Genomic DNA, 72,089 nt, shown 5'->3' with positions numbered 1-72,089 from the left:
TCACATGTCTAACATGTCACAATAACACTTATCTAACACATCCACACCTATTTTGTTTACGGAGTGAGGCTTGTTGCTCTGAGCGTTTTTTGTGATGCTCACAACTTGTTACTCCGATCTCCATCTGGCCTGATCTTTATATAGATGGAAGGGTATTTCCACATACTACAACTTCCATTAAGGACACATTTCCAAATTCCCAACTAATCAAAGGGTTACGATTGCCCTAAGTAGGCCGCTCAGCCACTTTTGCAAAAACGTAAAATCTTCTAAATTTTGTTTTACTTTCTTAATGTAAGTCATACCTTAGTCTGAGGACTCGAGGTGTTACAAACACCAACTTCCATACAAGCTTAAAATGCACCCCTTTTGAAGCTCTCTATGGGCATTCTTCACCACACTTATCAATTGGTCCCTTGCTAGAAACTACAGTACTAGCTGCTGAGGATACAATTATGAAAAGACAACAAATGCAACAATTGTTAAAGGATAATCTGAGAAAATCTCAAGCTAGGATGAAACACCATGCTGATAATAGGAGAAGTGACAGAGAATTCCAAGTTGATGACATGGTTTATTCGAAACTGCAACCTTATAGGCAGACTTCACTTGCTTTGAGAAAGAACTTGAAAATGAGTTCTAAGTACTATGGGCCCTATAAAGTGTTGGCTAGAGTGGGAAAGGTGGCTTACAGATTGGATTTACTCCATCTCCAAGGTACATCTTGTTTCCTTACTCAAGAAAATGGTGGGCAACAAAGTGGTGGTGCAAACTATTTTACCTATTACTAATGATAATGAGCAATTCTTAGTTAAACCAGAACAATTCTTCAGAGACATATGATGAATAATAACAATGTGGCTATGGTTAAATTACTGGTTCAGTGGTCTAACTTGCCTCCAGAGCACGCGACTTGGGAGGATTACCAATTTCTGAAGTCCAAATTTTTGGATTTTAATTCTCATCCTTGAGGTCAAGGATGATATAAAGAGGAAGGGTATGTCATGACCCTACTAAATAATACATATAATTGCGTGTAGCTGGATTCGAAATTGGGTCTAAGAAGAATAAGGAAGCAACTAACTTTCAAATCGAGCGACTGGATTTATTCTTAATTAATTAGCAGGAAGGGTAAGGATTGAGCCACGTGGCAGAGGTTGTTATATTACTATATAATATAAGAGGGAATGTGAGGACTTTTGTAGTCCTCACAAGAGTTTCCCAAATTTTTAAATTTTTTTTAATTAATTACTTTTATGTCCTAATTTTATTTATTTAAGTAAATTTTTTGATTTTTTATTTTTAAGGTCTACTTTTCAAAAGCTATCGAACCTGGGGACTTTTGTAGTCCTCACAATAATTTCTAATTCTTTTAAAAAAAATTAATTAATTACTTTTAGGTCCTAATCTTATTTATTTAAGTCAATTTTTTTATTTTTTATTTTTAAGGTCTACTTTTCAAAAGCTATCGAACCTTGTACCTCATTTTTCATGTTCTTTGATTTTCTGGTTCGTGCTCGATATCCGCATTTAAGCCCAATTAATCTAGATAATTAGCACTGTATCGCGCCTATTCGGAGGGAACGCTTCCTCCAAAGATTTTTTCCATATCCATGTTCGAACCCCTAATCCCTAATTAAGAGAGGAGCAGCTCCATCCGCTGCACAAGTTAAATTATGTATTTGTCTTAAAAGTTCATTAACTATGTATAGATTATTTATTTAGAACTAAATAACTTCAGAAAATTAGGATACATAAGTTATAAATGTCAAATTCTGGCTCCGCATTTGATTTGAAGTAAATAATTTTATCAAAATGAAAGTTAAAATATTAAAGCAGTGGAATGAAAATTTTGCTTTTATATAATTACCCACTTGTGGACTACAATAGGTATATGGTTGTTGTTGTTGTTGTACACTTATACTAACACAAATTATATTTTTTTAGTTAAAATATCTACTTTTATATCTTGAGTTTAAGCCCGGGCCTCACATAACTAGTAGCACAATAAGAGAGAGAGAGAGAGAGAGAGAGAGAGAGAGAGGGGGAGAGGGGGAGGAAGGCAACGATTATCTGGTATCTTCACTTCTTCCTCTTCTTCTGTATTCTCTCTCTTCCTATTTGTAATTCTCTTCTCAACTCTTTCTGCAGATTAACATCGGCTATGGAACTTTCTATCATTGCTTCACTTAGTTTGATTCAGCTAGTTTTTCTCTTGTATTTAAGTTCCATTTTCCAGTTTATATAATAAGAAAATTGTCCCAAAAAAGTGTTTGATTCGATTTCAATTTCTCAATTAAACTTAGATCTATAATTGGATCTTGACAACCATATATTTTAGTGCTTCTCTTATTTCGTTCTCCGCCAGAACTTTCCATCGGTTATCTCTCGATCCCTCTTCTATAGCTCTTCATCTTTGTAATTTCTGAATTTGCTCTTTGTTTATATGTTATATATATATGCTCTTCATCTTCTAACCAGAGAACAAAAATGATTTGTGAATTTCTCAACTTTGTTTTGTGCATTCTACGGGTATCTTATGTTATGAACCAGTAGCAGACTTTTTCCACGATTCCTCTTCTAAATCAGTTTTAGGGTTCATGTATGAAAGGAATCGCTTACTCTGTATTTGATTTTGAAATTTATGTTTCTGTGTAGTGATATTTCTGTTCTAAGTGTTTGAAATAGTCTATTTCACTTTCTAATAATTATAATCCTTTGGTAAACTAACAGTCGATTTCACTTTTTGTGTGTTTGATAACCACAGAACTAAAATTCCTTTGTTAGTTCTACTTTCTATATGTTAGTTCATGCATGTTTGGGATTGTAGCGATCCTCTCCGGTTCCTGTTCTAATGCTTTTATTTCTTTCTTTCTTTTAGTGTTCAGTCTATTTTTGTTATTTTTCAATTCAAATTCGTTTGATATTTGCTTTAATTTTGCTTTGTCTCGTATTTGGATCTCATGCAAATTAATTTTGACATTTTTAGTTGTTGTCCCTACTAATATTAACCTAAATATCATATAGGTAGCCAAGGGATCAAAACTGCCGGTGAAGCTATTAGGATCGACGTCGACAGTAAATCATTTGATAGATATCAAATCTTATCAACTTTCAGTAGATCTAGTTATAGCAGTATAGTTGTAGTTTTAGAATCTGAATTGATATTAAATTTCAGAATCACAATTGGTGATCTGGTAATATCGATACTTCCACAATTTGGGTTAATCGATTTGTCATTCAAGGTAAGCATTTTAACTCCCAGTTTTAGTATCATCGATCCATGTCTTCTTCTCAGCTATGGCAAATTGTTTGCTTAGGTAATTTGGAAAAATTGTTACTGTACTTTACTTATTTGCCCTTGGTTTGACTGGTGGGGATTAGTCAGATTGAAGACAATTTGGATAGTTTATTACAAGAATTTTGTTTGGGTCCTAATCTGATCCTCTCGTATTGACCTAGTTGACTTTTTAGTATCTTCATTTTCGGTGAGCATTAAGTTTTTTGTAGTGTGGCAGTTTGTACCTTAACTTCGGGGTTTAGTCTTCTATATGGTGACATCACTGCTCTTTGGTAAACCTAAGTGAACTAATTTCATGGTTATGAAGTAATTAACTTTTGTTGCTTGTTAAAATCCCTGAATATCAAGGTTATCTTCTTCATAACTATCTTTCCCTTTCAGCATAACATAAACCTCAGACTAGAAGGTTCAAGAGGTGTTCATTATTCTGTGTGACGTCTATTTTCCAAAATACACCATTGAAAATATGAACTAAATTTCTCATTTTGATACTGTGATGTTATTTTAACTTCAAGTTGAATCATTATGCCAATCGATAAATCTTGGATCTGGCTCATTTTCAAGGAGCGGTCTTTAAATTGTCTTGATTATATTTTAATTGTTTTAAATTGGCTGGATGTGATTTCATTTCATATTAAGATAGGTGCGTAAGTTTACAACCTTTTTAATATGTATGTAGAGATGCCGAAGCAAAATCAGTATAAAAATATGTTCAAATCAGTCAGGATCTCTTCACTTGCTCCAGGGTAGTCATCACATGCTCAAGCTTCATCTTCATCATCTTATCGAGCCTCTTTACATCCTACTCAGTCTACACAGCTCGCCGTTCCATCTCCATCATCTGATGGAGTCTCTACATTTCCATCTTCATCATCTGATGGAGTCTCTAAATAGTCTATTGTTCCATCTTCATCTGATGGAGTCTCTTAATAGCCAACCAAACGTAAAGATGATGAAGACAATCATGATTGGCTTGTTGATGTTATAGGTACATATAATTTAAAGTGATTGCATATTACTTTTTGTTTTCCTCGATTAATTTTTAACTTGATCTTTATTTTATTGTAAATCAACATCAAGTAACAAAAACAATTAGATTGAAGGCTAAAGATGTCCATAACTTGGCAAATGGATTGCGGATATTTGTAGAATGTAATGAATATGATGCACCTATTGGCAAAGCAACCGACATAATTTCTAGTAGGGGTGGATGGAGCATTATAATTTGGGTTTCAATTGAACCCCAAACTTTCGATGCGGTGTACAAATTTATATGTAAAAATTTACTAAATTTATAATAAATAGTAGATATGAACCCATAACTTTAGAAATATAATTCTTCAATGCTAAAAAATTTAAAAGGTTGAACCCCAAGAGTTTAAATCCTAGATCCGCGTTTGATTTCTAGAGTTTTGGGGCAGCTTGCCAAAATTCATTGTACTTCCTTATCGACTTTGAAAATGGCTAGATATGCACAAATCTTGTGTAGACTGTGTTTTTGATGAAATCTATATGTACTGCCTTATAAAGTATTTTGTTTAGTTTGCATTTTTTAGTTATATATGTAAAACTGCACTAAATGAACATCATTTTTTTGAAGCCTCGATTTCTTTGCAGAATTGCTTGACAAATAGCAAAAAGATGGGTTAGCGGTAATCTTAACAAAAAGTGAAGGGACCACAGGCATAAACTATGGCGTGCGGCTCAAGAGACGTTATTAAGTAAAGAAGAGATCATCAAAAAAACCCCGGATGGCATACCCATGAATCAATGGGCATTGTTTGTTAATTATCGCACGAAAGATGAAACAAAGGTACTTCTTCGTCTTTGTTTCACTGCTTCTTCTCTATTGCTGTTGTAGCTTTTTGTTGATCTTTCTACTGCTTCTTCTTCTCTATCGCTGTTGTGGCTTCTTTATATGTTTCTTTTCACATACTTCTAGTAAGATTGGCAAGATTGTTACTTGCTTGAACTTAACTGGTCAGAATTGTTAACCTGAAAGATGTTTACCAAGTTTGATCTTTTAAGTTTGATTAGTTGGCTTGGTTGTACTAACATATTTTCACTTGTCACCATTAGTATTGTAGTGAGGTACTTAGGAGCAACATCAAGAAATTCAAACTGCTTTGTAGTGCTGGATATTTGAATGAGAAATGTGCTAAACCTTTGACAAGGACTGAATATTTCATATTGTTCCCATTTAACTTGTAGGAGCTTTGCATGGATTAGACAAAGCCAAATTTCTCATACTGAAGGTACTAAGACTTTGGCTTGAAGAAGGGCTGAAATGGTAGTTTAATATGGTATGCTTAGATAAGTACATTCTTATTTAATTACCAATGTTCTACAATTTGAAAATTTCAGAAGGCTAAGGGAAAAGATATTGATCGAGGCCAAATGTGGACTGACACTCATAAGAGGAAAGAAGGGGTTATGTAACTAATGTGGCTAGGGAGATTGGGGTAAGAATTCTTCGTATATGTAACTAATGCGGTAAAGGAATTCTTTTGTTTCATCCAAGACTTTATTGGATATCAGTTTACTTTTCCCAAAAGCCATGTCTTTGTATGGTGGTCGTTAGCTTGTTTCATTGCTTAAATCAGCTCCAAAAATGGAAATTCCCACTGTATTTCAGCTCTGATTGTGGCTGGTACTGATGTAAATACAAGGGACTTAGATGGGGGGACCCCGTTATGTCATTGGTTGTGAAATTTGGAAATTCTGATACCGTTCAAGTTTAGTTGAGTCTGGTTATACCATTCCTTGTGAGGCTACAAAAGTTGATTTTGAACTTGAATTAGAATAAGATTGAAAGAGATATTGGGTTGACCCATTTTTGAATCGCCAAATTTGCCAAGTTTTTTTTTTGCTCTGTGCTACAAGCTGATTTTTGCCAACTTAACATGTCATTCATGCTTGTTTTTCTTTCGTATAAGAGAAAATTGAAGAAATCCGAAGTCAAAGACCAGAAAGTCTTGCTGAAGTTTCACCAAATGATGCCCTTGGTACAATACTCGGTCCTGAACACCCTGACCGTGTTCGAGGGTTAAGCTTGGGTGTAGTTCAAACTATGGCATTCAAACATATATCTAGGAGATTTGGTCATTTTAATGTGGGTTTATCTAGCACTAGCGCTCCAACTCTAGAGTGGCAGCAAGAGGGGACGAGTATGAATTCACAATTAAATGCGCTACTTAGCTTATATCAAAGTAACGTAGGGAATATCCCTGAAGAGTTTGCTTACTTGTTTTCCCCTCCCCCACAGGTAAGACTGTTATAGATATTCGTTTATTATTATTATTTGCTTTTTTATATACCCATTTTAGAAGTCCCTGGTCTCTAGTCGCTTTGGTTGTTGCTACTTCCCTCCTTTTCTTTACTATCTGTCGGACCTACTTTGCAAAAAAATTCTTGATTTTTCATTTCTATGTATCATAGTTATATGTTGAATGAAATCATGAATCTTCCTTGTTATATGCCTTTAATTTTCTTTCCACCCAAACTTGACATGTGACCTAATGTAAAATTTTCATGTTTCGAATTCGTCCACATAGTTTAAAAGAGCTATGAATAGGAAATATATCTCTTTTTTCTGTTCTAAAATTGGACTAATTAATATTTTTTCCCTTTTTCGGGCATCAAATTTAGGAAGTGGTGCTCTGTCACCAACCGGACCAAGAAAATCTTTAGATGGAAGTAACAATGACGATAGATTCGATTAGAAATCATTTTTAGGATCAATTTTTTTTTTTTTTTGGGTATTCATGTTGAATAACACTTAGAACTTTAGTATTTTGATGATGTAGTTTTGGAGTATTGAATAGTGCTTTAAAATTTTAGTATTTTAGTGATGTAATTTTGAAGTACTTTAATTTTATATGATGAACATTTTGCTTATTTGATACTTTTTTTTTTTTGCATGGATATGACTTCCCTCTCGATTGAGAAAGCTTCATTTTTATGTGGCTATACTACCAATAATGCCCAAGCCCAAATGAAATTGCTAAGTCTTTTGTTTAAAAAAAATAAAAATAAAAAGTTACTAAGTCTACGGCTTTGCGAATGAAATCACAAGGGGGTTAGTGGATGGTCCCCATCTGATTTTGCCATATTGAGCCGGCACTTATTCTTATAGTGAATAGTGAATTCAGCCCTGCAGCAACAACAGGTCGCCACCAGGGTTGGTGGTGAGACTCAGTCCCTCATTCTTGGGTTCATATTCATCTTCTTGATGATAAACTTGTTGCCCTTCCAGCTGAGGCAACAGGGTATGCGAGCCATCTCTTTGTGTTGTTAAAATAAATAGGGCCCCCTCCAAATCCTAAAAAATCAACATCTTTTCAAACAAGAGGTTGTAATCTAGTATTGTAAGTGTAGCGACTTGGTGGGTGAGCTTCATGTTCTCCTCTTCAAATTGAACCACTCTAGTGTCCAGTGTCTGGATTCTTGCCCTCGTATCACCCGTTGTATCCGTTACCCTTAATTTGGCCTCTTCGATTATAGCAATGGCTGCGATTTCATATTTGTTGGCATCGAGTTTTTTAATCAGATCAGTAATCAATTGCGGTCCTCCAAATACTGCACGAGTGTTAGCATAATCATCCTTCCTACTCGTTGGGTAAAACTATTGGAGGAAGCAAACCTTAACCCTTCTTTCTCACGCTACTGTGAGCTGCACATTCTTCCTCAACAACCATTCTTTTCAGGGATTTGAAAGTTGCTTCTTGGTATAAAGTTCCTCTTAGGGGATTCAAGTCACATTTATAATTGATATTTTATATTGTGTAAAAATTATTATAAAGTGTTATAGGTGTTTAAATATATATGGTGCAATAAATAGGATAAAATGTGGAATGACAGAATTGAAAAATGTAATTATCGCAATAAAAAAATCTAAAAAATAATATCATTATGAGTGTTCAAGATCAATCAAGGTGTGCTTTATAAGTTTTGTGTTAAAAACATTCAGTTAAAACTTGTATTAACATCAAATCTTCCTTAGAATTGTAGAATATTCAAAATCCTTCAAGAACTCAAATAAAGAATTTTCTAAGGTTTGGCATGAACAGTAATTTCTACCCTTTGGAACTTATTTATGAAGTATAACTAAATGTCCAAATACTATTATTTATTGTGGTTGAAAAATTGTATTGAGTGAAATCCTTATTGGCTATAATAGTGGTTGATTAGAGAAGACGATGAATAGTGTTGGATATTAAATGAGAGGAATTATTTGAGTTTGTTATGACCCCAGTAGGCTATTGAATGCTATAAATTGAATTTGTAAGCATAGAGCTATAGAGCTAGAATAGAATAGAAAAGGCAAGACAGTATGCTCGGTTAAGCTAAAACACTAGGTGCCGATTAGGACTTGGTCAGAAATTGGGTCGTGATAAAATAAGATTGAAGATGACTAAAAGAATTGATTTTTTATTGTTAGAGATTATTTTAACCAAAAATCACATTCATTATAAATGTGATTTCCACACGCTTTTTCCACAATAACTGAATTGATGTCAATAAGCATGACCAATAGTTAGATGCATTTATTATATGTGCTTTGATAAATGTTTAAGTGATGGAACCGCTTTTCAAAACAATACAAAACCAAATGTATTTGATAGGAAAGCAGTCATCTCGATCGAAAACATTTTCATATGAAATATTTTATGGCGTTTGATTGATGAATGAAAACATTCTCGAAGAAGCAAACAAATTAAATATCAAATAATGACTTTTTTTATATTTGGGTTTAGACTCACTTGTTAAACTAGGACTAACAAATGAAGGAAAATGCAATATAATATCTAGGATTGTCAACTGAAGTACTCTTTACCCCGAGACAATGGCATTGACGTTTTGCCTCAAGAAAGATATTTCAATTGAAACGCAGTGAAGATATATCTAACATATGTATTAGTATCTAGGATATGTCAATATATATCAATGTCATCATCTCTCAATGAACTCTTAACCAACACCAATCAACATATGAAAGATTAAGTGATAAAAGTGTTCTTTTATCGAAATTTGTAATGTTGTCTTTGTTGATCCAAATGATACTTTTCTAATCACTAGTAGTAAAAGAAAATTTTCTACTTGACAACCAGAAAAGGATAATGATAACACATATTTGTACTTTGAGCCTTAAAGCAAATAATATGAAAAGGAGGCGTGCAATTGTCATCCTCCATGGTACACACGAATTCAAATGGTGGTTAGGTAATTTCTTGAAGAATATGCTTCGAGTGATACAAAACTATACCAAATGATTTTAAATGTCCTGACTAGGCCATTGCATTAACTATAGCACCACAACTTTGCTGATTCTAAATGGGAATAAGATCTTCATAGTTTTTGTGGGCTTGAATTTCCAAAATCAAGAGTTTATAAAACTTGCAAGTATGCTTCTTGTACATAAAAAATGACTTCATCGATGATGATAAGGTTGAAACAGTTTGTTTAAAAGGTTCCGTAATCTATAATGACAAGGTTTTCATCAAGAGCTTCAAATCTTTTTCCTCAAATAAATTAAATAGTATTATATAATTTATTCTTTAAAATAGTAAAACACAGGGGCGAGGCATGTAGAGGCGAGTAAGGGGGTTCAATCTTATTGAAAATTTAAATAGGGTAAAAATTATTTATTCTTTAATGTATAAATTGTTAAATTCCCTTGACATAAGAATTATTATTAAATTCTCTTATTTGAATACATAAATCCGCTACTGGTAAAATTTGTCGATGCTTTATTAGCTATATAAAGCTGGCTAGTCGGAAACTATACCATAAAAGATTAAACTTAGGCATTTCTCATAGGGAAAATTTTGTAAACGGCGCTACTAACGCCCATTTTTGCAAACTATAGCAAGATTTTCCTTTTTTTTTTTTACTTCAAAATGTATTAGCATTTTGATTTCAAAACATAGCAAAATGCATGTATCCACGTGCATACACTACCTCATTGTAACTGAAATTGCAGGGCGTAATATGTGATTATATTTGTATGTGCATGTATGTGTGGGAAACTTTATATGTATCTACGTGTTTTCAAAGCAAAAATTGAATGTATGTGTGGCGAACTCTATGTATGTATGTGTTTTCAAAGCAGAAACTGGATATATATGTATGTATGTGAAGACAACAACGACATGTGTGGACAACTGGATCCAATGTATGTTCTCAAACTGTATGTGCAAAACAATGGGCAACTGTATGAGAAGCCAACTGTATGTGAAGTGTATGTTGTATTTATACATTCTCTCCCTAGATGAAGATACCCTAACCCTTGTTGACACCCAATTTTGTCCCGTTCCTCTGCCAAAATACCTATTTACGCTTCTAATATTTTTTGGAAAAGATAAAAAATATTATGTTTACCATAATTATTAGCCTCTTATCAATACCGGCACTTTATTATTCGATTACAGTTATTATTATTATAATTCACATTTTTACCAGCTTACGCACACACATCGCATTTATCTTTGCATAATTAAATAATAATATTTATTTCAGTGTGGATTTTCGAAATATTGTTGCACGGCTACTCCAACGCCATTTTTTATCCGAGCATTGATGATTGCACATTTTGTATTGAGCAATATTTAACACAAGTTGTTTAAAGCAGGTCTTTTATTTAAATTTAGAAGCCAAACTATTTTTGCGCTCGGTCCGTATTTTGACTTACCGGACCCCAAATCAAAGTCCGATTAATTCCTAATATTTTTTTGGACTAAACCATATTTCTTATCTCAATTTTTGATCAATCCATGTTTAATTCACTAACCCATTCTTTTAATATTCGGTCTAAAAAATCAACCCAGTCCATTTATGGACTGGGTCCGACCCATTTTCAGACAAAATAAGGGAAACCCTAAAAGGGTTCCCCTTCATTTTTCCATCCCCATTTCCGCCGCGTCTTCTCTCCTTTCCCCTCACTTTCTTTCCTCCTTCACCATCGCTGCCTCCTTCGTCCTCCCCCCACGCCTCTAATTTCCACCTTCCCACGTTACCTCCACTCCGCCTCATCTCCACTCACCCCTGACACCATCACGCCCCACTGCCATCTCTGACACTCCCACTTCGTCACGTTACCTCCACCATACCTCTGACTTCACCGTCGCCCCCACGTTACCTCCACTCCGCTTCATCTCCACTCACCCCTGACACCCCACGCCCCACTGCTCTGACACCCCACTACTTCCATCTCCGACCACCTTACCATCACCCCCACACTCGTCTGTCCCCCGCTCCTCTCTCTCCTTCACAAAGAAACCCTAGATCTCCCCTATAAATATTGATTTCTATGATCGTTGAGGGACAGAGCTTTTGGATTCGAAAAACCCCTACAAGATAAACTCTTTCAATACCTGAAATCCCTAACTAAAACTCGGTCTTGGATCCCCAAAATCCCTTCAAGAAACAGAGGAAAATTCAAACCAAGGAGGAGAGGGGAAACCCCCAGAATTTTTTTTTTTTTTTGTTCAAGAAACCCCTTGCAAAATATTTTCTTTTGATTGTGACAGTATCACGAAACATCGAATCAAAAAATATATTCAAATAATTTCTCGTCTGCTCTGCGTTTGTCGCGAATGCGAGTCTCGCGACATCGAATTTGAAGTGTTCGAGCAGAGATTCGAAAACCCTGCACCCATTTCGCTGCACTAGAAGAAGGTAATTCTCCATTCCCTTGTTTTATTTTTTTTTTCCATTCTTTGGTTGCTCTGTGTTATTTTAGTTTGTTATTTTGTGATTAAGGCATGTTAGTTTAGTTAAGTTTGTTCGTATGCTAGTATTAGTTAGAATTTAATTAGTCATGTATAATAGTTTAGTTAAACATGTTTGTGTGTTTAAGCGTGTTTATGTATGATAATCAGTCCAGTCTGTTTAAATATGTCAGTTACATTCTTTTCTTAGTTTAGTTGTATCTAAAGAATAGAATTATGTGTGTTGGTTTAGTTGGTTATTAAGCTTGATTAACAGATGGATAATGCTCTTTTTTTTTACAGATCATCCTGCATAATGTATTAAGTTATAGTTAGATTTATTAAATTCCTATATGCTGCCTTAGGTTATTTTGTTAGTTAATCATGTCTTATTTTTTTTTTAGTTTAACCAGCCCCAGTTCAGCATAACTTTGTTATTGATCTAATCTATGGAATCTGTGCTATGTGGTTGACTGCTGGTAGTAGCATGAGTCATAGGGTATTGTTTTTTTTTTAAAAAAGGATTAAAAGCATTAGGAGCACAACCTTAGCATCTTTAGGCTTGTGTAAATGACCTACTAAATCTGGCAAAGTGTTTGAGATTCCTTATTTGCCAAAACATGATACACATACTATATGATTACCCCTTGAACCTGTTTGAGCAGCTTTGTTTAATCTACCTTCTTGGGAATGAAATAATTTAGTTTCTTTTCTTAGTTTCCTCTTCTAGTTAACAAGCTAGTCTGAAAATTCTTTAAACAAGTGTCATACTTGAGAGGTTATTTTAACAGTAATTAAATTTGGATCTGCCTGGTTAAAATATTTGCGTAAGTGCTTTAACTACCCAAATTCAGTTTTATATCTCAATAATTTTACATCCTTCCTAATGATCATGCACGTAAGTATAAGAGTCATTTGCAAAATGTCTCGGACAATCGAATGTTTGCTGCAAAATTGGCTTTAGAAGATAAGATGTCCTCTTAAACGTGTGTTTTGAATTATCTAGGCAGGATTATATTCAGAAGTTTAAGTTAGGATTGTCACTGGAGCATGGTTAAAATATTGAACCTTAGCTTCAACAAAGCATGATGTAAATTTGTTTGGCTGCCTACATGTTTACTCTTGTTTACAGAAAGATAAAAAAAAATATAAAATATGTTTGTTGTTTCTAATCAAAGGTTATAAGGTAAGAGCAAATGAAAATCAATTCAGATTCCTACTTGTTTATTGAGATTTAGTTTGAATGTGCCCCTTCCCCTTTCAATCTTGTCTTTCAGCTATTTGAATGAAGCATGGGTGCATTAGTTGTTCCATAAATAACCATGAACATTTGAATTTGAGAATCTGAAGAGGTTTTGAAGTTTGTTTACAGTTCGGTTTACTTTATGTGTGGTTAGTCTGTGTTTCGACAAGGTAATTCATGAGTTAATTATAGTTATCTAACAAAGGTTTGGTAGTTCGGTTTTTTTTTTAAATTTGAGACAATGTTCCAAACCAACGCAAAACCCTCTCTTAAGAACCTGTCATTCAGTTATTAGCTAATGTGGTGAGCTATTAAAGTCTGGTTAAAATTTCTATCCTCATAAATGTTGCTTCCAAATGTTAGTTAAAACTGGAAATAAGCTTCAGTGCCTCTTAGGAGTTTTAAGTAAAAGGCTATAAGCTAACAGAGTTAAAAATCTGATTTGGTTATCTCCTCCCAGGCAATAAGATTTGGTATACGCATTCTTCCTTTTTGCATTGAGTGGGCAGACTCTTTACCTTAACACATTTTGTAATTGGTGACTGCTGTATGGTGGATTGGCTAAAATGCTATCAATATACTTATAAGAGTTTTAATTTTTGTTAAGGCAATGAGGCCGTATATCTATATATTCTTGAAGTATACTCAAATATACATAGTATACACCTAATCCACTAGTTTGTTTTGAATTTTTGCACCATATACATCTTAGCCTTATTTATTGTTTATGTACTAATCATTTTCTTTCGTTTTTATGCATGACCATCGCATACGAGTCCGAGGGACTCGTCTTGTTCCGCATTCGGTGTTGGGCTAAAAGTCCAACGTAATCATCTCGAGTCATTCCCCGTCAGCCCATATCCGCATCAAAATAAAAAATAAAAAAATCTAGGTCGAGGTCCATATAGCAAAAACAGAATTGCAGCCGTGGCCCAAATGGGCCAGATCCATTTTTATCTCTTCCTTCTCCCTTATTTTTATTGTTGTGTATTCTTATCTTGTATAACTAACCTCGTCTTATTAACTTAGATAAATCCTAATGAATTCGTAGATTTGATTTAGCAATGGGTGGTTAAGAAAATTAACAATCAATTCCCCTAATTTATTATCCTTTTGTCATGTTAAATGCATATAATATTTATGAGATTTTACTTTACATTAGAATAATTAGGTATGACAGTAGTTAAGTTAAAGGGAATCATGAGTCATTCTGACGATTTGGAAATTAGAACGTGCAAAAAATATAAATTCTGATATATCTTATATATACTCTTTCTAAGATTCATCAAATTGCATATTTTAGCCGCATACAACTAAATAAAAGTAAATGAGAGGAAGAGAAACTTATGCCTTTCACGCCATTTCTTTTTTTTTTTAAAAAGAAATAAGTTCGGGATTTTTTACATCACCATATTGATATACGATCTTGCATCAAATCCATATTTTACTTAAAAAATTATTAATTGTAAGCAACTTATTACGTTTTATATTATTATATACATATATATTTTTTAAAATTTCAGCAACATTCATAGTTTTTTTTTTATTTTCATTTTAAACACCTATTCATATGAATTATGGTATTTTTCTAGAAGTCTTTATTTAGATAGTGTTATTATGTTAGAGCTATATTTATAAATCCCATTTCAAAAATATCATCTAAAATATTCCTTTTATGCAAAAAATATTCTCTACAAGTCTTATTTCAAGATAACATTATTATTTTATTTCAAGTTTTAACAATATTTATAAATCTCAATTTTAAAAGCATTCCTTCTCTGCAAGTTATTTATATCTTCCTACAAGTTAGTTCAAATGGCACTACTATATTTTACAAGTTATTTTCTCAAAATTCAAACACTACATTTAACCTTAATTAATCAACCTAAGTTTGGTCGGATAACCGTAAGTTAACGGATTCTAAAGGATGCCTAACCCCTTCCCTTTAGGATAATATAGAGCTCTTACCTGGAATTACACTGGTTAAGCAGACTATTAATTGAGGTTTAGTTTTAACTTTGCCTTAGTTAACATCTAGGTGTCCTAATTCACCGTTAAATTAATTAGGTGGCGACTCCTTAAATAAAACAAATAGGAATCACCAATATGTTGTACTCTTAATTTTGACTCCGGTTAAAATGGGGTGTGACAACCCTTACATCTGTTCTAGTCCTCTCTTTCGATCACTCTTACCTACTTCGGAAACTAATGTTCCATCCTAATCCTTATGCTTTCCTCAAGTCCAATGACATTCTTGCCTCTTCTAGTGACTACCTCCGTCTCTGGGAAGTTCGTGAAATTTCTATTAAACCCCTTTGTACTTACTGTACCCTTTTGACGTCTTTTGATTAGAACAAAGTTGAGCCTAGAAGAATTGGTCCAACGGTCAACTGAAACACCGACGAACTCTTGCGAAAACAAACGAGTGAGGTTGGGGTGGGCAGTGGCGGTTAGGGTTTTCAAATATACAGATATGTGTATAAGTGTATAAAAATTATAACATTATATAATCTCGCTATGTTTTGTAATTATTTCAAAATACCACTATAAAGAGTAATAAAGGAGTATAATACACTACATTAGCTATTTTTTCTTTTGATGAGGATAAAAAGTGTTCTGTTTGAAAAAGGGTTAGATGGGGTAAAAAATGGCCCTTTTTAATTGTTAAACGATTTAGTCAAGGAACAAAATTCCACCATTTTTTTAGAATAATGATTGCTGATGCTCAAGTATATATAAGGACTATTTTTTTTTTCTCTCCCTAAGAGACATTTACTTAAATGTCATACCAAAAAGGCAAAGAAACATGTCAATTTGTGAATTAATTAACTAGAATGTGGTGATGATGAGCCTATTGACTATGCACTTTGTGGTGAGTATGCTTGTGAAGATTGTCACACCCTATTTCCACTAGGGTGTGATGGGCACCTGGCCCCACATCCAGAGCCGAGCGAACCCACAGACCTTCGGGACATACAAAATCTTATTAGACTTTTAAAATCAAATAAAGATAAAATACATAATAACTTCTCAAAATATTCGTTTCGATGCTTTCCAAATCAAACAGAATCTGTGATCATATAGAATTTAATACATAATACAGAATGGCATAGCGGCTGACGAAGCCGCTTACACAACTGACATACTATACCCACGACTTTGTCTGCAAAGTCTCTAACAAATAATCGGAAAACATAGCATACACACTCTGACTCGGCAGTACTCCAGGAGCAAAAGGAGCTTGCCAATGCCGCTGGAACATCTTCTATAATGTCTTCTAGTCATCTGGGTACACCTGCGCGGCATGAAACGCAGCCCCCGAAGAAAGGGGGTCAGTACGGAATATGTACCGAGTATGTAAAGCATAAAGTACAATAAACAGAATCATAATCTGAACAAAGGGTACAGAATATAAGTGCAGTAACCGGAATGTCAAAATGTTTACTCACAGAACAGAGATAATGCATGTCAGAACATATGCCATAGCCGGCCCCCATTATGGGACTCGGTGAACAGAACGTGGTCGCCACCCCGACACTGGCGCCACAACACATCATACTCCAGAGTAGGGAATAACTTCGTAACATATCATATCATATCAGATGGCCATATCATATCATATCATAACATATCAGAATAAGTGTACATGGCACAGCATACTCCACAACCCATGTACATGTGTACCTGCCCCCTCACATCGAGGCACGGCGAACAATGCAATGGAATACGCTTGATAACATATCTTGGCCCGGGCTCAGTGAAGGAAACATTGAGGCGTCCACGAGTGGAGTAGTGAGAAACTAAATGCAATATAAAACACAATACATTTACAAAGACTCGATAGGACATCTCGAATGACAAATCGTAATAATGAAATCGGACGATAATCATAGTAGGTGTATTTCGGATGTCATAGTAAGTTACGTAGAAATAATCTTTCTGGGATCGTTTCCATGTTCCAAAATAGTTTATAAGACTCAGTGGAATATTTAAAACAATTGTCGTTTAGTAGTTAGAAGAGTTCCTTTAAATTCGCTCGAAAATAAGTCAATAGTACAATGGAAGAGAGAATAGTGGGCCCACCTCGGGTCAACCGAGGTGGCGTACAAAATTTACAATTCTTAAGCTTTATGGAGTCGTTTGCAAAAAGTTTCGAGGCATTCCGATTTTATTTGTGAAAAATAAGAACGTTTTATGACGCAAGACTTTCCAAGAAGTAAAAGTGTTTAAACATATTTTTCATCAAAACTTAGGTTCATAATTCAATCACATTGAATGAAAGAGGGCCAAATCTAAGCTTAGATTTCTAGGAATGGAGTCTTCCCCGAGGCTCGTGTCATAACTGTTACATCCCGTATTTTTAAACGTCGGATTAATTGTAAGTTGAGGTGGGGCCCACACGTCAAGATTTTTTTTTTTGGGACATGTGACAAATTATATGAATCACATATGTGAAGTTAAACACAACTCAAGAAGGACCCTTGAGCCAAATCAAAGTGGAAGTCCTCCAAACGAATATTTTTAAGAAAACGTTTTCGGGTGACCTAATTTTGAGGGGCAAAAACGGTATTATAAGTTTGGAATTTGGAAAAATACCAAGAAATAGAAGTTGTAGATAATTGAATTATCTTTCCATCCATAGGTCGTGGGTTCCCAGGTGACGTCGGTACAAGGAGATATGAACGTTTTAAGGTCGAAAGGTCAGTGGGCTAGGCCCAACTCGGGACCAACCGAATTGGCCCAAAAAAATGAAAAGAAAAATTTAGGCCCAAGGTGAGAGGGTGGCCGGCCATACCTGGTCCAAGCCCACCAAATTGATTAATTTCCATGTGCCAAATTAATATAAGGGGCCATATATGCATCATTTATTCATTAGAAACTTCAAGATCCAAGAACAAAACACAAAGAAGAGCAAAAATAAGGCCATTTCGGGTTTGGCCATAGAAAAATCACCCCTCAAAATCTTCCTCCAAAAATTATTTTCTTGTGGTATTCCTACTAATTTAAGGGTCCTTTACAACTTGGTGTAATTGTTTTGGAAGAAGGATCACTTATTTCTTCAAGTTGACAACTTGTTCAAGTGAAGGAGTTTGTAGAAAAAGGTAAGAATCAATTCCTTTTTCTTATGTTATGAAGGTTTGTTTATGTTGTGGTATCTGGAAATGAGTAGAAATTATGGAAATAAGGAAGTTTGCAAAGTGGGTATGTATATATATATGTAGCCATGAGTGTATATATGTTGTATACATATATGAGTTGAATTTTATGTTGTATTCTAGTTGTGGTTATGGTGAAAATTATATTGGGAATGAAAGTTGAATGAATTTTGGTTGAAGTTGGAATGTAGAAGATTGTGTCACTTTAGAATGATTTTGTGATATTATGGAAATGAAGTTGTTAAGATGTGAATTATGATTATGGTTGATGAAATTGGAAGATGGAAATATGTTATGGATATGTAGGTTGAATATTAGAAGTTTTGGATGAATTATGACTTTGGTGGAAAGTTTGTATATTTTGTGAATATTTTGTGAATATTTTGTGGAAATGATATGAAATGCTTCCGAATTGTGTTGTAATGATCTTGATTGGTGATGAATACGAGAATGTTGATATTGATTTGGAAAATATGAAGTTGGAATGAAGGTTATGACATTATGTGGGAAAGATAACTAGTTCTGTTATATTGTGTTATAGTGATTATTGTTGTTGGTGGTGTTGTTGTTGGATTGTTGTTGATTGTTTTGGCCGAGTTGAATTCTCGGGGATGCTATATGTATAGGGGAAATGCTGCCCAAATTTCTGTAGAAAAGTGTTGATTCAAGATTTAAGTCCTAAAGTCTTATGACTAACATTTGGTAAATGTGACCATTTATAGATTTTGGGCGAAACGAGAATTGAATTTGGAAAGGCGTAAAGAGCATATAAGGTATGTAAGGCTATCCCGATTCTTCTTTTGGCATGTCCTAGGTGTACTAGGATCGGATTTGAGCCTCGGAAAGTATTCTGCTCATCGGAATCTGCATTTGAAAATACCCCTTTTTCATTCAATGGAATTGAACCCTATAAGTATGTTTTATTGAAAGAATTGTGCAAACTTCCGCAAATTGTCTAGAAAATTATGGAATGTCCCCAGAACCTCCGTAGGTGACTTTATAAGCTTAAAATACGTATTTTGAGCCCACCGCTTCGTTTGTCCCGAGGTGGGCCCACTATTTTCGATTTTACCCTTTTGTGTTTATGACTTGTCTTCGAGCATTTTTTTTTATTAATATTCTAACTACTCTTTTAACTACTAAATAAAAATTGTTTTAATATTTCATTAAGCCTTATGAATTGTTTTGAAACTTGGGAACGATCTCAGAAAGATTATGCTTCCGTAATCCATTTTGACATTCGAATTTCACTTACTATGACTCCGTTCGATTTCATTGATTTGATCTGTCATTCGATATGCTTCATTGAGTCTCTGGAAATATATATGGTATTTTTATTGCATTTAGTTTCTCACTACTCCATTCGTGGATGCCTCAATGTTTCCCACACTGAGCCCGGGCCAGGATATGTTCTCAAGCGACTTCCACTGCATTGTTCGCCGTGCCTCGATGTGAGGGGGCAGGTATATATGTACATGGGTTGTGGAGTATGTTGTGCCATGTACACACATTCTGATATGATATGATCTGATATGGCCATCTGATATGATATGTTATGTTACGGGGTTATCCCCTATTCTGCTCCTTATGTGTTGTGGCACCAGCGTCGGGGGGTGACCACGTTCTGTTTGCCGAGTCCCTTGGCAGGGGTCGGATATGATATGGTATATGTTTCTGTACACACTCCTCATGTTTTGAAAATATGCATTTGATACTTCGGATGTTACACTCACTCCTCTGTAAGTTCTGTTTCGGTTATGATCTTGTTCCGTAATGGGACCAGGCACGACATATGTTTTCAGCGAATATTATTTATGCTATATGATCAGCATTTTGCTAATCTGGATATTCAGTTCATTTTCTGTATCTTCTGCTTCGATTATGACTTTGTTTACTACGTTCCGTGCTTTACATACTCAGTACATATTTCGTACTGACCCCCTTCCTTCGGGGGCTGCGTTTTCATGCCGCGCAGGTACAGACGACAGATTTGCTGACCGCCTGCCTAGGATATCTATTCTGCTATTTTGGGAGTGCTCTTTTGTCCAGAGCCTATATGTTGGTACAGTCTGCTGCTATTGTATATATGTATGCTATTCAGGGGTATGACGGGGCCCTGTCCCGTCTTATGATTCTGTTATGTTCTGTAGAGGTCTGTAGACATACTTGTGTGGGTTCTGTATATGGTTTGGGATGATATGATCTGTGACAGCCTTATCGGCTTCCATGTACTATGTCGGTTCATTTATGATAATTACTAACGTCGATTGACTTTTACATTTAAAAATATTCTACTGATATGCTAGTCTGGGTTATTGGGTACGTTTGAGTGTCCAGCACGGACACTAGTCGCGGCCTACGGAGTTGGGTCGTGACAATAACCTATTATGACTAAGACATGCCAAAGAAAGAAAAGGTAGGGCTTTACATACCTTATTTGCTCCTTACGCTTATGCAAACTCAATGTCCAAACTTCCCAAAATCTACAATTGGTCACAAGTGCCAAACATTAACATATAGGCATTTAAGCATTCAACTTTAAGTAACACTTGTCTACGGAAATTTGGGCAGCACCTCCCCTATAAATTCAACATCCCCGAGAATTTAACTCGGCTAAGACATCAACAACCATACCAACAACAATACCAACAGCATCAATAGTCAATTAAAATGCATTCTAACATAAATTGTTTTCTTTTCTAAATAGTGCAACAACTTTCAACCCAACTTTGCACTTCCAAATCAATATCAACATTTTCATATTCATGTACTAATTCAAGATCATTCAAACGTAGGTCAAGAACATTCCAAGCAATCTATACAATATTCAAACAATTCCACATTCCACTCGAAATTCCTACATATGCAACAAAACTACCACGACACATCTTCTACTTTCAAATTCATAATCAACAACAACAATCCACACTTTGACAACTTCATTTCCATAATATCATAAGATCATCTAAAGTGACATAATTTCCTACAATCAATTTCAATGCCAACTTAAACCATTTAACCTTCATTTACATTATAAGGGTCACAACAACACAACTAACATATTAAACAAAATTAATTCATTTCCATCTCATCACCCTACACCACACGGCCCTACTTCACATTTCCAACTTCAACCAAATTCATTCAACTTTCATTTCCAATATGAAGTCCACAATAACCACAACTAGAATACTACACAAAATTCAACTCATCTTGCCTATACAACAATACACACACACGGCCACATACACACATACACACCCACTATACAAACTTCCATATTTTCATAAGTTCTACCCATTTCTACATACTACAACATAAACAAGCCTTCATAACATAATAAAAAGGGATTAATTCTTACCTTTTCCTCCTAACTTCTTCACTTGACCAAGGTGCTAAATTGATGAAACAAGCGTCCTATCTTCCGAAACAACTACACCACGTTGTAGAGGACCCTTGAATTAGTAGGAATACATGAAGAAACTAATTTTTGGGACAAGATTTCAAAGGGTTGTTTTTCCCTTGTCTTGGCCGAATGGCCATTGTTGTTCTTTCTCTTTTTTTTTTTTTCTCAAGTTTTCTTGAATATTCTAAATGAGCATATGAAGAATAAATTCTTCCATGTGCCCTATATATTAAAAGATCATGTGCATGGCACACACCCATGTGCATAGCACATGCCCCCTTGTTTTTTATTTTCTTTCTTCTTTTTCTTTTCTCTTTTTTTTTTGTTCAAGAACACATAATTTCAAGAACAAATAATTTCGAAATTCCAATTTTGCCCTTAGCCTTCCTCAATATTTCCACACCAACATTTTTCATAACCAACTTATGTGTCAAACCAGATCAAAACATAGTCTTGTCCTTAACTTGTTGTAACTATTTCGAATTGTCCGAACGTGCAAAATACGGGGTATAACAAAGATAATGGGATTGCATATAATTCTTATGAGGAATCTTCTAGTAGATATTCACGTACATCGGCTTGTGACACTTCCTATTCCAAGCAAAAAGGTATAGGTGTGTGGATTGGGCCGACAAGGAATCCGCTTACAAGGAGAAGAGAGTATACATGTCCTCCTTCAAGAAACATAAGGGCATATAATTCTTACCCTAATCCGGAGGCACAAAATTTCCAATATGGTTATATTATGGAAGGTAGGGGAGGAGTGACGATAGGTGAAGGAAGTAGGAGGAATGAGAGGCCTCAAGCGAGAAATGAACCCAAAGAAGAAACAAGAACAAGTGGTGGGTTCAAGGAGATAAGAGAAGACTTCAAGTGCATAGGAGATCATATAAAAGGGGCAGAAGAAAACCTCAAGGAAATGACGGAGCTACTTCTCCAAGTGCAAGAACAAGTCCACAAGACACAACAAATTGTGAGAGAAAATATTGAGAGGAGTAAGGGAGCGAAAAGTGACAACTCTAGAGAGAAAAAAAGAGACGATGTGAGGACTGATGTGAGAGAGTTGTCACAAACTCTATCTAGCACTTGTAACTTTCCTTTCTTTTCTAGTGGTCTTGATGATAGTGCAAGTATTCTCGGGAGCAAGCCGTATGATGAACCTCAACCTTCGAAGGTTCTTGAGGTGGTTGAGAGCTTCCCGAAGGAACAAACGAGCTCCAAAGTTGAAACCCAAGGAAAAAGAGATGACTGTAACACCACGAATGATGTGATTGATCATGTTGTCGAAGTGAGTGTAAATAATAGCTTGTCCTTAATTGAGCTTAATGAATCTTTGCCTTGTGATGTGCCTAATGCTATACTGACAATTGACATTGTAATGGATGGTCCAACACTAGTTGATCCTATTGATGACTATTTTGACTCTTTTCTTGAGTTCAAGTTGTGTCCACCTAGTGTTAATCCTCTTGATATGCATGTTAGTACATTGTCATGTGAATTGTTAGTGCACCCACTAGTTGATCCTAGCGATGACCGAATTGATTCTTCTAGCAAGATCAATTTGCGTCCAACTAGTGTGGTTACTTGTGTTGATCAATTTGTATGCTATGAAAATCCACTATTTGAGGAACCTTGTGATGTGTTTAATGACCCTCAATTTAGTGATGATGTTGATATAATTGATCATGTGAATAGTCATGTACCTAGTGGGAAGTTTGGTCATGTTGAGCAAATGGTTTCTTTTAGAGACTATAATGTGATATGTAACCCACTATGGAATGATGACACTCTTTCCCGTGATGGAGATCTTCCTTTGAAGGATTGTGTTCCATTTGTGGGGAAGGAAAGTGTTACAAAGGAAGGTGATTCTTGTCTAGAAATTGCAAATTTTTCCGTTCATGTTCAACTTCATAATATCCTATTGAATGATCTTATTCTTGAACCTAATAGTGAAGCTACATTGGAGAATGACATGGATGAGGAAGTTATCTTAAGTGATACCTTTCTTTATTACTTGTTTGCATATGATGACGCTCTTATTTGTGTTGGGGGTGCATCTTATGTTGGGGAAGGTACTTATAGGGTAGTTGGTTGTTTATCGACTCTAATAGGTGGCTATACTTACCATTTGACCCGGGTGTTACCTTGTTGGATTTAGGAACACCTTGTTTGGAAAATGAGTTCCCATGGTGCTTCATGTCAAATAGAACCAATGTAGTATTACATGCTTCATGTTTTGCATCCATTGGTTTTATTACTCTATCCTTATGTCATGAACCTTGGAGGAATCAACTTCTTGATACCTCATGTGTGCAAATGTTAATAATGATTGTCATAGACATGTGGTTGTACCACAAATTTGTTCATCCTTGGCATGAATATATGATTATTGCTTTGTGTGCTAACCCTCAATCCTTGAGGAGTATGTTTTCGTATGTCTTCCCTTGGGTTTTGCTAGGTTCAGATTCGAGGACGAATCTTTTTTAAGAAGGGGAGGTAGATTCTAAGGCTATTTTAGTCAATATGATGGAATCCATTGTTGGTTTGTGAACCTTTTATGTCCATTGATATTCATGAAGAGATTGCCATTTGTGGATTCAAATTGAATCTCTTGCCTTGAGTGTCAAATAGTAGTGGTTCTTTTAGGATCGGATTCGATTGGAAGGGTCTAAGTTTAATATACTTAGGTTTGTCCATAAATTCGCCCTAATTGGGTCTTACTTTTATCCTATTTTCTCATCCCTTTTTCTTCGTATCCTTTATTTTTCTGCGTTTGAATTGATTTGGCTTCATTCTCAAATCGATTCGTATCAACTATCTTTTGAGAAGTACAAGATCTACTAATGCTCCAGTATATATCTAAGGGACAACTTAGAGTCTACGTCCAAACTTGAGGGACTACTTTGCCTTTTATTTTTTTCCTTATAAAGACAATACTTAAATGTCTTTTTTTTTTGGTCAAAATTTTGTGAATTATTAATTGTATAAAAGTAGTCCAGCTCTGTGAATACGTCCATCTACCGGCAACCCTCATCGTTGCATTCTTTTTTTACCGTAGAAAACTCCCTTTCCCTTCAATTGGGAAATATTCCAAAAGAATTATACCCTTCTAAAATACAACTTTGATATAATTCTTACTGGAAAATTTTCAAGAGAATTATACCTTCTAAATTACGACTTTGTTTTAATGTATTTAAATACAACTTCAACATTGATAAGTAAGTTAAAAACAGGTAAATTTGTAATAGAACTTCAAGTTAAATTTGAAATTTTCATGGCCAAATACTAATTTTCAAATAAAGTAAAAAATTATTCCTAGAAAAACCGAATAACTTTTATGACCAAATAGATTTTATAGAGTCTATGTCCAAACTTAAGGAGTCGTGTGGTACGTGGACTAAATTATTCAGAAATTATAATTCTGGGATTAATTTGTTCTATCTGGAAGGTGATGGGATAAAATAATCTCAAGTTTGATGAAATATCTCGGTATTAAGTTTGGAATTAATTTTATATCCTGTTTGGTAGAAGATAGAGGCGGAGCCAAGATTTTCATTCAGGGATTTCAAAATATAAAAAGTAAACATACGAAGAATCTAAAAGAGGTTTAACATATATTATATGTATATAATTTCTTTTTAACTCGGTATAAACAATATTTTTTTTCGTCGAAGTGGGTTTCTCAGCCCTATGTGGCTCTGCCGCTGATAGAAGATATAAATTTATTTCAAGATAAATTGGTACTTTTACCGAATAAAATATAAAATTAATCCAGACTTAATCTTGAAATATTTGGCGTTTTAATTTTTCTCCCTAAAAAGGCATATACTCAAATATCATACCAAAGGCTTAAAAAAAGACACATGTCAAATCGTAAATTAATTAACTAAAAGTATAGTCCTTTCTGAATATTCGTCGGTCTACCGGCAATCCTCATCGTTGTGTTCTTTTTACAGCAGAAAACTCCCTTATTAATCCCTTCAATTAGCAAATAATAGTTATACCCTTCTAAAATTCCTTTTCTTAGATTGAACCTTCAGTTTATATTTTGCTTTGATTGATCCTTTTCTCTGAAGTGTATTAATTATATATATATAAGTATGGCGTCAACGGAGGGGCTGATGCCAATAACAAGAGCTTTTTTGGCTAAATATTATGATAAGTACCCTTTTGCCCCTCTTTCTCAAGATGTATCTTGTCTTACTCATGAAATTCATTCAATGGCTAGTGATCTGCAAAAGGATTCTCCCTTAACCCAAGGTAAACTTGTTCTTGAATTCTTTTTTCAGTCGTAGTATTACTCTTGTACTTTCTTGTTCGAACTGCTTTGAATTGCTTTTCCATGAGGTGAGGGTCTATCAGAAATAACGTCTCGACCTCCCAAGGTAGGGGTAAAGTTTGCGTACACATTACCCTCCCCAGACCCCACTTGTGGGATTACATGGGGGTATGTTGTTATTGTTGTATTATGTGTTTTCCCTGCTTAGGAATGTTATCCAATGTTCAGTTGATCTTTCCCAAAATTTGCTATATGTTGCAAAATGGATTTTGTGAAGAATTCTAGCTAAAAACTAAGCTAAACTGGCTAGAGCTAAAAGATGATTTTTCGTTGATAAACTCCAAAATGGTTACGCGAACAGAATATATACTAAAGAACCCTAGCTAGCTAATGGGTCTAAAAGTAACTGCAACTGGGGTAAAATGCATAATTAAAGAACTAGAGTTAAGGAGTCTGATTGTAATAAAGTTATTAGGTAAGAACACATTTATTCCTTCCCAAGATCAAGTTTCCAACAGCTTGTACTGCACCATTTGCACCCGGTACAACCACCCCAAGCATTAGTTCATCTCTCATAATATAGCTACCAAATTCATATGGCATCATTATACTGATTATGGTTTCTCACATTCATTCTTGTTGATTACTTGCTTTCGTTTAGGAGTGCTTATCGCGTAGGTGTTTACAGCTTTCGTGTTTTGGTAAATGAATTTATTCTTATATGAAGTTAATAGTAGTGCAGTAGAATCATCATCTATTGAAATTTATGCAAACAAATAAGCACTAGGTGTCTATTTACAATTATTAATATGAACCTCATAAATAAATTAGCCTAAAAGTGTTAATACAATAGGAAAACGTAAGTTTTGGATACATTCAGGGAGACAGGTCTCAGTCGCCCTTAATTGAATTGCATAGATAGAGTTTTATGCCCAAGGATATGGTGGACCTTAAGGACGAGACTGATTATAGTTTCTCACGTTAATTCTTGCTGATTACTTGTTTTCGTTTAGGAGTGCTTATCATGTAGGTGCTTACAGTTGTTGTTTGGTAAATGAATTTATTCTTATGAAGTTAATAGTAGTGCACTAAAATCATCATCTGTTGAGTTTATGCAAACAAGTAAGAACTGGGTGTCTATTTACATTATAAGTATCAACCTCATAAATAAATTAGGCTAAAAGTGTTAAACAGTAGAAAAAAAGAAGTCCTTGATACATCTCAGGGGGGTGGTTTCCATCGCCCTTAATTGAATTGCATAGATAGAGTTTAATGCCCAAGGATATGGTGGACCTTTAGGATGAGACTCTGTCATGGAACCCACTTGCTCCTTGGTTTGAGGTGGGCTGGAACATGTTACAAAATGAAATCAAGGAGAGATGGGAGATTCGGAGAAGAAAATCATAGAAAACTCGAGAGAGAAGAGAGAGGATATTCTTGAAACGAAACTGATGAAATACAACTGTGTAATGCTCGATCTAATAATGTCTAGCTTTGGTCCTTTTTATATTTATACCAATAACAAAATAAAATAAAATAGAAATAGATTGAGTCGGGTAGACACAACTTCATGTTGGGTCATAAGGCCTGCATTAGGCTGAACAAGTTAGGTCCAAATCTGCATTCTCTAGTCGAACACCCTCCCACGAGTTGGAATGGGTCACCATGCCAAGCTTGGAAAAGAAAGTGCGGTGCTGAACAATAAGAAGAGCCTTTGTAAGAATATCAACAGTCTGACACTAGAAACAGAATGTAAGTCAGCCCAAATTGCAACACATCACACACAAAATGACATGACAACCCACCTCGATATGTTTGTTATAAGCATGAAACACGGTTATTTTAGCAATATGAATTGTAGATTTGTTAACACAAAACACTGAAACTAGAGTGATGAAGTCAAAACCAGATTCAACAAGAAGACCACCCAAATAGTATTAGCAACCAGCTGCCTCAAGGCTCTATATTCAGTCTCAGTTGAACACAGTGTTTAGGATAGCGTGGCGACAAGGGCTCGCCTCATGCCTCATGCCTCGTGGCGTGGCGTGGTGAGGCGAACGCCTTTTGGAAGCGAGGCGAGAATTAACACAAAAAATTAAAATATTAAATTGCATATATGAATACCCAAAAACTCAAATACTCAACAAAATACTAGCAAATATTTCAATTGTTACACAATAAAAGGCAAAAAGTCACACAAAAATAAAAAATAAAATAAAAAACCCTGCCGGAATTGGGTCACCGGCTGGCTGCCGGAAAGTCAGAATCTGCCTGAAAAAGGCTATTCTGCTGCCGGAAAAAGCCAGGCACGCCTGAAAGAAAAAAGAAATAAAAGAAAGAAGGAAAAAGAAGAAGAAGAAGAAGAAGGAAAAAGAAGAAGAAACTTACCTGAAACTGCTGCTGATGGAAGAAGAAGAAGAAACTTACCTGAAACTGCTGCTGATGGAAGAAGAAGAAGAAGAAACTTTAATGGTGGAATATTTCTGACCAAAGGAGATGCAGCAGCTGCTATGGAAAAAACATATAAATGAAACCCTAGGTAAATATTTCTGTTCTGTTTTAATATAGTCAGCAACTTTTTTTAAAAAAATAAAATCAAAAGGTGTCGCCTTGCCTCACCATTCGCCATGCTCGCCATTCTCGCCTTGGCTCGCCTTCTGAAAATCGCCACGCCTTGGCTGTCTATTGCGAGACAGGCTCGCCTCGCCTCGCCTCACGCCAAAAGGCATAAGGCGAGCGCCTTTAACACTGGTTGAACAAAGAGCAATGATGACTTGTTTCTTTGACTTCCAAGAAAAAAAGACAATCACCAAGGAGTAACATATAGCCGCGGACAGACTTATGAGTAGTGGAAACATGCCCAATCAGAGTCGCAAAATCCATTAAGACAATCACCATGTTATTGGTCTTATTTGGGAGACTTTGGTTGGGTTGAACACCTGCTAAAAACAATTATACTTGTTCTCACTTTGTTTAGGCAGCCACTTAAACTCTGCATTTTGTTTCATGGTAGTGATAGGTATGGGACTTTTAGTTGGTTCTCTAATAGGCGAGCGAAGTTTTGTGGAGTCCATGCCGTTTTTTACAAAGCTTATCTCTGTGGGAGACCACTTGAATGCTCTTTGTGACCTGTTCATTAGAAGTTTAAAGTATCTGCATCCATATTTATTACTGTTGAATTTCACGACGTGGCGATATGGCTAAAACGTTACCAACAACATGGAACTTTTTGAAGTGTCTCAAGTGCTTTTAGCTAATACTAGGCATGCCTGGAGATGTGCTAAATTCAGGATTACTAAGTAGTGTATTGTTTGCACCATAGCCTGGTATAACCTTGTTTGGGACATGACTAGCAACAATACTGTGATAGATGATTTCGAGGATAGTGATACTTACAAGGGCTATTCACTTCTGAAAAAAAGCACTGAGCTATTCATTTAACGTTGAATGGCATATCTACAAGGCAGTTAACACTCAAGAATATTATCCCCGAAAAGATAACGAGAACTGTGCTTGTTGCATTTACTAATCATAAAGTGATACATGGCCTGCTTTATTCATGTGGGTTGGCTGTCTTAATTCTAAGAATATGAGGTTCTGACCCTGTTGGCTGAAGGATCAGATGGTCCATTAAGAATCCGAATGGTTGCTGCAATCTCTAAGTGCCCCCTGGGACATGATATATTATATTTGGTTTTGTTTAACTTTCAGTACTCTTTTACTAATTCTCTTAGTAATTTTCTTAGTATGTCCCGGATGATCCTTTTTTTTTTTTAATAACCATGGTGTCCGAGCCAGCTTGCATTCACCTCGACTAATTACACGGGTGTTCCGGATGATTCTATGGATCATTTAGGTTATGGAGGATTAGTTTGAGAAACATTTTCCCTGATTAATGTTGTCTGCTTCCTATTCTAGCAGATAAGTGAAATTATTACGAGATTATGTTAACGCAAGCAGACTTGTATTTGGTTTTCTGTTGGTGTGCTCCACTTGTGAGGCAACTCACATTTGATTTGTTTTAATTTTTTTGATAGGAGAAAGTTCATTAGTCCGTGAAGCAGAGAGTAACCCTCCTCACAAAGTTGACGAGAATTTATGGAAGAACCGGGAACAGATTGAAGAAATGCTTTTCCTATTGGAAAGCTCCAATTGTCCACCAGGGGTGAGATACTGACTTTCAGAGCTCACGCTTTAGCTTTTCTGTGAGGCTTCAGTTGACTTCCAGTAATGTCTTTTGGTTTTGGCTTAGTTCTAACCTCTATGTCCCCAGGCTTGCTTCATTGCTGAAAAAATTGTTCTGTGTACTCACTAGTATTCTTCACTCAGGGTTGAGCATAGATAACAAAATTTCTGAATTGCCTCAAATTAATAAAGAGATGTTTTATTCTTCTCTGTTGTTCTTCAGCTTCAATTGCAGTCAACCGCTGAAGATGCTGAACTTGTTTCTGTTCTTGCACGGCTAGGAGAAAAATTTCGAAGTACATTGAAGATTTTGGAGGATTTCCAATCAAAAAATTCTGAGTTTGTATTCAACACTGGTTGGTCCTTCTATGCTTTTTAATAGTTAAGCTGCTGACACTTTATGAAGAATAATTCAGATCTGTCTATTTTGTTTGCTGTTAATCTGAATTTGTTAGTTTATAGACCATCGTCTCTCTATTTTCATGCTAACTAAGTAAAAGAATGTCATCACACTGAGCTGATGCTTCTTGTTTGCTGTAAAGTCAAACTCCACTATATAAAAGGGAGTCAAATGTAGGATGAGTTGTAGCAACTTCTAGGGTTCAGTAACATAGATTTGATGATGAAAAGGGTAAGAAATATTAGGTATTTCTCACATCAGTGATGGATTATAGCTTAGGAGTGCTTTAAGCGTAAAAGGGACTGGGAAATGTGTGAAGCAGGGATGTTTCCATGGCTCAATTAGGTGACTTGAATTGCTGAGGAAACTGGAAAAAGAGAAAGAAAAACATATAGGAACTGCTTGTATCCCTTGTATATCATGTAACAAAATTACAATTGCATTACACAACCAAAAGAAAGCTAAGTTGCTTATGCTTATCAAAAGGGAGAAAAGGAAAAGAAAAGTAAGATTTACACCAAGTTGCTTATAGAAGTTCAGTTTTAGCCAGCTACTTCAGAGAATCAAAAGCATCAAACTGATACATATAAAAATTCTAAGACCAATCGACGAATTCATCAACCAACTTGTATGTAAGCGCTAAACAACTTCAAATTTAATAAACTATGCAAAAGTCGAAAAAGTGATAAAATCTGCACTTCTCCATTAATCTTTTGATGAAGTGTAAGATTCATGAGGGGGCATGAAGTGGTCCTATAAATTTACAAGAAGCTAAAATTCTAAGAAGGCCAAGAAATCCATCCAAAAAAAAAAAAAAAAAGGAAAAAAAATAGAAAAGGAGAATCCATCCCATTTTTTGCACTATTATGTATTCTCTCAATTACATCAAAAGGATGAGGTCTTAAGATGATTACACTTTAGACTGTACCGCACGTGACACCCCTTTAAACATCTTCTAGTCCTTTCTTTCTAGAGCACTGACAAGATGCATAATGGGTCATTCAACACTTAGTAACAATTTTTTTTTTTTGCAAGGTAAATAATTTTACTAGTAATGGAAAAATCACCCGCATACAAGCAATATACAAAAAAAATGGAGAACTTACATGATTCTCTACGAAATACGAACGACACCCAATCTCTGTACAAATTGGAACTTCATGGGTGCAACTAGAAATGAGAGGCTATTCCTCAAGTATATGTGGCTGTTCTCTATCCCTTCAAAAGCTCTTCTATGAATTGGGAAACTTAGCTAAATAACCACCATATTAATTGGCATTAGCCACTTTTTGGTACAACGAAAGGAGATGTAGCAGTTTTCCGCTTGGTTGGGAGAGAAATAGAGAACAGAAGAGATTCTTGAGCTTTTGGTTGGTCGGCAACCTAGTCCAATGTTGATGATTGCATAATGAGCAAGAAAGGTTTGGAAGTTTTTCTGCCCGACTCAAGGTCTCAAACCAGGAAACCTGTAGTCGTTGGAACTGCCCCAACAATTGAGCGAGCATTGTGGTAGTTACGCTAACATCGATCTACTATTGGGAGACACGTTGAGAGTGAGACTTAAGAGCAAGGAACATGGTTAAGATATCACACTACTTTAATTGAATATTGGGAAGTTTGATACAAAATGTTATTGCTGCCAGAGAAGGTGAACTCATCTCAAGCTTTGTTTGATCTAGAGTCAACAGTGGGGTAGTGAAGATGTGGAAGTAAGAGAGACTTCTATGGAGTCATTGGGGAACTGCAAAGGCAATTGATGTCAGCAAAGATTTCAAGAACAACGAGGATAGTAATTCGCCAATGGCTAATTTTGCAATGGGTAAAGATCATTAAAAAATCAAAGCCGACTTACCATCTCAAAAAAGGAAAAAAAAGGAAATCCAGGCCGACTAAGAAGGTGCCAAGATAGGTTTGCTTGTAATGTGCCTAAACCAAAAGGCCTAACCCAACTCTCAAAATGAATTGGAGCAGCCCATTGAATATTCTACTTTCACAAACCAAACTAATTGCACTGTCCAAACATAAGATTGCCCTAAAGCACTTAGGCTTCATTTGTTTCCATTAAGATTAAGACGTCTAAATCTGAATATACATCTGAATATTAAGATGTGCATTAAGATTAAGATATCTTGATCTGAATACACATCTGAATATTAAGATGTCTCTACATCTGAACACTGAATGATTAAGATTGTTTGTTTTCAATATCTGAATATGCATAATTTATCTTTTTAAATATAATCAATATAAAATTAGGAATTAAACTTTATATCAAGAAAATATTTTAAAAGATCTCATTTCAGCTAACTGATAGAAATTATGACTACTTGATATTTTAACGACACTATTACAGTAAATACCAATCTTATCAAACTTGTCGAATAACCAAATTCTATCATATATACTAGCAAAAAGATTATCATAACTTAAACTTGGAATATAATATTACTTTTTAATAACTGTGTATCAAAGTGATTACTGAAAAGGAATACTGTAACTTTTATAAATTATATCATACTTTAGCGTTTTGTCCAATCAACCTCATCCAAAAAGAAACAAAGAAATAAATTAATAATAAGCAAAATAGATGAGGAAAAGTTGAATGAAAATCTTGTCAAGGAATGCAATTCTATCTACTACTATTGCTTGATAATATTGCCGTCATGTGGAACGAATTTTTTTAGCACAGTCCCATTGTGACAGTCGAATCCGCAACAACCAAACAATTTGATCGATTCTGTAAAGATATATTTTAGAATAATACCAGTTTAAGAAGAAAAAGATTTGGTCACTGATTGATAATTGGAGAGGTAGAGGGAGGCGTGAAACTTTTTTTTTTTACAGATGAAGAGGAAGCGTGAAATTTGGCGAAAATAGAGGCGGATATATTTTAAGAGTTTGAATTGTGTTAAGACTTTGTTATAGATCTGATTCATTCAGACCCATTAAGAGCTTTTAAAAGAGAATAAACAATGCACTTAATGGGCTGGATTTGAATAATTAAGATCCATACCTACAAAACAAACACACTTAATGACTGAGATCTGAATGATTAAGATTCAGACATTCAGACCTTCATTAAGTGCAAACAAATGAGGCCTTAAAGATGTGGCCTAATGATCAGTGAAATGAGAGGAGAATCATCCCAGACACAGATTCCCAGGTAAGCAAAATAGATCCAGATCTGATTCTCTCTCCTCAAACCACCATCACAGCCCTCACTCCAGCATGACTCCAGCTCTCTCTCTCCTCCATAGCCTCCATCTACAGCTTTTTCTCTCTCTCCTCCATAGCCTCCATCTACAGCTTTTTCTCTCTCCTCCATAGCCTCCATCTACAGCTTTTTCTCTCTCCTCCATAGCCTCCATCTACAACTTTTTCTAGTTCTTTTGCTTTCTCTCTCCTCCAAATCTTTTCAGATCTACCCTCTGTCGACATCGGCGACCTCTGACAGTGCCGGATAAATTTTCCGGCGACCTGTCAGTGCCGGAAAAAAAAAAAAAAAACTCCGGCGACCTGAGTTGCTGCCGGCAGAATCACCGGTGACATCTGACAGTGCCGGCGACCACATCAATCAACATAAAACTCCTTCAGTGGTCATTTCAGTCTCTTCAGTGACTTTCATTAGAAACATGCAGGGCTCACACCTTTTTTTCATCAGTGGGGATAAATCCTTTGAACTCAGGAATACGGGGGATAAATATTATAACTGGTTTTCATTAATAGAAAGGGGCAAGAGATATACAAGCAAGATCAATATGGATATTCAGAACCTGAGATGGGTGTGCGAAGCGCTTATTCAAGCATCAAAAGGCACTGGTCGACTATATAGAAGGTGGGGTAGAAAACAACAACACAATCGAGTTTACCAAAACTTCAATGTTTATGGTAGATTTGTTCGCATAGAGGTTTGGCATGGTTCATCTAAAGCAGCAGTGATAATCCTTGAGATCAGCCTCAACAGTGGATGGTCAGATATTGCGAAGAAAATCCTTCGATTTCTGAAAGAATTCAGCGAAGCAGAGCCACTGCTTCCTCCTCCCCCATTGACAAAATCTTATCGTGCAGCTGCTAGCATTGACAGATGGCCAGATATAAGTCAAGGAACCAACAAAGGAGAATTGAATGGAAAACATCCTCTGCACAGAAGCTTGGTTGGCACCTTCAATGATCCATTTCATCACAGTCCCAATCCCGAAACTATTCAGAAATGGTTCATTAGTAGATGGAGAGTTACTGCTGGCATCAAAGTCATACCTTTAGACCACAATCAGTTCCTCTTTGAGCTTCCTTCCAGGCAAGAGGCAATAAGGGTAAAGGCAGGGAATTGGTTCTGGAACGGAAGACATCTTTCTTTATCTTGGTGGTCGCATGACATTTTCTCATTGCAATCTGGTAACTGCTCGGAAAACATATGGTTGAAAGTTTTTGGAATCCCCCTAAATGCTTGGTCAATGGATACTTTTGAACATATAGGGGCTCGTTGCGGGGGTTATGTCGGTGTTGATGAAGATACGAAGAACAGAACCCACCTGATCTGGGCTCGCATTTGCGTCAAAAAATCAGCTATGAAGTTTCCGGCAAGTTTGAATTTTGAATTTGATGATAGGATCTTCGAATTGCCAATAATTAAGGAAATCCGGTCTTTTTCTTTACATGCTGGTCCTTCAACTGGTTTGCCCGAGGTTGGTAATAAGATGGGATCAAATTCTCTCTCAGCTCCATGTGTTAATACCATTAATGATTCACGTGACACACGTGTGGAAGAACCTGTGGAGAAAAGAAGGAATTTGAAGGATTTAAACACAAATGGGCCAGCCTTATTCTCTTATAATAGTCAGGGTAGTAAGAAACACTACAAAGGGAGAACTTCATTAGCTTTGAACAACGGTTACTACACTAAAGGCCCGCTTACAAGCAAACACTTCAAGCAACACAAAAAGAAGCAAGTGTGGAGATCATCTGTACCAAAGCTGGACCCATGCTGCTTCAGAGCTTCATCTTCCTTGAATGCTTCATTCTCTTTTGATCCTTTTGAACTAGAAATTCAAGCTTCTAGTCTCAGGGATTTAGAACTCATGGAGGGGACACTATCCGAGCCTGAAGCAGATGATGAAGCGGTTCACGCAGGACACTCGATGGACCCACATATACCCAAACCGATATTCTCAGCACTGTCAGTTTCAAATGAATCTGACTCTGGTATCTCATCTCAGTCCTACAACAGTTTTCTTCCTTTGCCTTGGCATGATCCACAAATTCAAACTGTTGATATCCCTGATGTGGTGGAAACCTCAAAATGGACGAAGTTGACAATGATGAAGGCTTGCAAAGTGTTGGGGGTAAATGTTGCCGGGTTTGAACACGAACTTCTGGGAATTATTCTGAGAATGGAGGAAAAAATGAAAGTGCAGATTCTTGAGCAAAAAAATAAAACAGGAGAATTAAAGAAAGGGAAAAGCAAAGCAGTTACTGAACTTAAAAGATTGGATTGGGGTCTCCAGGACGGGAGTGGGAAGAAAGAGAGGGGCAGGTCTCACAAGGCTCATTCCAGATGAGAGTTAAAACACTCAGCTGGAATGTGCAGGGTCTCAACAATAAAGACAAGAGAAGCACTTTGAAATCTCTTATTCACAAGTGGGGAGTTGATATTATTTGCCTGCAGGAAACCAAAATAGAGACATGGAATCCATCTCTAATCAGGCAAATTTGGGGAAATAGATGGATCTCTTGGGCAGAAGTCAAAGCAATTGGTACCAAAGGAGGGATATTAATAATGTGGGACAAAAGAGCTTGGAAATGTGTTGATTTTGAAGCAGGAGCCTTTTCTTTATCATGTAGATTCGAAAGTCTTACTGAGGATTTCAAATGGGTTTTTATTAGTGTTTATGGCCCTCATACCAATCCAGAAAGGGAGGATCTTTGGCTCGAGTTAGCATCTATCAGGGGATTGTGGTCTGACCTATGGGTCATAGGAGGGGATTTCAATGTGTGCAGATTTGTGGGGGAAAGATTGAACTGCGTTAGAAGATCAAGGGCGATGCTGGGCTTCTCCAACACTATTCTAGAGCTGGATTTGATTGACCCTCCACTTCAGGGAGCACAATTTACCTGGTCAAGAGGGGAGGAGTCTCTCCAAGCCTCTAGAATTGACAGGTTCCTTATCTCAACAGAATGGAGCGAGATGTTCAATACTATCAAACAGTACCCCTTGCCTAGAGTTTTTTCTGATCATAAACCAATTATCCTGGAAAGTGGAGATTGGGATACTACACCTTCTTATTTCAAATTTGAAAACATGTGGCTTCAAGCTGAGGGTTTCATGGACATGATAGAAGAATGGTGGATTTCTTACACTGTATTAGGCACCCCAGACTTTGTGCTAATGCAGAAACTAAGAAATCTCAAGAAAGACATTACTAAATGGAATAGGGAGGTCTATGGAACAATCGAGACTCAAAGGAACAAGGCACTCAAAGAACTTTGGAAGCTGGACCAGTTAGCTGAGCTCAGAGCTCTCTCTACAGAAGAGAAAGGTCAGACATTGAATCTCAAACTTGAACTTCAGCAAATAGCAACCGCTGAAGAGATCTCATGGAGACAAAAATCAAGATGTTTATGGTTGAAAGAGGGGGATAAGAATACAAAGTTTTTCCAAAGAATGGCCAACTCTCATAGAAAGGGCAATACCATTGACAGACTCAAAATAGGGAATGAAGTAATTGAAGACAAAGGAAGGATCAAGGATGGTATTCTGGAGTACTATCAACAAATTTACAAAGAAACTGAATCTTGGAGACCCTCAGCTGTCTTTGAAGGTCTGTCAAGTCTCAACACAGTGGATAAAGAGGACCTTGAACTTCCTTTCACCGAAATGGAGATTTTAGAAGCTCTCATGACTTGTGCCCCTGACAAAGCTCCAGGCCCTGATGGTTTCACTATGGCTTTCTTTCAAAAATCATGGAACTTCATCAAAGCAGACCTGCTAGCAGCTTTTAATTTCTTTCATCAGAACTGCCAAATGGTGAGATCATGCAATGCCTCTTTCATTGCTCTTATCCCAAAGAAGAAAGGGGCCGCAGAGCTTAGAGATTATAGGCCTATAAGTCTTATAGGCAGTGTCTACAAATTGCTGGCCAAAATTTTAGCTAAGAGGCTCGGAAAAGTGGTGGATTCCTTAGTTTCTGGACAGCAGAGTGCTTTTCTGAAGAATAGACAGATCACTGATGCATCTATGATTGCCAATGAAGTGCTAGACTGGAAAATTAAAAGTGGTGAGACTGGGATCCTATGCAAATTAGATATTGAGAAAGCTTTTGATCAGCTTAACTGGGCTTATTTAGTCAACATTTTGAAGCAACTGGGTTTCGGGGAAAGGTGGATAAGGTGGATTTATTTCTGTATTTCGACAGTGAAGTTTTCAATTCTGGTGAACAGAAGTCCAGTTGGGTTTTTCTCTTCTGAAAGGGACTCAGGCAGGGGGATCCATTGTCCTCTTTCCTCTTTATCATTGCGATGGAAGGATTATCTCAGCTGTTAGCAAAGGCCAAAGAACTTCAGTGGATTCAAGGGTTCCAAGTGGGCAGAAATCCTTCCACCTCAGTCTCAGTCTCTCATCTACTCTATGCAGATGACACCCTTATATTTTGTGGAGCTGATTGTCAGCAGGTCTCTAATCTCAACACCACCCCATGATCTTTGAGGCCATCTCTGGACTTCATATCAACATGCTTAAGAGCACTATATATCCAGTGAATGAAGTGACCAACCTAGAAGCTCTTGCTGATATTCTTAGCTGCAAAACATGCTCCTTTCCCACCACCTATTTGGGACTTCCTTTGGGTGCTAAATTCAAATCATCTGGGATATGGAGTGGGGTCATTGAAAGAATGGAGAAAAGACTAGCCACTTGGAAGATGCAATATCTCTCATTGGGTGGCAGGCTCACCCTCATCAAAAGTGTCCTAGACAGCATTCCCACTTACTTTATGTCACTCTTCCCTATGCCAAGCTCAGTTCTAAAGCAAATTGACAGGCTTAGAAGGAAATTCCTATGGGAAGGTAACAGTGTTACTCATAAATTCTCTTTGGTCAAATGACAATCAGTTATTCAACTCAAAGGCCAAGGGGGGCTGGGGATTAGAAATCTTAAGTTTCATAACAACAGCCTACTCATGAAGTGGCTTTGGAGATATGGTCAAAATGAGGCAGGGTACTGGAAGGAAATCATCAAAGCTAAATATGGTATTCAAGACCACTGGACTGCAAAGAAAAGCAATGAACCACATGGTGTTGGAGTATGGAAACACATCAGTAGTCTCCAAGAGGAATTCTTCCAGGCTGTCTCATTCAAGGCTGGAAATGGGCTCAAGATTAGATTTTGGCAGGACAAATGGCTTGGGGACATTTTAGTAAAAGATTTATTTCCCTCACTATTTCTGATAGCTTCTAACAAAGAAGCAACATTAGCTCAATATAGAGTTAACAACTGTTGGACACCAATTTTAAGGAGAAACTTACAGGATTGGGAAGTTGATGATTTTCTTTCTCTATTAGAAAGTTTGGGACAAAGTACTTTGGTGGCAGATTTTCAGGACAGAATACTCTGGGGCAATTCTAAGGAAAAGATTTTCACTGTGAAGGAATGTTACAACAACTGGTGCTCTCAAAATAGCCTTTTAGAGGTTTGGCCTTGGAAGCTTGTATGGAGAACCAGACTTCTCAGAGTTACTTGCTTCACTTGGACTGCACTGAAGGAAGCATGCCTAACACAAGACAATCTTAGAAGGAGAGGTGTAATAGTTGTTAACATGTGTACCATGTGCAAGCAGACCAATGAAAGTGTCAACCATCTATTTTTGCACTGCCCTGCAGCAGCTAGCCTCTGGTTTTTCTTCTACTCTATGCTTGGTCTACAATGGGTAATGCCCTTCAACATCAAAGATGCATATGCTAGCTGGATACTCTGGAGAGTTGACAAATCCATTAAAAGAATTTGGAGAATGATCCCAGCAGTAATTTTTTGGACCCTATGGAAGGAGAGAAACAACAGATGCTTTGAAGGAATCTCAACTCGTCTTTGCTCTCTAAAGTCTAGGTGTTTAGTTAGTCTTTTTAGTTGGCATTTTTTTGCCCCTGTAAACAATGTGGGTAACTTTCTAGATTTTATCAGCTCCTTTTCTCTAGTTCAGTAGAGATAGGATATCTTTAGATTGTTCTACAGGTTTTGCCAAGCTTGCCAGCTTTTCCCATCTGTAACCTTGCATCTTCTTGATGTTTTACTAATGAATTTTATTACTTTACCAAAAAAAAAAAAAATGAGAGGAGAATCATGAGGTCCCAAGTTTAAATCCCAGCGGAGGTAAAAACATTAGGTAATTTGTTATGTCTGCCTAAGCCTTGGTGGGCAAAGTTACCTGATACCTATGCTGGTGGAAGATAACAGATGCCTGGTAGAATAGGTGAGGTGCACGCAAGCTGATCTGGACACCACCTGCATAAAGAAAAAGAATGCTTTATCTACCATCGAAGTTCCAATCTAATCCTACAACTACACATCTCAAATTAAAGAAACCAAAGACTCAAATGCCACCTAATGATAATTGGCAACCAAACCCGAAGCCATAATTAAACATACAATACTCTAGAGTCTAAACCCAAACCCAGCAGAAATACTTAGCCAAGCCAACATGGATAATTTTTAGTGAGAGGAAGCCTTAATTCGGTTGAAGACACTTAATTGTCCAACCATTGGCACTAGCTAATGTTGTTCAAAGGTTGCTAATGCAGTGCGTATCATCAAATTTTGAAAAAGGAGAACTTTGTGAAGTTGGAAAGAGATGGCGATGAAGAAGGGGAGAGCAAAAAGTAAGACATGACTTAGTACCATAGACCCTACAAAAAGAGAAGCTGTCACTAGTCCATCCTTTATAAAATTTGGATATACATTATTTCAAAGTTCAAGACAACTAATCCAAGAAAAAAAAAAGAATTATAAGTTTGACCTACAAGCTAGTTTAATTCGATTATGCCTACTAATGCAAGCCTCGTCTTATTGCGAAGAGAAACGTAGAGCGGTTATGAATTTAGACTAGTGGGAAATGGAATAAAGTAGGTTGTATAAAGATGTAGCTGCTTGGTCGAAATTATATCTCAAAGGTGAATGTTTCTGGAGTTTAGTAGGAGATGAAGTATTTTTTTTTATTTTTTTTGGTAAAGTAATCAAATGTCATTAGTAAAGCATCAAGAAGATGCAAGGTTACAGGTGGGCAAAAGAAGCTGCTTCAATCAAAACCGGAAGCAAACTTAGACAAAAAACCTGTAAAACAGCCAAAAGGAATCCTGCCTATTGTACTAAGCTAAGCTAAAGACAGGGAACTAACAAAATCCAAAAAAGTATCCACACTGTTTACATGGGGTAAGAAAATGCCAACTAAATAAGCACTCTAAACATCTAGCCTTGAAATACTAATAGGAGTTGAGATTCCATCAAAGCATCTGCTATTTCTCTCCTTCCAGAGACACCAAAAAATAACTGTAGGGATCATTCTCCAGATTCTTTTGATGGTTTTTCCAACTCTCCACAGTGACCAGCTTGCATAGGCATCTTTCATGGATAAGGGCATTACCCAGTGAAGCCCAGTTAAGGAGTAGAACAAATGCCAAAGGTCAGCTGCTGCAGGACAGTGTAAAAATAGATGGTTTACTGTTTCATTGTCCTGCCCACACATGTAACATCTATTGATAAGAATTATTCCTTTCTTCTTGAGATTGTCTTGTGTTAGGCAGGATTCTCTAAGAGCAGTCCAAGTGAAGCGGGAGACTTTGAGAGGCTGCCTAGTTCTCCAGATATGTTCCCAAGGCCATTCCTCAAGAATGCCATTTTGAGAGCTCTCCAGTAGTTATAACTCTCCTTTACAGTGTAAATTCCATCCTTTGCTTAGCCCCAAAGAATTCGATCTGTATCTTCAACCACCATATGCCTGCCCTCCAATGTTGCTAGAAGATTGAGGAAGTCATTGATTTCCCAATCTTGCAAGTTTCTTCTGAAAATTGGACTCCAACAGTTGTTGTCCCTGTATTGAGCAATTGTGGCATCCTTGTTAGAGGCTATCTGGAACAAAGAGGGGAAAGAATCTTAGAGTGTCCCCAAGCCATCTATCTAGCCAAAATCTAATTTTGAGCCCATTCCCAAGCTTGAAAGAGACACTTTGAAAAAAGTCTTCCTGAAGACTACTGATAAATTTCCACACCCCCACACCATATGGTTCATTACACCTCTTTGGCCTCTAGTGGTCCTCAATGCCAAATTTTGCTTTAATGATGTCCCTCCAGTAACCTGCTTCATTCTGCCCATATCTCCATAACCACTTCATGAGCAAGCTTTTGTTATGAAGCTTTAGATTTCTGATTCCCAACCCTTCATGGACCTTGGGTTGAATGACAGATTGCCATTTTACCAAGGGGAATTTGTGAGTATTGTTATTGCCCTCCCATAGGAATTTTTTTCTGAGCCGATCAATCTGCTTTAGAACTGAACTTGGCATTGAAAAGGTGACATACAGTAGGTGGGGATGCTGTCTAGCACACTATTGATAAGAGTAAGCCTACCTCCCATAGATAGGTATTGCATCTGCCAAGTTGCCAGTCTCTTCTCCATTCTTTCAATAACACCATTCCAAATTCCAACTGATTTAAATTTAGCACCCAAAAGAAATCCTAGATAAGTTGTGGGGAGGGAACCTGTTTTGCAACTGAGGATGCTAGCAAGTTCTGCCAGGTTAGCAACTGTATTAACAGGGTAAATGGTACTCTTAAGCATGTTGATATGAAGGCCTGAGATTGATTCAAAGATCATGAGAGTAATGTTGAGGTTGGAGACTTGCTGGTTGTCGGCTCCACAAAATATCAAGGTATCATCTGCATATTTTTTTTTTGAGTAAAAAGGTATCATCTGCATATAACAGATGGGAAACAGTTATTGAAGTGGAGGGACAAGAACCTACTTGGAAACCTTGAATCCATTGGAGTTCTTTTGCCTTTGCTAACAACTTTGAGAGTCCTTCCATAGCTAGGATGAAAAGGAAAGGAGAGAGAGGATCACCCTGCCTGAGACCCTTTTAGAAGAGAAAAAAACCCACTGGACTTCTATTCACTAAAACTGAGAATTTTACTGTTGATATGCAGAAATAAATCCACCTAATCCACCTTTCTCCAAAGCCCATTTGCTTCAAGATGTTGACAAGATAAGCCCAGTTAAGTTGATCAAAAGCTTTCTCAATGTCTAATTTACACAGGATACCAGACTCTCCACTTTTAATTTTCCCGTCTAGCACCTCATTAGCAATCATAGAAGCATCTGTAATCTGCTTGTTTTTCATAAAAGCACTCTGTTGCCCTAATACTAGAGAGCCCACCACCTTTTTTAACCTCTCAGCTAGAACTTTTGCCAGCAGTTTGTAGACACACTGCCAATAAGGCTAATAGGCCTGAAATCTCTGAGTTCCACTGCTCCTTTCTTCGTAGGGATTAGAGCAATGAATGAAGAAGCATTAGAGGATCTTACCATTTGACAGTGCTGATGGAAAAAATTGAGAGCTGCTACCAAGTCTGATTTAATAAAGTCCCAAGATTTCTGATAGAAAGCCATAGTGAAGCCATCCGGGCCTGGGGCTTTTTCAGGGGCACAAGCCATGAGAGCAACTAAGATTTCTAATTCAGAAAAAGGAATTTCAAGCTCCTCCTTTTCTACTGTGCTAAAAGAGGCAAGTCCCTCAAAAACAGCTGAAGGTCTCCAAGTTTCCGTCGCTTTGTAGACTTGTTGAAAATAATCCAGAATACCCTCCTTGATCTTTCCTTTGTCTTCAATCATTTCATCCCCTATCTTTAGTCTGTCAATGCAATTACCCCTCCTGTGAGAGTTTGCCATTCTTTGGAAGAACTTCGTATTCTTGTCTCCTTCTTTTAGCCATAAGCATCTTGATTTTTGCCTCCATGAAATTTCTTCTGCAATGGCAATCTGCTGAAGTTGCATTTTCAGGTTGAATGACTGCATTTTCTCTTCTTTTGATAGAGTTCTAAGATCAGCCTCTGATCCAGCTTCCCCAATTCCATTAGAGCCTTGTTCCTTTGGACTTCTATTTTCCCATATACCTCTTTATTCCATTTAGTTATATCCCTCTTGAGATTTCTGAGTTTCTGGATGAGAACAAAGTCCGGAGTGCCCAAAACATTGTCAGAGTTCCACCAGCCTCTTGCCACTTCAATGAAGCCCTCTGACTGCAACCACATGTTCTCAAACTTGAAATAAGAGGGTGAAGCTTCCCAATCCCCACTCTCCAAAATAATAGGCTTGTGATCTGAGAGCACTTTAGGCAATGTGTACTGTTTGATGGCATTAAACATTTCACTCCATTCAGGTGAGATGAGATACCTATCAATTCTTGAGGCTTGGAAAGGCTCCTCCCCTCTTGACCAAGTAAATTGAGCTCCCTGAAGTGGAGGGTCAATCAGTTCCAAGTCCAGGATTGTGTTAGAAAACCCCTGCATGGCCCTAGATCTTCTGTTGCAGTTCATTCTTTCCTCTTCAAATCTACATACATTGAAATCCCCTCCTATCACCCACAGATCAGACCATAAACCCCTAACAGATGCTAATTCTAGCCATAGATCCTCCCTTTCTGGATTAGTGTGAGGTCCATAGACACCCGTGAAAACCCATTTGAAGTCCTCAGATAGACTTTCAAATCTACAGGAAAGTGAGAAAACCCCAGCTTCAGAATCAACACAATTCCACTCTCTTTTGTCCCACATCATTAAGATTCCACCTTTTGTGCCAATAGCTTTGTGTTCTGCCCATGAAATCCATCTATTCCCCCAAATTTGACTTATTAGTGAAGAATTCCATTCCTCAATTTTTGTTTCCTGTAAGCCTATAATATCTGCACCCCATTTGTGAATAAGAGATTTCAAAGTGCTTCTCTTTTTCTTTTCATTAAGCCCCTGTCTGAGTAATTTGATTCTCATCTGGAAAGAACCTGTTGAGACCTGCCCCTTTCTTTTTTCCCACTGCTTTCTTGCATTCCCCAGTCCAATTTTTTGAGTTCGCTTGCTGTTTTATTTTTCCCCTTGTTGGATTCCCCTGTTTTCTTGTTCTGTACTAGTAGCTGTGTTTTTTTTCCTTAGCTCCATTCTCAAAATAATGTCGAATAATTCATGCTCAAAACTTGCAACATTCACTCCCAACACTTTGCATGTGTTCATCATAGTCAATTTAGTCCATTTAGAGGTTTTCACCACCTCCGGAATGTCAATTTTTTGATTGTGAAGCTTGCCATGCCAAGCTAGAGGAAGAAACTTATTGAAGGAGATTGAAGAAAAATCAGAATCTGACTCTTCCTGAGGAGAAGAGTCTGAGAATTGGAGAGATTTTGGACTGCATACACCTAACAAAGAGTCTGCCCTATCAGCTTCAACGTCTGCTTCCAATTGAGAAATTTCCCCCTCCATATTTAGAGCCTGTTTGGATAGGTTTAAAATAAGCAACTATAAGCTGGAAACAGCTTATAAGCCAAAAAAAAAAATTGGGGTAGGCTAACTTATTTTTTTTGGCTTCAGCTTATAAGTTGCTTTAGATAAGCTTAACCAAATGGGCCTAATTATATTTTTGGGCTTATTTTATGCGCAAATCGACTTTAAGCTGGCCAGCCAAACACTCAAAAAAGCTGAAAACAGCTTATAAGCAACTTATAAGACAATCCAAACGGGCTCTTAAGTATTATTCTGGGTGTAGAGGGGGAACAGATAGTAGATGGTGTTCCTGAAGATATATTTGTTGGGAGATTTGACAAATGATTAGTTTGTGGAGATGGCATCGTTGAACGGGCTGTCAGAGCATGATATACAATAGCTAGGTTGAAGGTTTTTAGTGTAGTTCATGCTTTGATTTTGTTAAGATTCAATGAAATTTGCGGCAACTCTAGTTTTAAGGAGAATAATAGATGGATGAGAGATTCCCTTTTTTAGCTGGGTCCGTAGGCTTTCAGTATGAATATATAAGTTTGAAAAGAAAGAATGGATTTTCATAATGAACTTAGTCGGCATCCGAACACCTTTGGTGTCTGATTCTTTTCAAGCAAATACGTGTTTTATGTGGTTGATTTTTAAATATTAATGAGTTTAGCTTGTACATCAACAGTGGAGCTTATAGTCAAATGCCCTAGCAAGATTTTGACATTAATTCTTGGAGATGCTGATTTACTTATCAAAATTTTAAAATATTTTTCTTACAAATTGTGATGGCCCTGATGACTTGTCTTAACTGATGTGATGTTTAAATTTTCCAAAACTCATTATTGCAATTATCTTCTGCAGTTCCATCTTTTCATAGTTCATCTATCTTCAGTTTCTCATCCAATCCGCCATTAGAGATTTATTCCTTTGTTTGAAATGAAACTACTTTGCGCTCAATCAATTTGTCAGGCCTTCATATTAGAGCAAGCTTATACCTTTGAAGGTTTTTTCTTGGATCTAAGATCCTTGTTTTCAGTCTTCAGATATTGTCGTAGTACACTACCCAGTGTGCAAAATAGAGGAGCGTTTGGAATTGAAAGTAATTTACCCAAGTTATTGCAACTCTTTTTTGTTCTTTTTTGGAGCAAAGGTAGTGTCTCAGTCATCTATGATGACTGGTTGCTCTTACTTGTTTCTTAGAAAAAAGGGCTGTTCTAAGTGCAAGGGTATGAGATTTTCTACTTTGTATTATCTTGTGTGCGGACTGTTCTCCCCGCACATTGATAAATTATTTTCGTTATCAGAAGAAAAGCATACTACCCAAAATTAGGTGCCCTGGCATTTATCATCAACTATTAAAGGATGTGCTCACTAGTATCTCATACAAAGGCATGCACACAGCGAAATGGCAAGTTGAAGAGTTGTGCAGTATATCTCAGCAATCACTATTATTTTTCACGTTAGAAACGTAGATAATAATCTGGATTCTCTTTGTCACTTCTGTAGTGATGACCTACATGCCACAAGACTTCCGTGGTACACTAATAAGGCAACAGAGGGAGCGTTCGGAGAGAAATAAGCAGGCTGAAGTTGATGCTCTAATCAATTCTGGTGGAAGTATTCGTGATCGATATGCTCTGCTATGGCATCAACAAATGGAACGGTAAGTATTATTATATCACATCTTCATGATTGTACAGCCAGTATAAATGTCAAAAAAAAAAAAAATGATAGTACAGCTAGTATATGATTTGATTTTGGCAGTAAGTATAAATGTCAAAAAATAAAAAAAAATAGTGCAGCCAGTATATGATTTGATTCTTTACTTCCAAACAGGAGACGGCAACTGGCTCAATTGGGTTCTGCGACAGGTGTCTATAAGACACTGGTGAAGTATTTAGTTGGAGTGCCACAGGTATGTCACAATTCATATAGTAGAAAATAATGAATTTATAACTTTTGCCTAACAAGTACTTGTCAATGTTTATAAACAAGGCCTTTTTTTTTTGTGCATTAGCTTTTTGTTTAGATTAATAATCTCTTGAATGCCAAATGGCCCATTTTGAAGCCTCTTCAATTAAATAGTTCAATTCAAACTATATTCATAACAGTAACAGTACGTTGTTTCTCTGGTCTTCAGTAAAAATATTTACCTGCAATTTATCTTGCAGGTTCTGTTGGATTTTGTTCAGAAAATAAATGATGATGATGGGTATCTATTTTCGCTGCATTTAACTTATTTTTTCTTTTTCTATCTGATCATGTTCTTTATTTTGCTCATTTTTCAAAAGTTGGGTTACCCAATAGTAATCCTGGCTACTGCTTTTTGATAAATCTCTACCTCTAGGCCAATGGAAGAGCAGCGACAACGTTATGGTCCACCTTTGTACAGCCTCACAAAAATGGTGCTCAACATTCGACTCTTTCTTTCTCTGCTATGGCGACGCTTTGAAGCTGGAAAACTGTAGGACTTTCAACGTGTTGTACTTTCAAATGATTCGATCCAGAAGCATTTGATTATTTCTTTCAGAATGTCTGCATCCTTACTCCAAGTAATAGCATTTTTCGCCTGAACCTTATAGTTGTTTCATTTTGGGCAGATCAAGGAATCAAATTACGGTCTTGGAAGAAGCAGTAGATGTCTACACGTCTGAGTTCCAAAGATTCATCAAATTCATTCGGTACTTTATGTTTCTAGAACCGTTGTTTCTTGTTTTTAGCTTGTACCTAATCATGTTATTCAATATAAATTAGGCTAATAAATTCGTGTTTAGTTATTGCTCTATTATGTATTTCATAATATGATATTCTTATCTCATGATCGATTAGACAAAACATTCAAGTCGCTTTTTGGATGACTACTTAGACCATGTGTTGAAGCTAAGGACAGGAGAAATGGAGGGATCTGCTACAATTTTCTCCTCTTTCTTTGTTTTATTTTAAAGTGGAGGAAGGAAAATATAAGAGGGAAAGCTATTTTACCATTCTGTTTTACAATTTAGTCTAGAGGAACATTTTCCTTTCACCCTTACTTCTCAAACTAAATAAAGGAGTCATTATCTTGTAGCAATCTTGTAAATGATCTGTAGTGAGTATTATATAATTTGGTACTAGTTTAACTGGATTTACTTATCTTTTGCAGTGACGTATTTGCAAATTCTCCTTTCTTTATTACTGCAGAAGAAGCTGGTGCATTAGAAGCCAGGTATCCAAAATTCCTCTATATGGTGGTTTCATCTATACTTTTTCATTGTTGGACTAAATGTAACACAATAATCAGTTCACAACCTGATCTAGAGCTTTCTTTTGTTTTCCAAATTCAGAAAAAGTGACGAATACAAGGAAGTGAGTGTTCCAGCAGGAAAAACTCATGAGGTTTGTTTTTACTTGGAAATTGCTTTCTCTTAATCATATGTCCCTTTATATAGGTGCTGCTCATTTTGTAACTCTTAAGCGAGTCATGTGTATTTGTAGTTTTGTTTCTTTTCTCGTGTGTGCATCTGTAGGTGTGTGTGTATGTAGATATTTATATATAGTCGCTTGGTACATGTGTTGCATGTGTATTCTATGTTGAATCTTTTGTACCAAATATAATAAAATTAACTGAATACATATTCTAAAAACATTTTGAGTTTATAATGAGACTAAATAATCAAAATGTTTTTAGAAATAAGGAGTTTAAATATTCACACTTTTTCTAAACTTCAATTTGTATTTCCGTTTGATCTTCTTTTTGGTATGTCAGCTACCTATTACAATTCAAGGGTGTTTGGAGCTCTTGGTATCCGAAACTTAGTGATTTATTCTTCTCATAAATCAAGTACAAGATCTATATATTGTTGTTGGTGTTTCAATCCAACATTGTACAGATTTTTTTATTTCAAAGCATGTTTTAGCTTAGATTTTGGTTGGAGGAGGGGGGAGGGGGAAGAGCGATAGTTTTGCAAAATACATTTCGTGAAAGACCTGGTTCCTGAAAGTTTGAACGTTAGAGCTTCATTTGGTTGTTCTTAAACGGTGTACAGTTGATTTATAAATCTGTTATGTCTGTTATTTTAGGTTGCGTTGACAGTCGATGCCATAAATTCATACATTGCGTGGGATTTCTCTTTGATCCAAGGCAGAGTAGATATGGTAATATCCTTTTATCTCCCTATAGATGTGCCTATGTGGGTATAGTTGTTATCCAAGTTCTTTTTTTGAGAAACTTAGTTGTATCCAATTTCTTTTGAAATAGCTTTCTTGTTTTGGTTGGTTTTTATGATTTATACTGTCTAGATTTGTGGCCATTTGTTAGTAGTTGATGTCCAACTTATTTATGTCCAGCTTCTTTTGGCTATGTCTTCGCGGTCTATGGGCTAGCTTTTCCTTCTTTCCAAGAAATATATTCTATTTTTCAGAATCGAAGAGCAATTTCCTCCCTATTGATGTTGTTGGAGGAAACAAACAAAAAGTTCATATTTTTTTGATAAAGTAGTCTTGCAGGTATTAACGAAACAGGCAACAGACATGCTTGTGTACACAAAATTACAACCAAAGCCGCAAATTTTTAGTCATACACAGTAAATAAAATCTATCAGAATTCAGAACTATTACACTCCCTTATCTTTTCCAAATTACACCAAAAGGCAAGATTCCATAAGCACTTCAACTCAAGTTGTGGCTAGGCACAGAAACTCCGTTGAAGCATCTTTCATCTCTCCCTTCATAATATTTGTATATTCCTCTCCCTCTATGATGTTCACACAATTCAGGCTGGATTTGTGTACCGAATCTTTCTATAGGGTTTGTATGGTTTCCTTCTTACCCAACTAAGATATGCGGCCCTTGGATATCAGTGGTTTCTCTAGGTAGAGTAAAAATTCCAGCAGATATGATCATGTGCTTCCGTCCTCCTCATCAGGCTTACGCATTTAACCTGCTCCACCTTGTCTCCATCTCATGTCAAATATTTAGTTGGCAACAACTACTGCATTAGTAATTTGTTGTCTCTTTACAGAAGCATTCTAGGATTCAGAAATAAACTAGCATATAACATTTTTCAACCTCTCAGGCAGCTGTTTGGCAATGATACACACCTACCAAACTTATAGGCGTAAATTCTTTCACTTCCATTGCATTAAAAGAAGTCAAACTTCTTTAACATGCGAAGCAGACAGTTTCTCTCTTTTGACTTACAGATTTTCCCCGAGGCAAAAATACATAGCAAATTTCTCCCTTGGAGCATGAAGAAATTATTTCCTTTTCCACTTCACTACCTTTATGTCTGCTACTTCTGTTTTCCTTGTTCCAAAGCTACTTAACCTGCACATAAGCGGCACCAGTTGAGACTAAGCTCCTGCTATGTGCGGGTCCTGGGAAGGGCGGGACCAATTGAGAGAATGTACATTTGGAGAATGTGATGATAAACCCCTTGCATATAAACAGATATTTTTTCATCTCCTGTCCACATCTTTCATATCATATAGTTTGTACTTGCCTCCTATCTGTATGACCTGTGAAGCAGTTATCTGGTGGCAGAAGGAAATTATCGAAAATAACTCCCAAATTTCTCAAGAGACTACATGAAGCACCCGTCGTCTTTTATTCTTCTTTTTTTCATTCCTTTTCTTGTTCATCTTTTGGACCTCTTAATGGACAGGTCATCAGATATGAGGTAAAGTGTGAATGAATCATTTTTCTGTTCAGTGAACTGTCAAATATGACACTAGTAGATTTCTGTAACCAAGTCATTTGGGCGTCATCTTTTGTTGTAACAGGACATTGGCTTTAGCATGGAGTATACGAATCCTTCCGGACAGAAGACGGTATGAAAGTGTATCACCTCTACTTCTTTTCACGTTTTCTCATGAAGTGTGTCTGCTGCAATTCTTGGTTTTCTAAGACAGCGCCACATGCTTTATTTGATCTTCTTTCTCTTGTGAGATGAATTCTCCTCCTCTCTCCTCTCCTCTCACTCACATTGCCCTGGTTCATTTTTTTTGACTTGTCAACCAAACGCCTGACTCACAGCAAATCTTACCTTATCGACGATATGGAGCTGACCAAGTGAGTAATTTTTTTTGCTCCCTTGCTATTCCTTTTAACCAGATTTGCAACTTCACCTCCTTAATGCTCATTTCGTCCAGGGAAACTTCTGTACCATCCTGTCTGGAAACTACAAACTCGTATGGGATAATTCGTATTCTACATTTTTCAAGAAGGTGAGTAATACATTGTCGAACCTAATTCATTGAGGTTACTATTGTGAAGTATTCCGTCCTGCCCTGTTGGTGTATCTAACAACGGCTCCTTTCCGCTGCCTATGGATTTTTCCTGCTTCAGTAGAACTTGGTCTAGTGATATAAGTAGTTTATGTAACTATTCTGTTGTATTCTTCCTTACGAACGAAAATAGTTGCCTGTTAATCTGCATTGTTGATGCTTTGTATTACTGTGAAACGGAACATGACTTACTTAGGGTCATTATTTTGCTTTGATTGGCAACAGGTCTTGCGATACAAGGTGGACTGTATACCTCCAGTTGTAGAACCAGAGGTTTCATCTAATCAAGTAGATGAGTGAACGTATTCGTTCAGATTTGTTACTGCTGCTAATTGTTTATGAAAATATATTGTTTCATTTGTTTGTATACATGGCCTTTTTTTTGTTTGCACTGTTTGAACTGTAAAAATCCATCCTGTGCCGCTTAGTCCCAACCTCATGCTGTAACCACCCGTTGTATTGATTAGTACCCAGATCATGATAAAGTTTCAGCATTATTGACTTCCATTATACTTCTAACGTTGACATTAGGTGACAATTCAGATTGATGTGCATGAAATGGCTATTCCCAATTAAGCTAGTAAGATTTATTAACCGTTTGGTAGCACTTCAAAAGAAAAGAAAATGGCCCGACAGTATTTCTTCAAAAGGATTAGCAGTTGAAGAGGCATTTTCAAAGACTCAAGCTAGAGTGGCGAAGCTTGAGGATATATAGTGAATAAAAGAAAGTCCAGAAGAACGACATCCCTAGATAACATTGAGCACAGAATATCGAGCTGAACTGGAAAGCTCTATACTTTGTCTCTTCCTCACAAAGTGGTCTCATCGATATCAATCGATAATCTATCACAGCAAGATGAGTGGCTTACCACTCTCGGATGAGAGTTGCTGCAGATAGCGCAGCAGTTCATAGTTGTAGAGCATCGCCTTAACTGCCAATTGAGGCGAGTTACACTACAGTCCTCAATGGGCATAATGGGTGAACTCCTCGACGAGTGGCATGAGAACCTTATAGCTAAACTTTAGAGGCCCAACCACATGTCTAGGACTTGGCGACAGCAAGTAGAGAAAAAATATACATAAACCATTCAGAAAGGAAGACAAAAGCTCTCTTCAGCTAGTTGAAGACCTGCATTTTGTGATGACAATCAAGGGAGTTGCTACTTGCTAGAATAGGATCCCTTAGGAGCCGGAGAACTAAACAATCATTAGGGGATTATGTTACCACATGTGGGAAATAACACGTAAAAGCCATTCCTAGTTTGGGCTTCTATGGTTAACTATATTGGGTGTAAACAGCCGGTGTGGGTAAATTTTTACCTATTTTGGTTGATATGTATGTGAACTGTCTTATCAGCAAGGAACTCCTACAAGGCTTAGAACAATCAGAAAGAATATAGATACAAAAGAAGGATTTAATGGTCCGAATTTACAGAGTCTGGCTGTATGAGTCAACAATTTTTTCCTATCTAGGCGTCTAATGGTCCTTGTACAATAATAGATATGTCTCCTTAGTAAAGTATTCATTTGCATTGTTGATTGTTAATCGACCTATGAAATTAATGAGCTGACAATTGGTTAAGTGTTGTGCCAGAGGAATAATCATATGACTCCATTTCATTTTTAAGCTTAAGAAAGATGCTCAATTACCGTGTGACATGCATGCCAAGTAATCATCTTACCAGTTACCCCTGCCATGTGAAGCATGCAAATACAGGGTTTGACTGCATTTAGCATTCTTAATAGTCTCCAGATATAATATATATGTGAAAAGATACTAATAAATTCATAATTATAAAAGTATAATGGGTTCAACAATAAAAGTTATAGAATTGCTCATCAAATTAAAATTTTGAACATGTGCATATGTTGAGCTAAGAAATGACCAGGGGGCGACTCAATAACTTTTGTGGCCTAAAGCGAAACTTTAATAACCGGCTTTAAATTTAAAGCTTATTTTTATTGCTTTTTAAGATTCAACGTAATTAACTTATTTTGTTATTATATTTTTTGAGTTTAGAATAAGCACGTTATATTTTCAGTTGACATATTAAATTCATAAATAACAAAAAATGATATATACTGAAGAAAAAAATTAAAAAGTGAAAACTTTGGATTATAAGTAGATAAAATAAAATTAAAAAATAGTATGGATGAATTTCATATAAATTTTCAGATACCATAGACAAGCTCGCATTGGATTATTGGCACTGTATGACGTTTTTTGAAATCGCAAATTCTATCATTGTTAACCATTGTGCTAATTTCAACTTTAAAAGTAATGCTTAATTTACGCAAAGATCTCTTATTGAGGTCACTATTTAGATTTTGTTCATATTCTTAAAAGTTATGCAAATATATTCCCGAAAAAAATTCTTTAGGGCATGTTATATTCAAATCATATGTTTGTCCACATGTAGCTCAATTTTGCAAACAAAATATTAAACTATTGTCTAATGTTTTCCAATAACTTACAAAATTTAAAATCGTAATCTAACATTTTCTCATAAAAATTTTAATATGCTCAGAAGAAATCTTTAGATCGCGGTTTAAAAGACACTTAAATTGCAAGAAAAATCGAAAGAGGACCATTTACTAAACAACCTCCTAGAAAGTAACAAACTGAAAATTAATTGGATGAATTTCTTTTAGACAAATTTAACTCACTAAATCAATGGGACATAATTTTAAAAAGTGGCCTAAAAAGATCATGTGTGCAACCGCCCAAATGGAAATCACTCTTCGTTAAAAATCACAAATAATAATAATAATTTTCATCTATAATAACAATTATTAAAAATAAAAGTAACTATATAAATGATGTAAGGTAATTCTGGGGCCTAAACTTCTCCGAGGCCTAAAGCGGCCGCTTCGCTTGCTTGGCCCTGGAGCCGGCCTTGGAAATGACTTCCTCACCTCCGAGCATCAAGTAGAAGAATCATTTTTTGTGCACTATACATCATCGACAACTGTCATTAATTTGTAACTCATGTTATCGCTGATAGATGACTCTATTAATGTATTCTGAATACTCTGTTACACTCCAGTGAGTCTCAACTAGTTATAAAATGTTATGGGGGCTCATAGAAAATACATTGAAGATATATCCTTCGCAAAGTAAACTGTTGTTCTTTTAAATAATTTGAACCTGCTTCTGCATGTGCATATGTTGAACTAAGAAATGACTTCCTCACGTCCGAGCACCAAGTAGAAAGATCATTTTCGTGCACTATACATTACCAACAAACGTCATTAATTTATAACTCATGTTATCACTGATAGACGACTCCATTAACATATTCAAGAACACTCTGTTACACTCAAGTGAGTCTCAACGAGTTATAAAATGTTACGGGGGCTTATAGAAAATACCCCTGAGATGTCGAGTGGCTTTTATATCCTTCGCAAAGTAAACTACTGTTCTTATAAACAATTTGAACCTGCTTTTGCATGTGCATATGTTGAGCTAAGAAATGACTTCCTCACATCCGAGCACCAAATAGAAGTATCATATTTCGTGCACTATACATTACCAACAAACGTCTTTAATTTAAAACTCATGTTATCACTGATAGACGACTCTATTAACATATTCCGAACACTCTGTTACACTCAAACGAGTCTCAACTAGTTATAAAATGTTACGAGGGCTCATAGAAAATACCCCTTAGATGTCGAATGACTTTTATATCCTTTGAAAAGTAAACTATTGTTCTTAAAAATAATTTGAATCTGTTTCTGCATATGCATATGTTGAGCTAAGAAATGACTTCCTCACATCCAAGCACCAAATAGAAGAATCTTATTTCGTGCACTATACATTACCAACAAACGTTGTTAATTTATAACTCATGTTATCTCTGATAGACGACTCTATTAACATATTCCGAACACTCTGTTATACTCAAGCAAGTCTCAACTAGTTATAAAATGTTACAGGGGCTCATAGAAAATACCCCTGAGATGTCGATTGGCTTTTATATCCTTCGAAAAGCAAACTATTGTTCTTAAAAATAATTTGAATCTGCTTCTGCATGTGCATATGTTGAGATAAGAAATGATTTCCTCACGTCCGAGCACCAAGTAGAAGAATCATTTTTCGTGCACTATACATTACCAACAAACGTCATTAATTTATAACTCAGTTATCGCTGATAGACGACTCTATTAACATATTCTAAACACTCTGTTACACTCAAGTAAGTCTCAACTAGTTAAAAGTATCACGGGGGCTCATAGAAAATACCCCTGAGATGTCGAATAACTTTTATATCCTTTGAGAAGTAAATTATTGTTCTTAAAAATAATTTGAACCTGCTTCTGCTTGTGCATATATTGAGCTAAGAAATGACTTCCTCACGTCCTAACACCAAGTAGAAGAATCATTTTTCATGCACTATGCATTACAAAAAAACATCAATAATTTATAACTTATGTTATCGCTGACAGACGATTGAACACGCTATTACACTCAAGTGAGTCTCAACTAGTTATTATAAAATGTTACGGGGGCTCATAGAAAATATCCTGACTTTTATATCCTTTAAAAAGTAAACGATTGTTTATAAGAACAATTCTATATTGGATAAAATTATAATATTTGAGATTTTTTCTAGTAGATTGGACTTTAAATTCAACTTAAAAATAGAATCCTAAAACTAACACACGTGGTAATTTTTTTTTCTTTTAATTTCACTTAGCCAAGGACTCCTCTCTACTTATTATCAGTTTCAACTTAAAAATTGTTATTTTGAATTTTAAGAAATTAACCCGTTCAAAGAAAACTAAAAGTAAAGAGAAAAATAATACTCTAGTCCTTTAACCACTCAATTTAATTCCAATGAAGATTCATAATTTAATTAGAAATTTTCACTCAATTTAATTTCAACGAGGATTCATAATTTAATTAGAAAAACTATAAAAACTATAGTTCATAAGTCTATTCGTAACGCAGGTTTACTGATAAATTTATCATTTACAATGTTAATATTCAAGGGAGGATTCTACCAAATATAACTTTCAGCCGATTGGAAGTTTCATTCACTAATTCTTAATCCATCTGGGGAACCACCAATTTCCACACGACGGTTTTGAAGTATTTAATTTGACATATATTATATCCTACAAATTTCTAAAGTTCAAGAGTCATATCAGTTTGAGATGGACAACACTTTGAACAACCTTATATCTACATCAAGTACGTCTACCTAAATTAACTCAAGTATATGTTCCTAAACTATTGTATTAAGGGTAGCGGCTGCGGGTTTTCATGTCATCAAAAAAAATGTTGTTGCAATTGTATTGATATACCAAAAAACTAGCATGAACTTTATATAAATTTTATACAGTTATATATACATATTTCATACCATTTTTATATACTTTTCATACACAAAAACAATCAGAATTTTAAGCTTTGAGCGAGATATACATATTTCATACATAAAATTTTGAGCAAGTTTTAAGTCTTGAGCGATATATAGACATTTCGCACACAAAATTTTGTATGCATTTTGTATGAAATCCATTGCTATATTTTGTAAACTGAAAAACATCGTCATATTTTATAAATATATCCTATTCTTATGTATATACGTCATTCTCCGTTTTTTGTGCGGATTGTCCTTCAAACGCATTGGTCTTTAATTTTTGACCCTCAAATTTGTGGTATTTAATTTTTGTCCCTGCTACTTATTTAATAAAAATATTCAGGTTTGCTTGACATATACGGAAGTTAAATGTAAACTATGTCTTGCGAAATCTAAATTATACCGCGCCAAAAATGTTAAAGGACAAATATTAATGGGGAAAAGGACACTATGTGTCCAATGACCCAAAGTAATGTCACATTTGGCCAATATTTGGGCCTAATACCCCTAGGAGTCCGTTCGGCCCAAAATAATCCCAAAAAATGGCCGTTTGGCCCAAAATAATGCCAAGGCTGGCCGGCCCAACAGCCCAGGCTGCTACAACATATATACATATGTTGGATTATATATACACTTTATATACAAGAATTATACATTTTATATACATATGCTGGAATTAATCATACATTTATTTTACATAAATTATACGTTAATTATACATTTATTAGACACATATTATGCAATAATGGTATGATATATTTTTTTTACATATACATACATATTATATACCACAATGATACGGTTTATATTATATATTTTTTATACGTATGGTACACTTTCTATACAAGACTGATACAGTTATATGCACATGCTGGAATTATATATACACTTTCTATACAAAAAAAATGATACATATATACAAAAATGATACAATTTTCTATTCTATACAGGGCAGTTGCACTGTGCTGATATACATTATATACACAAATGATACATATTATATACAAAAATGATACACACCTTAGTGATTCATATTTTATATAGTTTCTATACATTACATATTGGTACTGATACATATTTTATACATAAATGACACATTATATATAAAAATCGCCTCAAACATTTTTGTGTTTGGGTTTTTATATGAAAATTGTTTTATTTAAATTTTGGCTAATGAATGGGATTAGTTTAGTAGGTATAACTTAGATTTGAGAAAAATTGGGTTAAAGGGTGGGATTATTTATACCCGACCGGCCATATATGTCCTTTTCCCTTATTAAAGACCACAAATTCGAGGCCCAAAAATTAAAGACCACGCCGAAATAGGCCATTTGTGTGAATCTGCATATATTTGCGCTGTATTTTCATTGCTTCTTTTTGTCTTCTTCTCTTACATCGCACGAAGACACGAAGGGAATTGAATAAGCACACTACCTAAAATTAATAGGTGCATATAATAAAATTAATATATATTATAAAGCTAGATATAGATAGGGTAATATGATACCTCTCCACGGTCAAAAAAGTTATTTATCTTTTTTCTCCTTTTTTTGCCATTTTCCTTTTATTTTTCCATTTACTTCATTTTAAAAAATCTAAAAGAATTAAAGATTTCAGTTATTCCCCATTGCTGTTACATGTTTCATGTTAATTAACAGAGGTTAAAACTCTTTCACTACCTCACGTTATAACACTGCAATAATTATAGAAGCCCAATAGTCTAATCCTATTTTGCTTTCTACTATAAATCTCAAAAGATCAGCTATGTAGCATTCATGGTTTTCTCATTTTTTTTTTTTTTTACTTTTCTCCCTTATTTTTTGTCTAGAAAATCTGTAAAATAAAATAAATTAAATGCACCTTATTTATGTCCTTCCTTATTATTAGAGTAGCATTTATTTCTTATATACCCACGTTCAATTCCTTCTTTATCAAATCCTTTCTCCATTGTATCACTAACTTAATTTTTCTTTTTTAATATCCACGTTTCCTTCCCATTAAATCTCATTAATTTGACATTGATAACGTATCTATAACAGCAGCAAGTGTCGAACCTATAAATAGAAAGGCAGTAGCCATTGATTTCAAGCCATTTAGCTTCATTTCTGGCTTTATATATGAAATTTTTGTCTCACCTTTTTTTTTTTTTGTGTGTGTGTGTAGGTTTTCCCTTCAAAGGAGTAGCAAGAAGATGGGAAAAGAATCACACGCGAAGGATTCATCATTGTTTTCCACAAGCCTGCCCTAGCAATTTACTGCGTCAACGTTAATAGATGAATAGACATATTATGAGGATAAATTAGATATTGATAAAAGCTTGGCGAAAAAGGTAGAGATGAATTTAATGGGGTACGTAGAGGAGGAGAGTATATTTAAGATTTCATGAACGTATTTTATGTTCTTGTACTGAATATACAATAAAGTTAACAAAAGAGTTGATGGAAGCTTTGTTCTCCTCCTCTTCTTCTTATTTGCTTTTTAGACTCCTTTATATAATACTACATGTGATAAATTTATAGGACGTATATGGAAGTATTGATATGGTAAAAAATATATAAGAAAATAGGAAGAAGATTTTGCATAACATTTGGAGTAAAATTCTTACTGATTTTCAGGGCCAAGAAAAATATTAACAGAAAATGTAGTAAAAATAACATTATGACGAAATTTGCAAAGGTTATAAGGGGGGCGATGAGTAATTTTGAGGAAAAAGAAGGAATGAAAATGGTAAAAATGGAAAGAGAAAAAGGAATAAAAGGAGAGAAGATAAGTTTTACATAATCTCCCTATTTTGATTTCCTCATTCACCTATTCACGTCCATTTGTGGCCAAGATTTATGTTCTTGTGCATTCCCTCAGTTTGGAAGTTTATTAATTCTGTCTTACTTTCCTTATTTTGCCTTTTTATTCCTTTAGTCGTAGATTAAGAAAATCTTTTGAAGTCAATTATATTCTAACTTATGACATATATAAAGAATGTACTTATAAACAATACAATTATGTACAAAAATATATTTACCTACATTATACATTTACTAAAAAGGTATGGTAACAAAAAAAAGTAATCCACCTAAAATTAATTAGTTAATGAAGTTTGATAATAATGATGAAAACTAGAGGAAAAAGTTTTTCACTTTCTTTTACGATAAATATTTTAAAATTTTGTTTTAGAAAAATATTTGTTATGTGAATAAAAAAAATTGGTGTGATGATGTTATGGTAATTATATTTTCATACAATTATGTTATGAATTTAATTTTTCGCTTCACTTTTGGAATATAAATTCTATTAGAGACTTCTGATTGAAATTACAAGCTTGTATTTAAAACTATTTATTTTAGTAAATTTAAGATATTTTAGTAGTTGTAAAAAAAAAATATTAACTATTTGAGTGTTCAAGAATAAAGAAAACTTATTTCGTAACTTACTACGTAAAGTCTTCTGTGACACTTCTAAAACTTAAAGGCTACTAAATTTTATCTTTAGATGCCTAGATTTTATTGAAATTTAATAAGATTATGTGAGAAAATTCATATATAACAAAGTATGACTTATGTGATGTCATTTATGATTGTGCGTGCTGATTTATTTGTTTAGTATTTTCATTTTTCATTTGACACATCTCCTTTGTTCACAAGGAAAACATCACAATGTATGTTGCAATTAAAGGTTCAAACTCATTGGTATACCAAGAAAATGAACGTAGTCACAGGTGGATCAGAACTTTCAACTATCCTTAGAAATGCAATCAACTGGTTATTAGGGAATAGGAAGTATATATATTTTGCCATTTGGTATCAACCTTGACAATATAATTAAAATAATTAGTAATATTACTGTTGGAGAATAGAGAAAATATAACATTGACCGGATTGTTAAATTTGATTTTTTTGCTAGAAAGTTTTAAAGTTTTTTTAACAACGTGCACGAAGCACGGGCAAATTTCCTAGTATAATTTATAAAGATAAGAAAAATAAACACATAATTAATGCTTTCTTAAGAGAAATATAAAATACAAAACACAACAAATAGAAGAAAATATACGGAATACTAGAAAAAACTGAAAAAATATGTGAAACTATCACAAACACCCCACATAAACAAGTCGGTTCGCACCTACCACTTGTCAGCTGGCAGCCGCGCGCACTACTGGTACCACTCTGCAGAGCAGTTACCAATTTCTCCCATCACTTTGAACTTTTCAGTTTCTTCTCCGATCATTCTCACCACTTTTAGGTACTTCAAAAATGTTCGCCAACTTTGATTTACCTGGCAGTGTGATTGTTCGATTACGTTTGTTGACACCTAATTTTTGACCTCCCGTAATTTATTTTAATCATTTAGAATCCTTGGGTAATAAATAAAATGAGCTGTGCGCCCTAAAGAGTTTTAAATAATTGTTCAGATCAATGTTTTACACCTTTAAATTGTTAAAAGGTTTTTCATGACATCACAAATTATTTAGAAATTAAGTGGTACCTTTTATAACATTTATGAGATATTTGTTAGACTTAATCAAAAAAGAAAAAGGGGTATTTTTGTTTTAAAAAATAAAATAAAATAATAATAATCACTTATTTAATTGTTTAAATTGTCAAAAATCAAAATTAGCAGATGTTTTATTTAATCCATGAAGTTTGAGTAATTTAAATAATTAATCATTTCACCCTTTAATCTTTAATTTTGCATAATTGTGTAAATTGCCAAAATTATGCATATTTATCCATAAATATTTTAATTAGGCTAATTAATCAATTAGGTGATCATTACTGCAAATTGATTTTTAATTGTTTAATTATTTTTGTTATGGCCACAATTAAATTAGTCAATTCATGATTTAAAGAAATTGGGGTCATGTTTGCAAAATCAGCCTCTTAATGGCTTTATTTGAAATAACCGGATTCATTGGTTCAAATTTATTAAGGTCATTAATGATATTTAATATCAAAATTTGCTAATTAAAGCCATATTCACAATTTTAGGCTCATTTACACAGTTGGCCATTTTTTTTAAAATCATTTTTAATAAGATAATCATGTCCTAATTTCGTCTATAATTAAAATATTGTTACTAATAATCGTTTTAATTGTCAAATTATCTATTTTCTCTATACATGCATACACTAGGTATACATATACATGCATACACTAGGTATACATATATATGTATACAATAAAAAGGGCCCTATCTATTTAAAAAATTCGAACCAGGCCCAATCCGCCTAAGGGACCAGACCCGGCCCAAATCACGGCTTAATGAAGGGAGTAATACTCCCTCATTTCATTTTATAAAAACAAACGCAGTCTTACCCCTCCCTTTCCCTAAAACCTTAAAGGCGCCGCCCTTTGTCTTTCCTCTCTCATGCCAGAAATGGCAAAAATTCAGGTTACTCAGACTTTTGACAGTCTTTGCTTGATCAAAAGGGTGAAACCATTAATGTTCAACATGGTTTCACTCAAAATTCGTCCCAAACACGGTAATAGGTCTCTCCTTTTGTTTATTTTTCAGATTTCTAGTCAGACTTACAATTTTCTATTGCTTTAAGGTTATATTGTTTTATTGTTTTCACGATTTCCTATTGGTCCTTAACTATTGGCTTAGATCGACCCAAGATGGGTCAGATCTGACCACATACATTGCCATTCCTTTAGATCTGGGTCGTTAATTCCCTATGTTGAATGTTTGGTTCTGAAAATAAAGTTTGTACCACATCAGTGATGTTAGTCTTGAATAAATTTTTGGGGTTCTATAAATAGAACCCCACTTTAAAAATAAAAAATAAAAATAAAAAAGGGAAAAGAGTTTGAAAAGTTGAAGAAGCTAAAAAATCGATTTTTAAAAGCTTCTTAGTAAAATTTTAATACTTTGACTTAAATAGTTGGAGTTTTTTCTCAGTTCTAAAATTATTTTCTTGCTTATTCTCTATTTCGCGTGGCTGAGTGTCGAGATTGGAAGCATAAGGCTCCAAAGTCTATTCTTTTCTTGGCTGCACATATAAAAGGTAACTCCTAATTCATTTTGTTTCCCTTTACTTAGATTTTTGGCCTAGCCTAAGGGCATTGCATTATTAAGCTGATTGACTTCTAATATTTGCTAATGGTGGTCCATATTATTAAAAGCTGTCCCATTTAGTCGTGTGTTTAGTTTATAATTCACTTGAGGAAAAGTGGTGTAACCAGTTTGAATGCTATGTTGAAACTTACTTAAAATAGGCTGATTAATTTTCATGGTGGCCTGTTTATTTAGGTGACTTCAATGCTTCTATGTCAACTGTCAAATGGTGTGGCTAATGTATCTTGAACATGTTTTTTTTCCTTCCATCTTGAATGACTTTACTCACACTGAATAAGATAAAGCTAGGACTAGTTAATAGCTTTTTTATATATATACCAACTAATATGCAAATTGGAAATGGAATTTTGTTCAATTTGGCTTTTGGGTTGGTAAACTAGTAATTGAAAACATCTGTGATCATGTTTTCACCTAGTCAAAGCCAGGATGTGTGCCAAACTGCTTATGTTTTTTTTTTTTAGCAAATCCTAAAACTAATGTGACTAAAGGCCTGAATATGAATCTATCTCTTTGGTTTGATTAATGTCTCAATCTCTTGTCTGAACTTGTATGACTTAAACATATGATGCTTACAAACTTTGTCCTGGTGTAACCCATGTCACAAGTCCTACATTTTGAGACTGGTCTCTGTCTAAGTACTAAGAAGTTTGGTGAAAAATGGAAAAGAAAAGGATAAATCTTTAGGGACCATAGGACCAAGTCATCACATGAAGTTAATTAAGATAAATCTGATTAGTTTTGTTAGCTAGCAAGATGGTTGTTAGTCCTTAAAGTGATTAGTGACTACTTTGGGAGTGAAAGATGTAAAAAATGGAAGGAAATAGCTGTCAAGAATCTGAGAATCTGTTCTGTTACCTTTGATCTTTTGTTTTTCTTTTCCCCAACCCCCATTATGTGTCATATCTAATTGGTGAAACAACTTGTGTTATGAAAGTCAATTGGAGTGCTATAAACTCCTGCATCTGCATTGATATTTATTCATGAATGACCTTGGTTTAATAGGTGATTTTAAGTGTTCAATTTAACAAATTTAAAGTAGTAGGAGAATGGTGAGATGAAGTAGGTTTGGTCATATTATGTTAAGTCCTGAACAACTTAGGGATTGAGGTTTGCCTTTAAAACATAAGACTTTTTTTTCCTTGTACATGGATGAGGAATATGATTTAATAATAACTGATGATCATTGATTTCTTAGGCTTAAAAAATGAAGATAAGTATGTAGGATCTGGTAAGTCCTGTCAGAGTAAGAAGAAGAGGGTGGGGGGTGGGGGACTGTAGCTGAAACCTTAAGAAAGTTGGCTTTATAATCTGAACTGTCTAGCCTCTCTTTGGCATGTGCTTAATGATAAGAGAAGAGGACCATAAGTGGAGATGTGTGAGTTAAAACCACTTGACAAATAGGGAAGTCTTTCAAAAACATCTTAGGAAAAGATTAAGGATAGGTAAGGTATCACTTGATCCACAGTACCTTTCTTCCTAAAATAAGAGATTGTCATGGCATCTCCCACAAGTCTATGGGGGGTAACTTGCTATGTTTGCACACTTGGTGTTTTCTTTTCCACTTTGCTGAGTTAGATGGATCCTAAAGAATGAACTTTTTTTGCACTAATAATTGTTCACTTAGATCATTAAACCTGGTTCTGATGTTGGATTTTTAGATTCAAATGAACTTGCTGATCTACTCAAGTATGCTTTTAGGGGATTAGTTGAGATGATACACAGTAGTTTGAGGATTGCAGTCATTGCTTTAAATTGGAAAGAGGAAAAGACTTCAAGTAGGAATACTGATTACAGGAAAATAAGGCAAAAATGTTTTATGTGGACAATACAATAAGGTGTAAAGACCCTCTAATATCTAGTTAGACTTGGTTCAGAGTTAAGACTTACATGAGAGTTCTGTGTGCATTGGTTTGATTTCATTTGTGTTTACAAAAATGATTTGTTTTCCTTTTTTCTAAAAAAGCACTGGAATATTAAAAAGGGAAAAGAAGAGTGGCTTACATTAATTTAGGTTGGCAGCATAATGTCTTGGGGATATACTTGACTCTTTCTTTATGGCACTCTAGATAACATATCATATCTTTAACCCTGAGATATATCCTTGAGTTTGTTAGTCTAAATCCAGTTAGAGGATAATAAATTAACCTGGTGATGTTGAATAGGTGTGTTTCCCCTTAGTGCAATATTGAACACCAACAAAGAGTATAATAACAGCAAGTGAACTTAGAAATAATTTCAGGTGAGTTAGGAATACTGTTTAGCTAAAAAATGAGAAAGTTAAGTGTAGGCCGTTAATTGTGAATATGTTTAAATCATGTGCATCTTATTATGGAATTAACCCGTTTCTTTCTATAATGTAATAGGGTTAGGGGAAAAGGTCTAAAAGGGATTTCAAAAAGTCTAAACTTTAAAAAATATTGGATCTTCTGTGTATCCTTGGAACTCTTGGTCTTTCTATTTTCTTAAAGTGTGTGTGAAAATGTAGTCGCCATACTTAAAACAGCATACTTTAATAGAACTACTAGGACTTAAAGTCTCTTGGCATTGCTTACAGCTGAACTTGCCTGAATTTTAGTTGATTTGTCTTGACCTTTAACTGAAATAATCCTGAGGGCAATGGAGCATCCCACTTGTGTTTATTGAAGTTAGCAAAGCCATGACCCTTACTATACTTCCTTGGCATAATTAGATCTGTTGATCTTACTTTGTGTGCTACATATTGGTAAATTGTTTCAATAAAAGGACTTTGATTCACCTGCCTGAGTTTGTCCATATCATGTCCATTAGGATTATAGACTTGTTCTTCTGTTCATTTCCTGCATCATGTGTGAGAATCGCGTAGACTTTAAAATATGATCCATAAAAAATGGTAAGGACATTTGCTGGGGTTGTGCATAGGACACGTAGTCTTGTTGAAGGTTTTGTATGAATAACTCTACATGTCTTCTGTGAATGCCAAATCTGCTGCTCTTCTTTGTTGTATTGTACCAGTACTAAAGCTGGTTTACCCTATGCTTATATGCCTTTACTTGCTTTACCATACCTACTTGATTCAACACTGTTTGGGACCATGCCACCTCTATATGGCTGTTTGTGTTATAGTTGTTTGATTCAGTCCAGTTTTGGCCACATTATGTCCCTGTATGTTACTTCTTCCTTTGTCTAAACCATATCTAGTTGCCTTGGCCTTGGTTCATGAGAATAGTATATCTACTGAAACTGTCAGTCTCTTCTCTTCATATTCTCATCTGTTCTTATTAATTTATGATTATTCTACAACTGTGTATATTGGAACTGTCCTATTTATTCCGAGCCTGTATGTGGATATGTGAATCTGTGTCCTCCATGGCTATGTTGGTTGGGAGAGGCAGTTTATGGGGGCTTAATTTAAACCTTCCCCTGGTAACCAGCCTTGTCGGAGGTTCATGAAACTTCTTGGAACTTGTGCGACAATAGGAGTAAGAGGGGTAATGACTTTGCCTCCCAACCACCCAAGTTTGAGATGAGTTTAAGGACATGGAAACACATATGCATATTACATGGGCTTGTGAATAAATAGGATATTATGCTTGTATGTGTGTACATTTGTGTGTATGATAGGACTTGTAAGTGAATAGGGTACTGCGTATGTACGTATGTATAGCTATACCTTTGATAAGATCAGTAAATATAAACTAATCGGGGTCTTTGTTTCTTTCCTTCTTCACTGCATGGCCATTTGGGCCTAAGTCCAGCCACCCTATTGGGTCAAAGGCCCAATAGGGAAATTCCTTCGAATTCGTTGAATCCGGGAAGAAAAAAAAAGGGAAGCTAATACATTGAAGGCCCAATCATGGATGAAAATGACACGAAGACCCAACCATGGGTGAAAATGTTTACTAGGGGTTTGGTGCACCCCTAGTCTATCCTTCTTTTATTATTTATGTCATTTCTACTTTCTTGAAACGTTTTTTCTGTATTGTATTCATACTTGTAAAAAGCCACAATATTATTGGAATCGTTTATGTTCCGAATTAGGCATCTTAGGCGAACGGTGCATATGTCGTTTAGATGATTCTAGATCCTTAAAATAATTCCTTTTGAAAACCTAGAAAACAAGTACTGATTTTTGGAAACTTAAATGGGAAGCAAACCGCGTCTGTTTTTAATAACAACAAGACTAAGAGGTTTTTTGAGGTCAAAATAGTATGATGTATCATTCAAAACTAAAGAGGACAAGTAATTGGACAAATTCCCTTTCAATAATAAACACGTTTCTGGGTTTTGAGTTAACAAAAAATGGTATTTTGGACAAAGTCCACTTAAGTTTTTTTTTTTTTTTTTTTTTTATATTTTTTTTTATAGAAAATATACGGTCCAAGTATTCTAAGGTTAGAGCCCATATAACCTTTACTTTAAAACAAATGGTCGAATTGTTTTTTTTTTTTGCCAGAGCACATTTGACTTCTTTTTTTATATATATAACTTAACGATTAAGGAAATTTTCCCCACATTTTAGAAATGGTTGAATGAGGTATTTGGGCCAGGAACGGTTAATAAAACAAACGAATCTCAAAATCTTTTTTTTTTAATTCTTAGTTTACCCAGAAAAACGACGAGCATCTTTTTTCCAGAAAATAAAACATTGTGTCACAAACTCAATTCATTTCAAAGAATAAGCTCAATGTGTCTAAAATTATGTAAAACATTTTTGTAAACTAAACAGTCAAATTTTATACACCCATAGTTATAAAGTTTTAGATAAGGATGTTCTAGAAATGTATTAAATGGATTAACCCGGTCCATGTATGAGTCAAGCATGAACAAAGCCCATTCACCCCAGATTATAAAATAAATTAACTTTCTATCTTTCATAAAAAAAAACTATTATCCTTATATGTAAAAGGAACTAGTTGTATCTAGCTATTATAAATCCGAATCTAAATACCCTATATGTAAAGGGAATACAATCAATTCTTTTATAAATGATATGCAAAATGGCAAAATTTTACGAGAAATAAAAACCAAATAAGCAGTTCATGCAAATACTCACACATTGGAATTCGAAGGTCAACCGTATAGTACAGATCCTTAATAATAGAGTGCCTAACACCTTCCCCAGGGAATCATAAGAACCCTTACCTAGAACTTTGGATTAAGAAGGATTGCTCACGGTGTATGAATAAATCCTTCAAAACTAGTTTTCCTAATTTCCTAAAAATTAGGTGGCGACTCTTTTAAAACAAAGTACGAAAGAGCACCAACAAGTTCGAAGTAGCTTTTTCGAGCGCTAACCCGGCTCGCGAAAATGTGAACAGTTACAACGTCGTTTTTCTCCGTTTTACAAAGTTGAAGTGCTTTTAATATTTTTTTTTGCCGTTCGATCTGTACATTTTACATCATTTTTCTCGTTTTAAAGAGTTGAAGTTTTTGTATAGATAGTGGCAACAATGTCACCGCCGCTGCCGCCATTTGCGTTGCTCCTCTACCCAAAAACAACACCTGCTTCTTATGCCACCAAAGGCATTTTGACACCGATAGAGCCATGGAAATGTATAATGCCTCTGTTCAAAAGAAGAACCACTTCATGTGCGGTGTTTGCAGTACAGCCTTCTGATACAACACCGATTTAGGACGTCACCGTGACGAAATCAGTAAGTTACAGCTTAGCCTTAGTTTGGTTTTCTTTTCAGCCTCATTTAAGACTTATTTTCCTAATTTCTTGCAGATCGCTGATTCGTTGATCACCATGACGAAATCAGTAAGTTTGTTTCTGTTCTCTTATGTTGTAATCCTACTTTTGTAGTTAGACTTAAATATGTGGATGATACTAGTAGAACTATGGTTGATTGCTATATTGTAATAATTTGTTTTGTTGCTTCTTGGGTTAATGGATGAGTTTTGTTAAGGATATTGTGACATAGGTGGTGTTTTAATTATTATAGTATTAGTATATGAAGATTATGCGGTAAGTTTCTTCTTATATAATGCCATGATTGTTTCATTTAAATCATTCGACTTCATGTGTTTGCAATACATTATCGTGGATGTTGCTGTAAAATTTTTTATTTATTAATATGAAAATTTGAGTAGTTTAATTCAAAGTTCTAAAATATTTTGTTAAAAAGTAGATAGTGTTTCTTTCTTTCCTTTTTTTTTTATATAAATTTTATGTTATATTTTTTTACAATCTTCAATATTATTTACACCAAAATAAAATCACAAACTTCACTATTAAATTTTTTTTTGGGCGGGGGGGGGGGGGGGGGGGGTGCTATCCTTATCAAGTCTATCTATTTATAGATTGTTTTATATTTTTTTGTGATTGCAATGTGGAGTACTGTCACGCCCCGAACCATGGCGTGGGCGTAACACGGCACTAGGTGCCTGACTGCATGTGACCGAGCGAACCACATGGCTTGCTGAATCATCATGAGGCATACATGAGCGGAAATATAACGTGAAGTGCATGATGAGCTTCTATAAAACATAGTAAGTCATAATATTAAACATAAGTACTTGATTAAGTCATGAATGCGGACAATATCATAAATGAGCCAAATCGGCTAACCAACTCTGGAAGTCTAACATGACACTTGTCTTGTCTATGAAACCTCTAACATGAATCTGAAACACGTAACGTACTTGCTGGGACAAGGCCCCCAGCATACCTTTAGATGCAAAACTAAATAAAGAAAGACAATGCCTAAACCTCGAATGAGATGCGGCTCACCAATAATCTAGTACGTGCACATCCTAATGAGCAGAGGCGTCGTCCTGTAAATCCGTACCTGTATCGTGAAATGCAGGCCCCCGGGCAATAAAAGGGGATGTCAGCACATTGAATGTATTGGTATGTAAAGCAACTGAAAGAAATAACATGGGACATGGAATAACATAATAAGAACTGAAACTAAAAACCTGGACATGAACATGAGCATGAGCATGGGTATATATATATATATATATAACATAAGTAAAACATGATAAGTAGGAAGAGCATTTCATAAACCGACAACATGATATCACCACGTGGATACGTGGAATCTGGTACCTCGCCGGACCAGCAGAGCCCCTATACCTTGCCAGGATATAAGGTGGTAACGTGCTTGATGGATTCATTCAGTGTAAATTAAGGAATCGTCCTAACTGGGTGGAGCGATCCTTGTCCTATGGTGGCTATGTAGTTTCAGGATATCTGAGCCTTCTCGGTAATTCGTGCAACTCCCAAAAACATGAACATGATATAATTGGCTAAGAAGCCCATGATTTTCGTGAATTAACTTGTACTTGACTTGTAATCATGATTTCACGAAATAACTTGTAAACATGATTTCATGAAATAGCTTGTATTTAGCATGTATGTATCTTGTATCATGGCATGAAAGTAATTATATAATATAGTTGCATGAAAACTTGTAGACATGTAGGATATTCATGAAATAATCATTCTTAGTTAAAAACATGCATGCAAGAACCCATGGAATACAAGATATGGGTTTTCGTGTATTACGGACTGATTCTCAATAATCATATGGAGTTATTAAGAACACAATGATAGAATAATAGCAATTCATACATAACATAATCATGGACATGGCCCTAGGGTTGTCATGAACATGGTGTAGAAATCCTAGTTTTAGTAGAGAATCCTAATTTATGGATTATGAGGCGTGGGGAAGGACAATGATGTTCCCACACGTAGATAGTAACTCTACATACCTGGTAATGCTCCAAACTTGAATTAAAGATTTTAACTTTGAAGAAGATTTCCAAAATCTTGAATTCTTGAACCTTGAGATGGTTCTTCTTGAAAACCCTAGTTTAGGAACAACGATTTCTTGCTTAGATTATTAGAGTATATGTTAGAATTAAGTTGGAAGGGTTTGGATTGACTTACTTTGATGGTTTGGATTGTTGTTAGGACTTGGAATTGTGAATAATGAAATAAAAGAATTGAAGGCTTGAATTTATACAAAAGTGAGGCGGAAGTTATATGGACATATTATATGGTCCGTATAAAGTTATACGCTCCGTATAATATGACCATATTTTATCATGGCTGAAAATAAAACGTCGATTTGAAGCTTCATAAAGTTCGGACGAGTTATACGGTTCGTATAAAATTATATGGGCCGTATAACATGATCAGTGAACGGACTGCGCTCTAATCCTTCAGTAAAATGGCCATAACCTTTTGTGCAGATATCCCCTTGACCCCCATAATATACCGTTGGAAAGGTATTTCAAAGAGATACAACTTTAATTTAGGAAGCTATCCCAAATTCCTAATTAATAAAGGGGTTATGGTCGATGGAAGTAAGACCTTCTACAAACTGACTTGCAAACATGCCCCGCAGAGTGGCTTCCAACTTTGCTTTGTCCAAAGACATTTCTTATGAATTGATTAGTTTTCAAAACACTTCCTATAACTCTCATATTGGTTCCATTATATTATCATAATATGAGTCAAACCTTCGCCCGAAGCTACGAGGTGTTATAATATCTCCCCCTTGGGATCATTCGTCCTCGAATGATGGGTCATGGTTATGAATATGGCTGGACATGGCTTGACTACATAAACGTGATGGAAACATGACATGAACCATAGAGACTGAACTAACATGACATGGTTACATGGAAACGTGAATACTGAGACATGGAACATGGGCACTGGATACATGACATGAGCGTGAAACATGAGACATAACATGACATGGGCTATGGAAAGTTACCTTGAGAGTTCTCTGCTTGATTTTCAAACAAAAATGGGTACTTGGACTTCATATCCTCTTCGGCTTCCTATGTAGCTTCCTCAACTTTCTGACTCCTCCACAGGACTTTCACTGAGGCTACTTCCTTAGTTGTCAACTTACGAACCTGATGGTCAAGAATGGCTACAGGGATTTCTTCAGAAGTCAAACCATCTTTAACTGTTATAGTATCAACAGGAACAACCAACGATGGGTCTCCTATACACTTCCTCAACATAGACACATGAAACACGGGATGTACAGCAGCCAAATCTTATGGCAACTCAAGTTCATAGGCTACTAGACCGACCTTTCGCAGAATTCTGTAAGGTCCAATATATTTGGGACTGAGCTTCCCTTTTTGCCCAAATCTCATAACACCCTTCATGGGTGAGACTTTAAGGAACACCCAATCGTCAACTGAAAATTCTAAGTCCCTTCGCCTCACATCTGTGTAAGACTTC

The 72,089-nt window shown here is 35.6% G+C and overlaps 1 protein-coding gene and 1 long non-coding RNA gene across 10 annotated transcripts; both read left to right on the top strand.

The window, feature by feature from the left end:
• The first annotated feature begins 1,991 nt into the window (after positions 1-1,991).
• On the top strand, positions 1,992-6,544 carry LOC132606699 (uncharacterized). 7 transcript variants are annotated; one of them, XR_009570024.1, is made up of 5 exons: positions 1,992-2,076; positions 2,152-4,289; positions 4,902-5,114; positions 5,513-5,556; positions 5,666-6,544. It is a non-coding gene; the product is annotated as an uncharacterized LOC132606699 (long non-coding RNA). The 7 variants fall into 7 exon arrangements; XR_009570025.1 differs by having other exon boundaries at positions 2,003-2,076; positions 3,028-4,289; XR_009570026.1 differs by lacking the exon at positions 1,992-2,076 and having other exon boundaries at positions 2,085-2,380; positions 3,981-4,289.
• Positions 6,545-25,677: 19,133 nt separating this feature from the next.
• Positions 25,678-51,959, top strand: LOC132606698 (uncharacterized). Of its 3 annotated transcripts, none has more exons than XM_060320299.1 (15): positions 25,680-26,074; positions 30,131-30,258; positions 30,502-30,634; positions 46,696-46,852; positions 47,026-47,104; positions 47,361-47,401; positions 47,537-47,653; positions 47,790-47,870; positions 48,332-48,394; positions 48,513-48,564; positions 49,249-49,323; positions 50,949-50,996; positions 51,202-51,237; positions 51,318-51,392; positions 51,678-51,959. In XM_060320299.1, the coding sequence occupies exons 1-15, from the start codon at positions 25,915-25,917 to the stop codon at positions 51,750-51,752; spliced, it is 1,320 nt and encodes a 439-aa protein (XP_060176282.1). In that variant the 5' UTR covers positions 25,680-25,914; the 3' UTR covers positions 51,753-51,959. The 3 variants fall into 3 exon arrangements, with proteins under 3 accessions (XP_060176285.1, XP_060176282.1, XP_060176283.1); XM_060320300.1 differs by lacking the exon at positions 25,680-26,074 and adding an exon at positions 26,175-28,632; XM_060320302.1 differs by lacking the exons at positions 50,949-50,996; positions 51,202-51,237; positions 51,318-51,392 and having other exon boundaries at positions 25,678-26,074.
• The last annotated feature ends 20,130 nt before the right edge of the window (positions 51,960-72,089 follow it).

The sequence above is a fragment of the Lycium barbarum genome, chromosome 8 (genome assembly GCF_019175385.1).
Source record: "Lycium barbarum isolate Lr01 chromosome 8, ASM1917538v2, whole genome shotgun sequence".
Taxonomy (NCBI): domain Eukaryota; kingdom Viridiplantae; phylum Streptophyta; class Magnoliopsida; order Solanales; family Solanaceae; genus Lycium; species Lycium barbarum.
This window is presented reverse-complemented; position numbering and strand designations above follow the sequence as displayed.

Excerpts from the sequence above, each read along its gene's own strand:
- LOC132606698 (XM_060320299.1), top strand. The coding sequence starts at position 25,915 with ATGGCGTCAACGGAGGGGCTGATGCCAATAACAAGAGCTTTTTTGGCT. Across the intron at positions 47,402-47,536 it reads AAAATAAATGATGATGATGG|GCCAATGGAAGAGCAGCGAC; the intron begins GTATCTATTTTC and ends CTCTACCTCTAG. Across the intron at positions 49,324-50,948 it reads TCCAAGGCAGAGTAGATATG|GACATTGGCTTTAGCATGGA; the intron begins GTAATATCCTTT and ends TTGTTGTAACAG.